We start from the raw sequence: 72,089 nt of genomic DNA, 5'->3' as shown, positions 1-72,089 counted from the left end.
GACCATTCCTTTCTTTTGATTTTGGGGCGAAATCCGACACGTCCACATTCTCGCCCGGTTCTGTGAGATTCGCCCGCAGCGTTCCGCAGCTTGCGATGCATTATCAAGATCATTGTGGTTCCTCCATTGTTTACCCAACAATACCTCACATTCACAACTACAAGCGCCGCTACAGCGGCAGCAAAATCAAGTGCATTAATCTACAGGGATGACAATGGCTATTGATTTGGATTTCTATGGCGATTCTGTCCATTTCCACTCGATCAAACTCTGGGCATTCGAAAAGGGACACTCGCAATCCTGGCAACTAGGAGGTGGAAAGCTCCAGCACCTGTGATAAGGGACATTCTTTTGCCAAAGAGCTCTGGTTCATGTCTTTGAGTAACTCCTTGAGGGCATTTCTTACTGTAGAGTGGGTCCACTGCTCTGGTGGAAGGTCTTCCAGTTTAGGACAACTGCAGAGAGGGAAAGGTCGAGAGACACAGAGGGAAAGAAAAAAGAGAGACACTGAGAACTGGGCTGTGCCTCCCTGCTGCAAGCGTCCCTGCAAGACAGACAGATTTCATTTGGCGCACGCAGCAGATGCATCTGGAGTCTCTCTCTTTCTCGCTCTCTCTCCTGATTGTTCTGATTAGTTAATTACTTTATACAACACATCTGCTGTATTGATGCATGAATTATACATCAGCTGCATGTAGCGACTATTATTTCACGTTACCTCCACCTTCCCGCCTTGATGTGCTCGCTGCAACGATTTGAGGCGTTTCCATCTCGATTTAGAAGCAGGATGCATTAAAAATGACCATCTAAATACTTTATGAAAAAACCTGCATTTAAAGCATTTCATGCATGTTTGAATAAAGGGCGGCGGCGGCGGCGAATCAACGGCGAAAACACAGCTGCATTCAGGGCGTCGTTAATGATTGCTTGTTCAATAGGACGCAATAAACGGCACGCTGCCAAGAAAATATCGCAATGCCCAATGCAAAGAACACGCAGAGATGTTCGACGGCCTTATGCGTCACTAATGGCAATCTGACACGTGTCGTTTGTTCAATGTTAACGTGAACGCTGACCTTATTTTGCACTAATGGTCTACAATTGATCGGAGCATTTTATTCCAAATATGTCTTTTCCTCATAAACTTCCGTCAACGTATAATAACGTCCTGAGAAATGAGCCATAAAGCTTTAAGCATCGCATCAATCGAAAAAATAAATAATAATAAAATCTAAAAGTAAAACGGGTTGCCAGGTTTCACTTTATTAAAACATGACTCAACCAACTGCATTCGTTCGTCGACCAACGGCAAACTGGCGGAGTGAAACCGGTTTGAAAATACAGAAATTAAGAACGGATACTCTACATTTAAACATCAAAATTAAAACTAACTCTAGTAGTACAGAGAAGAAACACCTTAAACGGAGAGACATCTGCAGGGCTTTTGGGAACGGCAGAGAGATATACAAATGAAGAGGCCGACTGCATGGAGAGAGAGAGAAAGGAAGAGGTATATATATGTGGCTTGTGGGAAAACAGCACTGTATGTTGTGGCGGTGCTCTGCTGTGTTGTGGCTTCAGTCTACGGGAAACACTGACCTGTGAAGCTGGATTTTCAGTGTGACCACATGGTACACATCCTGTAACATGTCTGCCACTGTGGCGTCGGGCGCATCCGTCACGTAGGAAAGGGGTACGGGGTTCCACTTGCCCACCTGAATCAGACCTGCGGTCAGGGAACATTCACACAGGTAAACCACAGCTGGCAATATTATGGCACATATACAGTATGCCACGGTACCTCATATTCCAATTTAAGGTATGCTAAAGATTAACATGGTAAGGTTACCTACATTTGCTTATATAAACAACATTTTAATATGAAAGTCGATTGTGACTTATGTTCTGCCAAATTCAAGGTGTAGAAAGTGATCCCACAATGCACTGTCAGTGTTGAATGAATTATATTTTAAATGTTAAACTTCACAAAGTATTAATGAACCATTTCAACCAACATTTCTGTGGGCTGTTTTTATGTTTCTTTGCGTATATCATTAGCTTAGCAACGTGCCGACATTAAACTCTATTGAAATCAATTTGTCTTTTGTGTGCTTTGCATCAAGTGTGCTATTTGTATAAGATGCTGCCTATGTAGGCAGTACTGTAGACGGCACACTTTGAAATAGAGCCGTGATATTCTCACAGCATATTCTATGGTAAAAGCACGGTAAACATTTCTCATCTTCTCTTTCGACTGACACTACATGAGTGATAGGAAATAAGAGATCCAGAAGATCTGAGGAAAATATGATGGACAGCCAGCAATAAATTACAGGCTGAAGGCTCGGCTCTTAAAATAGCCCCCAGCTCCATTAGGAGAGCAATTAGAAACTGCAGGCCCACCTCCACACTCGTTCCCATTGAGAAAAGTGTGATTACAGAGAGCAGAGGAACTGGAGGTGCACCTGTGTGTGCCTGCTTCTACCCACAATCCCCTCTGCCGTCTGCATCGGGTCAGCTCGAGCAGAACCGTGCATGAACTACCTGAACGTAGCCAAGAAATCGCTCCAAAAATATCTCTCTTTAGCCTCCAAAAATATCTGTGAGCATCTGCCCGGCGTTTTATGACTCATGGTTCTGATCAAGAGCAAAATGTATGCATGATGGCTCGGGAGAAACGGGTTTGATGAATGCTGTTCCTAAGGATGGGTAAACGTGTGCGCTTTTATGATCGACTAGTCTGAATAACTAGTATGGAAGCACTTTATAATTGTGCTGATTAAAGGCTCGTTCACACCAAGAACGCGTTTTGTTTAAACATTGTGCGCTGCATTTGAACATTTTAACATGTGCTAGCCCTTTAAATTAGCGTCGATTTTGAATGGCTGTTGATGCTTTATTGTTCATCAGCGGGGGGAATCTGAAATATCCCTGCAATATCGCTCCTCTGTATAGTCATAGTTATAGTCGTGGACTCTATTCTCTTACATCTAAAACAATTTTTGAAAACGTCCTTTTTGGTTATCATTATGGCTCTTGATGTGAACGGCATTAGGTTAAAAACAGCTGGGGCGCGATGTAAACACATTGTGTACGCACAAGACAGGCACTGAAATACGTTTACGCAATTGGTCACCTTGGAATTATACGGTTCTATCCGACATTTTTAACAAAATAGAGTTATTCACAATTCTTATTAAGTCAAATAGAATGCAAAAACTTTTAAGCTTGTTATCTCAAAACTGCCCAGAACGCAGATAACCTTAAAATTCCAAGGCGACGAAATGTCTATGTGAATATCGGGATTTATAAAAAATTAAGTTTTATTAAATACTGTAAATTTAAGCACAATTTAAGGATGAAATTTATATAAATAGAATGTAACCATCTTGGGTCATGTTTTTAAAACGGTCCTTAACTTGACGAGGCGTCATAAAACCTTTAGCACTTAAAGTGATGCTTCACCCAAAAATGAAAATTCTGTCATCATTTACTCACCTTCGAGTTGTTCCAAATGTGTATAAATTTCTGGTAACACTTCAGTATAGGGGGCAATTCTCACTATTAACTAGTTGTTATTAGCATGCCTATTATTGGCATATTGGCTGTTTATTAGCACTTATAAAGCACATATTCTGCATGACCATACTCTACATCCCTAATCCTACCCGATACCTAAACCTAATAACTACTAACTATTAATAAGCAACAAATTAAGAGTTTATTGAGGGAAAAAGTCGTAGTTAATGGTGTGTTAATTGTCCCCTATACTGAAGTGTGAGCAAATTTCTTTGTTATGATGAACACAGAGAAAGATATTTGGAAAAAAAATTTTGGAATCATTTTTTTCCCTCTTGAACACAAAAGAAGACATTTTGAAGAATGTAGGACAGCAAACAGTTCTGGGGCACTTTTGACAACCATTGTTTTTTTCCTGCTATGGTAGTCAATGGTTGTTGAGATCTGTTTGGTTATAACATTTACATTTATGCATTTAACAGACGATTGTATCCAAAGCGACTTACATTGCATTATACTATACATTTGTATCTGAGTATGTGCAATCCCCTGGGAGCGAACCCATAACCTTGGCATTGCTAGCGCCATGCTCTGAGCTCCAGGAAAGCTAATATAAGCTTATAAGCATTATTCCAAATATCTTTCTCTGTGTCAGAACAAAGAAATTTATACACATTTGGAACAACTCGAAGGTGAGCAAATGATGATAGTATTTTCATTTTTGGGTGAAGTATCCCTCTAAAAACAACAAAGAGCACAATATGCAACAACACAGACCCTTGGAAAATATCGAGACATTTTCACTGCACAAAACTATGGACTGTTCATTATGAGACCGTCATTCACAGCAAGTGATTTGGAGACGTTTCGATGGCTGTAACAGCATTGCTTTAAAGAAAATGAATTCAGAAGAATTGGATAAATTCCAAGAGATTACCACTGTGATGGTAAAAAAATACCTTTGGCCTGTGCGGCGGAACTGTGTGAGTAACCCAGCGAGAGCAGGGCCATCTCGATGAGCTGGTTGAAGAGCATGTCCTTCCTGACCAGCACGAACTCGGCATGTTCCTCTTTGCTGTCAAACTCAATTGGGCTCTCGTAGTGCTCCACCACACAAAACACTGGCAGCATGTTACCTAGAGAAAATAACAGTGTGTATGTTACACGTCACCACTTATAGACAAACATCAGATGTGAACCACAGCATTATTGCTGTATGTTTCAATGTACAGACAATAAAATGCACTAGTTTATTTACAGAAGAAGCACTATGCCACTAGGATGCTCTCATCGTTGCTATGCAGTTGCTAGGGTATTTCCCCCCAAGTCTCTACGATATTCTAATTCTTAGAAATGGCTCAAGTCACATCCTTTTATTTAAGTCTATGGAAATTTTAAGTCCAAGCACATAAAGCTAATAGCAGGCTTTTGGCACAAACCAAAGTATTGGCTTCCGATTTGTCCAAAGATTAAGCATTTTAAAACAAACCCTTACCCCTATTATGAGCAATACTTACAGTAGCAAGCATATCTCATTATCAAATAACTGTAATCTGTTAATTTAACGCTATAATGTCCTTACAATAAAGCAGCGCTGTAACGTATATAATAAGATCAGAACAGAGGAGAAGCTGAGAAGACGGTGTCAATGAAACAGCTCCGTTTTTAAACATGTTATCACGCTAAAAGGTTACAGGTCTGCAGGGTTTAGCGGTTTATTTTATTGTTGATGTGCTCAAATCACATTAGAACCCTTCTTCAGGCACATCCCAGAAGCATTCCCACGATGCCACGCTACGTCTCCCCATGTACCTTACAGCCTTGAGGTTTTACGAGTCTTTGCAAACAGCTCGCTGCTATCGGGGAGAAAGCGAGAACCTCCGTCCAAAGCCGTCATGTGTTGGGGTTTACTGTGCAAATATCACATAATACCAGCCAGCTGCAACACTCCAGTGATGAAATTTTGAGAATTTCTCGATCTTTCTGACCCGGCAACTTTGTGTTCGCAAGGTTTATGGGGGTTATATCAACGGCTTCCGTCCGGCCAATCGTAATAGATCATATTTCTGATCCTCACGGTCGCGGCTGCTTAAGAATTCGACCGTTTTCTGGAAAAGAATCGATAAATAGGGTAAATCATGAGCAGATGCCAAGGAATGTGCTGAACCGAAGCTTTTCCATTTTTAATAGATAAAGATCTAACAATAAAGACTGCTGTGTCGGTTCGTTTCGGGATCAATACGCGCTTTGTTTCCACGGAGCTCACGGTAAATATTATTCAGCTGAAACAATGAATACTCTAGCCTACAAAGTTCAGTAAGTACTCAGCAAAGTTCTGTGTTTACCATAAATAATAATAGTTGTTGCCCGGAGAGCTATAGAACACATTGCAGGACCATTCGTAGCTGACACCGGCGGTTATAGAGAAAGCGTTCTTCCTTTAAACATAAACTGCAGATATTTGCTGCAGAAAAAATGTATTACATCAAATCCAAAACTAATAGAAATCATCAGCGTTACAAATTTACCTTTCAATTAAAACGTTTTATTTGATGCATTAAAGTACAATACACCAGCAACTGTTTTTCAACGCTGTGTGTGAACACATTAAATGCTAAATGGACAGAATTATGTGTTAAACAAGAAATGTGATGAATATCTATACACAGCCCAGTACCATTCATGATCGATTAGACACCTGCCTTCAACACTGTGCCGGATAGCCCCACCCACTGTGAAATTCCATTGGTCCAAGATTCCACTTTACACACGTGTTAAACTGTCAAATACGTTACGATTGCTTGTAACCGATTTTTTTGTGCGGACACACAAAGCGCACCGCGACTGGCTCAAAAAAAAAAGCAAACTCACCCCTCTTGTGGCAGGTCTTCAGGTGATGCCCGGACGGTTTAAAGGGCAGTCCGGAGAGTTTACCGCCAGTGCTACCCAGACGGGACCGGCCTAGCGGGCTTCCGTTCTGTTCCAAACGGGCCATCTTAGCGGGAGGGGCCTTGCTGTCATTCATACTGCTGACCATCTCGCAGTTCTCCTTCCCCAGGCAAGTTTCGCTGAGATGCTCCATGGTTCTCAGCACCACTACTCACGGTCACCTGAAGAGAAAATCCAACAAGATCTTTAGGTCAGGGCTGCGGGAAGAAGCCGTTGAGTGTATATGTGAATATATATGAAAATCAGGATACAAAATAAAAGTCTTTAAGCTATCACTGTTGGCAGAGAAAACTAAAAAAAATTATAAATATATATTAAATAACCCAAATAAATATTAATTGTAACTGTCGTCCAACTAAACTGTAGTGCCATGTAACATTAGGCCTGATTTGACATCATGTTGCCATTCTTCAGAGCATGTATTATGTATGTCGAACCCGCTTCAGAATCCCTTGTGCAGAACAAGCTAGTTTTTGTGCAGTGGCATTAATGTGCAGAAGAGTGCACTTTAGTGATCGCCGCACCGTACAACATCCCTTTCCACAGAGAAACAAGACAGGCGGGCCAACAAATACTTTCCTGCAATTAAAACCGTTTAAAAGACCATAAATTCCTCACGGAAGTGGATCATGTTCCGCAAGTGAAAATGTTTGATATCTTCGGTTACATGCTACTGACAGCTGTTTGTTTTCACTGGCCCCTTTCTAAAGCTTTCTCTACAATGACAACAATAGAGAGTTTGTATAATCCAGGATTACAAGAAAAGGGAAGTGCACCTCGTCTCAACGTCGCATTTACAGAGATAAGAGAACGCTGCAGCAGACAGCATGACAGACAGGGTCAGATTTCATCAAACAGGCCAAACAAGACATCAGACATGCAGCAATAAATTCCACAGCGTGGAACAAAAGTTGAACTTTTGTGACTTCATATAAGGACCCATAAAACAGGTGTAGTGAGCCTATATATGCACAGACAAAGATCTGCCTCCAGTGAACTTTCTACACTGATCTGTGGATTTACTTTTAAAGCAGAAACATTTTTGTCTGTATGGCAAGAAATAATCCTATTGTGCAGGCATATATTTTTTCCTAGCGAATAGATATTCTTGTTTTCATTTCTAGACTGAAAAGCAAGGATTCTAAGCCATTCAATCAGGAAAAATGTGCGAAAAAATGCCACAGTAGAAATAATAAAGCCAAGTTAAATAAGCAATAACTCACCAGTTTGAGACGAGCATATAAGGAGTTCTGGATGAACAGCGCCTTCAAGTTTTGGCAGGAGGAGTAAAAACTTCACGTCGATTTACTCTAATACAAGTCTTACGACAACGCACTCCAAAATCCTCAAAATGACCGAAATAAATACTATTCTGACCTTAAACACAAAACTTCAAGTTTCCCACGCCAAGACCCTAATATCACAGATTTCATTCATTAATTTGAGCAGATTTACAACTGCATATATGTACCGCAAAGTCTATTTTGACTACTTTACAATCTAAAGAAATGTAAAGCAAAACGCAGATGCACGAAATGAACCTTTCCTGTAACGATCTCCGACAAGTCTATAGAGTTCAATAGAGTTTACACGCGACCGCGGGGCACATCCACCGGGACGACCGTGCGTTCTGCGCGCAAAATAATCCTTAAAAATAAAAGTAACCGCCAGCATTCCCTACGCGTCCCATTCCGCTTTAACAACACAAGCACACGGTCAAACACAACGCGTACGATCTCCTCTCATCTGTCCGAACAGCAGCACGAAGCCACGGCGACCTGCAGTATCATCTCAAGCCGATGCTCGATATGCGGATCCCCGAAAGCAGCTTTAAAAGTCCGCGATACACTTTCGCGCGTCGAATGTAACATCAAAGCGTTCCGAACATTCCGCACAGCGCTACATTGTATCTCCCGCTCGTTACATTTGTAACATTCGCAACATTCGCGTTCGGTCCGTTTCTTTCTCTTTCCCTTCTGTTCTCTCTCTCTTTCTCGCTCTGTATGTGTGTGCGAGTCTCTCGCTCTCTATCTCTCTTTCTCTCGCTCTGTCCCCATTAAATTATTAGTTGCATTGACTCATCCCTCCCCTCGCCGAGCTGCCTGCCGCGTTCCTCATCTCTACAGGCGAATAAACCTCCTAAACGACGCGATTTAAGGCGGATCTCGAGTCCCCCCGCGTCGGCCGATGTCCTGAAGGAGGACAGACGCGAAAATAAAGTAAAAGTGCCGGCGAAAAGAAACGCACGGGGGACAGAGATGATGATGATGATGGTGGTGGATTTCAGCCTGTAAGCGCGCAGGAATTTTTAATAAGCTTGATTAGAGTGAGGCGGTTCTGCATTTATTATTGAAGAATAATAGCACACGCATCGATGTATACACGCATTGAGAACAACGCGCAGAATTGTTGATGGAATAAAAACGGGTGTGTGTTTGGCATATTGGAGCTGATGCGTTCAGTTGCACAGAAAAAAACAGCAATAAGCGTTCGCACAATACAATGCAATTCTGCGTCTGCATTACATAGTAGATAAAGGATGCACACTGTGGATTTCGATCCCAAAGAAACGCACGTAGATGTTAATGATGAGTTTATTATGAAAAGCGAGATCAAATAAACGCGCTCTTGTATTTCCGATTATATGGATCGTATCCATAAATCTGATCATACCGTAACCGTTTATTAACACGTTTGTGTTTTTAAAAGTTGCGAAAAGCCTCTAAGAGTCGTATAATAATTCTTATTGCAAAAGGACGCGCCATCTGTCAGTGATGCTGCTGCACCACACACACACACGCACGCACGCACACACACACACACACACACTCGCAGGTGATAGCAAACGTCTAATGTACTGCAAGCACACAGATCTAATTTCAGTAAATGCGACACTTGAGAATTATAATAAATGGTATTCATATAGCAACCTTTAAAACAAGGTTTACATAAAGCATATTAACAGTATACTTTGGTAAAAAATGTGCAGTTGCAATTTGATCTAACACATAGACATTACTGTTGTTGTTGGTGTAACCAATGTAGTAAGGATGTTGCAGTGATATTGACCGTTTCATTAAATACATTTAAATAAATTTAGTTTAAAAAAAAGTTATTTTTAATTTTTTTTAATAAATGGGAATTATTGCTTTATGGAGAGCAACACATCTATCTACTGCAATGAGAGATGATTCAGAGGTACTTGCTGCATCACAATAAAGATGACAGTCATGTATAATTATGAGTAAGGGTCAAGGGTCAAAGGTCAATCAACCATGGTGGTCTGGATCACATCCCAACCTGTATGGTTTAAACCCAGCCTGTTTTTTGGAATTTTAACAAACCCAACCAACCAAGCAAAACATTTTTACATTCAGTGATCCATTCAATCACGTGTTTAAAATTACATGCAGTAAATATTGCTTTTTGCTTCTCCCGTTGTATGAGATTAAACCATATCGCTGATTCAGTCAACATGGGTCTGGTTAAATGGTAACCAAGCACATGTCCATGCCAGCATCAACAATTATAATGACTAATAGGCCCAATAATTAATAACAGTGGAGCCAGTAAAGGTTTTTGTTTTTAATAGCAGGGTGTGTAACATGTATAGACACGAAATTGAGGGTAATAAAGCTATATGAAGTCAGCAGAGGTGATGAACGACAAAACAAGTATCACTGTTTTGAAAAACAGGAAATGTAAGTGGGGGGGCGATGACAAAAATGGACGTGTCCTTTAAGGGGATGCTGACTACATAGCATACAGCAAATAGTTCTCAAATTAAAAACTCAAGTTATGTTCACGTTTTGGGGGATTTTTTGTGTTGACCCACTCAATGCTATATCAACTCATACTGTATATCACGCAGGCGTTACGCACGCTTCCGGCGTTGATGTGTATTTGCACAAAGGTTGCTTCTGCTGTTTTGAGATGTTAGCCCTTGCACAACACAGTGGGTGGCGTAACAGCTACAATGTAGTTCTTAGATCAAAACTAATATGGACAGCATTATATTGACATTTAACACTGGGGCTACTCTGTTGGAAATGATCTTAACAAGTTATCTCAACAAAATTCTCAAAAACTACATTTAATTTTACAACCTGATGTCAAGTTCCTCATTCAATAACATTTGACTTAAAAATGAATTTGTGTTATCTTGTCTTCAATAATAAAATTCAATTACTGCACTCTGAATATGTTAATGGAAGATGCTTTGATCCTAGTGACTTAAAGCATCTTTAAGGTTGACAATTTGTGGAAATCAAACCCATGTTGCCATTGTTTGCTCCACACTCTAACAGCAGAGCTACACGAACACGCAGCTCACTAAAGCAAATCCGTTGGTTTCGACATCAAACCCATCACAAACGCATTGTGCAGCTACAACGTTCCCTCTTTTCTCTTCGCCTCGGAATGGAAACGCTGGCCGACCGCAGCGGTAAGCGGAGTGTGGCCGCCATGTTGCCGTGCTGTGGCAGCAATCTCCTTTGCACTTGTACAAGAGCATCACACAATTTTTGCCGGCCCTGCCAGGAGGGTCCTGCCTGCTGCCAACAGGTGCAGTCACTGCCAAGAGCCCTGGCACACACACACACGCGCCGCCCAACAACACCCAGTCTAACTTCCAGAAGGGCATGCGGATTCACAGAGCAGAAATGATTTGATCAACTGTGGTTATCATTCAGCTCGCACCTATTTAAAGAAGGGTAAACACCAGAGTTTAAAAAGCCAAACTCAAGGGAATATATAATGGACACCTCTACGCTACTGCATAAAAAAGTAAAACACGACAATTATTAATGAACGAAATACACAAAGGCATGATAATGCAACAAGATAAATAAATGCGAATACTTCAAGCTGTTATATTAAGAACCTTCTAGAAGAGTGTCATTCAAATTTAACGTAAAACTGATTCATTTATTAAGAAAAAAAGACACATTTTAGGTTACCTATAATAATATTTTATAATGCATCAGAACTTATGCAAGTACCTATTTTATTTTATTTTATTAAAAAAAAAAAAATTAGAGAAGACAGATATCTAAATCACGTTTTAACAACAGGTTGACCTGATCATATTTAAATCGTTTTATTAAAAAAAGAGAGCCATTTCTAATCTTAAATTTTTTTTTATTTATATCAAAGGTGATTGATTTATTCAGGATTTATTCAATCCCCACAATGGTTGTTTTACAATGTCTCGTAATGTATCCATTTCATTACCACCTATTTGCCCTGGAATAGCACACTACCGGCAAGCAGACGTCCAAACTTAGAAAGCCAGAAAGTAAAATCGTCCTCATTTTAGCAGCACCAGAGGCATTTTTATCACTCCGCACATTTCAACAGCCCTATTCTGAACGCCTGCACGCGTAGGTGTTGTTTAGCCTATGTGCTTTCCACTTCCGCAATGTTAAATGTGCATTAACAAGATTATTTGAGGTAGTGTTATAAATCAGAGCCAAGAGCATCTCGGCAGTTTGATAACACAAACAGCATGGGGTAAAATCATCAGTGCCCACCACATACTGATGAGAAAGAGCGAATCAATGCGGAGGCAAATGGGCAGTACACAAACCTATTAAAACGTGAAGACGGCTGCGTTCAAAACAAAGATTTCCTGGAAATATGAAAACGTGGATCTCATTACAGTGTCTAAATATTGCTTGGTAACGCATTTCAGAATACAAGAACTGTATTTTAGTTGATTATTTATAACTCACGTTGTGTGCTGGATAAAAGCTAAAGGGATGCCCAAAAAAGGGCACCGGGGGTCAAAGTCTTCAACGCTTCCTCCAAACCAACATTATTTATCGTGAAACCACAAGGACCATGTCGAAAATACAGCAGACTCACGCAGCCTAGTCATTTCTCTCTAGTGCGCACCGTGTCATCTGTAGTGTACAGTATGAAGTTCCCCTGTGGCTTCTCTGTGCATCTGAACGGCAGTCAGATAATATGTGCGAGACTTTCAAATCAGTGCGTGCGTGTTTAGGCTATTTTCAGCGAGATGAATTCTAAAGTCTGGCCACCGATGACTGAAAGACGCACAAAACAGATCCTGCTCCATTCAGACTCCCGAAGGGACGTCTATTAATTATTAAAAAACAATTATTTCCTCTCAGAGCACGAGAGAGGCTCTTTATCGGCTCATCACTTGTTTATTTCTGGCTTTTATCGAATTATAAAACAAATCCGTCATCTAACGATCAAGTAAGATCGGTTTCAAGGCCGGGGAAATTACTTTTGTGTCACTGGAGGAGGCCGGCGTCACATGATCAAATAATTACCTCTCTAATTTCTGCCTCGTGGATTGCAATGCATCAACAATTAATAGAGTTCAAGCGACAGAGAGAGAGAAAACAGTGTGGATGTTTGTCCGAGGTTTGTTGAGGTTTCAAACAGACGGGCCCACGCGGAACTTTCGGTTGAACCGCAACGGCCATTATTCAAGTTCCGTGCATTTGCCATTTTGGTTGATCTGAATCTTGCAGTGACCAACACTTTACGTTTAAATCAACATCTATTATCCACAAAAACCACGCAGGAAATCTGCGAAGTCCGTGTGGGCCTGCTGACAAGCGAGTATGCGTTTCGTATGTAAGATCAACCGGAGACACCAGGATGTGGAGGACATCTAAAAAAAGGTAAAAATCATGGAAATGCTCGGTGCTAGCAATGATAAGGTCACGAGTTCAATTCCCAGACAAAGAATACTCTCTTTGCAAACCAATATGCAAATGTAAATAAACATGACCTGAAACATCAAACCCCTGTAAAGACATCACGACGATATGCAGAAATATTCCTCTTTCAATTTTTTGTTTTAAGCAAATCAAACCAAATCAAAAGCAACAAGCGAAAGCCCTTTGCTTCTTTTGAGTGTTCAACACCGCAAAGGAAAAGATGCGTGTAGAGTCGACTGCGAGTTAATCTGCGTCTCTTCAAATCTCAAAGTGTGTGTGTGTGTGTATCCGCAGTAAAAGAGTATCTTTTCTAATTGTTTCTTCGGAGTATGTGGGTGGGTATTAAAACCCTGATCTTTTGCAGTATGTGCATTCCTCTGATACATACGGCTTTCTTTGTGCCGCCTTACCAGAACAAAGGACTCGAGAAAACCTACACAGATCGGATAACGACAAGCATAGAAATACAAGACAATAACAGCAGATCAAAACATGTGGGGTGTCTAAATTTAGGTTGGACCGAATGTAAAAAGGTTTAAGGTAGCTCCGAGTGCCTATTTCAAATTCTATTAGTAATGGTGCTGCTGAGAACGATAATATTGCCGTCGCGATTTTACACGAATGTCACTTAGCCGAGCCGTGACCAAATCGACATGACGCACTTCTGACACTTTGTTTTCTGAAAGGATCCGGCCACGATTCTTAAAGCCAGATAAAAGGAGGCGAATAAAGAGAGTTCGCGCTTTAGGAATTAAAGATGCCGATTTTCACACGACGATCAAATTAAGACGTGCTGATATATGCAAATCGCCTTCGAAAAAGTTTCGAAAAATAAGGCTAAATTATTCTGAAGTCTCGAGTTCGGCGCGCATGTCGTCGTCTGCCTGTTCTACACGCTTGACTCACAGCCCAAGTATGCGCATACAGTCCTTCGTTTTTCTTTCTCTCTTTTTTCCCCAAACTGGTTCGAGCTTGTCATCAAAAGTCTCTGAATCATTGTTACCTTTCCTAACTATTAGAAATCATAACAGTTCTTTCCCAACAGGGTGGAATCTCTAAGCAGCCGCATATTAAAAAACGAGACAGACCTCTTATTTGCTGGCGACAGTCTAATAAATGCATACGCTGGCAGCTAAACAGGTATTTACCTCGCTCAAACCACAAGTATAATTCTTCTCCTTGCTGAGCTGTTATTTTACCCTGCTGTTCATTATACCGCCGTGCTAAAGACGATTAATGCTTTTACCCTAGATATCACTTTTGACTGCGCTACAAGTCTGAGGCACCCGGACCGACCGAGACGCTCACGATCTCACATCCCGCTGGGGGGCGAGGAATTCAAGATTTCCAAAGTCGTTGCGGTTGTGCTCTTTTGAAGCGATGGCAACACGAATGGGTGTGTACTTTGATTGCATTCACTTATAACATGACAAATCATGCAAGACGGAGTGGAAATAATTCATCAAGGACAAGTTGCCTTGATTATGCTCTCAGGTGCATTTTCCCCAGCGCTGAAAATAACTGATGCACCGTGCCGGGTAATTGGTCTCGAAGGGTCAGGGGGGCAAACGCTGTGCGTTCTCTCCCTGACAATGATGCCCGCTCTACTCGGAGAGACTCTCTGGCTTCTGAATTTTGGGTGTTCGTCACAAGTGGTCTGACAAATTGGAGGTCAATTAGGCAGGAATGTATGGCGTGAGGGGTTGAAGAACATCACCTTGTGCCTGCGCCGAACCAAGCGAGACTGACTTCCTGTAGTTATTCGCAGGATGTGCAACACGTTCAGTTCAGTTAACACACGGTTTTTCATAGCAGCTTCGCACGGCCCGTGTGATAGAAAACAATGCCAAAGATTTGGGGCACAGATATCTTCACAACTGATGAATCAGAACGCTCAGTGTCAGAGAGAGCGATTCGACAACAACCAGCCGTGGAAATGAGGTTAAATCATGCCAATAAAAATGGTTAACAACTTTCAGTTCGAGATCAAGGGGGCCCACGCGGTTTCACATTAGCAAACTGTACGTTTCAAAGTGACAGCACGGGTAAAAATGAGAAACCTTGACAATAGCAACAGCTTTCATGTTGAACAGCACTTACAAGAAGCAAACCTGACACTGGCAGGAAAACTCACAAGATCTATTCTGAGAAACACTGACCAGAGCAACCGCATTAATTCTACCCTAGATAACTAGATGGGTTGGAAGTAATCTCTCAAGAAGAATGACCTCTATTTCTACCGCACTGACCTGTTAATAAGAGATCGCTTTGCAGTGCAATGCAAATGAAAAGTGTGTCAGTTACACAACAAATATTTCAGGCACGTACCTTTCCGCAATTTAAATGTATTCATTTTATTGCAATGCATTAATTGCAACCATGTCTAGTTGCATTTTACGCGTCTCATATCTCACAGTATCAGCTGCACTGCAATAATCACGTTTTGACACATAACTTGTGGGCCGCACTTTAACCACGAGTAACAGTGAGGGGCGATGCACGTATGAAGGGGGCTTAGATCTTCCTGAAATCATGCACTTGCTAAAACTCTTCTTAGCTTGCCGTTCTTTACCAACGTACCATAACTGTAGCACAATCACAGTCAACCATAACAGTACCGTACCTACATTTCAATGCAACGCCTGATGAAACACATTCTATTGTAATTTATTCCATCACACCCCATATGATTGCCAAATAATTTCATTAGCTCCACATTCAAACACACATGCAAATGCATCCGTTCTATTTGTTAAAAATGTCTAAATTATGGAAAAATAATCAAAATTCATCTCAGCGCTGAGCAATTATTTTTAGTATGGAAAAAACAATGATCTCTCTGAATCCTTAATGCTTTTTGAAAAAATATTGTCTGTCTGTTAAACAGATTCTGATGAACTCTAAACGTATTCCCAATTAGGTTGCAGGAAGAATGCGTTAAAATAAAGACCCCACAATGAATTTTTAGACACTCGGAATAACATGCAATTGTTAGACATGTCAACTAACATGCATTTGATGTTCGACATTTGACAAGCTAGTGTTTATAAAAAAATGATATTGCATTGTTCACTAATTTCGTTTTCTGCACTCATTTTCCTGAAATATGATTGCTTTTAAACTCCCTTTGCTTGTATTTTTTTCTTTGCACATAAATGCATTTCTTAAATGAAATGAACTTATAGTTCTCATGGGTTATACAGAGTCCTGACCCCCAGACTGTTTCACAAAAACTCATCTGCTGTCATAATCTGGACATGCACAGTTATAGCCTACACAACACATGCTCTGAGAGAGAAACGCCGGTACAGTATGACATTTTCTTTAGCACGTGTTAAGACAGTATCCAAATGTACTTTTGCAAACAGTTTAAAATCTACATTTAAACACTGAACAATATATTTATACAAAATATACGCTTGAAATATTTCAGTATAAAAAATACCATGGCATCTAATGGTATGCGTGCAATGATTTTTTCTCGCTTTATCAATTCTTTATTACGCAATCTTTTGATAAGAGAAAGCGGCAAAGACATCTGACTGTGCGTTACAAATACAGCAGCTTTGCGCTCGGAGCAGATGTTCTTGCACTCGAATGTGACACGCTCAAAGACATCAGAGAAATAAAGCAAGCCAACAGAACAATACCTTAGAGAAGTTAGCAGTCTCCACGGAACCTCTCGTTTTCCATCAAAAAGTTCAGAATGCTCGTTCAACTTCGTGCCCACCTTGAGAGATCCGAAGCCGGAGAGCGTCCACGGCACCGAGCGCTGATGGAGATGCAACTGTCACTGTGCGTAAGCGCTGAAGTTGGGAGCACACGGAGTGTACGCAACGTGGGCTGCGGTGCTGGATAGAGGCGCTATAGGAGGAGGAGATGGAGGAGGAGGGTTTGAGCTGTGTGAGAGGGGTGTCAGGTAAACGAACCGCCCCTCCCCGTTTCCATAAGACATTCTGCCAGCTGTGGCGCAGCGCGTCTTCATGCCCCACTTTGATTTTTTTTTTTTTTGGAGAGGCGCCTCTCCGTGCGCGGCTCTCCGGGGACTTATCCACTCTCGCACTCAACCATTCCCATATTTACACATCACATGTTAAAAATGTCAGGAATAAATAAGGACTGCACGAAATTATTTAAAACTCTGCCATCCACAGCCACGAGTGCGTTTACACTTCTAGTCGTTTTATTTCATATAAGCCATCGTATGTTTTCACACACATTTGCAACTCTGACACCAAAGCTCATCTAAGTACAAGATTTCTTATTTTAATGCACATTTACCTGCTCATTTATAAATCAAGGCGAGTTTTTTTTCATGTAAGCTCGAGCATATTGATAGCCTAATGAGTTTAAAATTATAGTTAGCCTAAATATGTTTCAGAGAGAGAAATACTATTTTTTTGTAAAGATGAAATCTCCTTAAAGGTTTGTCATGATGCGCATTTGATGTGGATGCTATAAACGCGCCTTTGTCCATTCAAGATATTCAGATTTATTTTATTTTTATATTATATTTTTTATCGTAAATATATATCAATTATTCAATACTTTGCTTCTTGATTTTTTTTGACGATTTATGTTGTTCTTAATTTAAAAAAATCTATCCTTCGGAGTGTTGATTTATGACATTTAGCTTAGATTTTGTTATTTTAAATTATTCAAATTTAGCCAAACAAACGACATTGTAAAAAATGCTGTAAATTACAGCACAAATCGAACGTGTTTTAAATACCTTATTTATTCACTTTAGCTGTCTTTGAGTCCTCCACCACCAGTGCAAGACATTGATTTAATGCCAGACTTAACTCTTCATCACCTGTTAACTTGTCACAAAAAACAGCGGTCACATTGATTTTATTTCTCTCAATGCGGGGAAAAGGACAGTGAGATGAAACTGTAGCATAAATTAACATGCACGTTTTTACGCACAGGTTATTGTCACATAAGATGAGGTTGAATTCTTTCAAACATGACTCATCCGTGCCAGACGCACTAACACTGTAGTGACTCACATTGTTAGAAAGGTTTGCCGTTTCTTCACATAATCTCTATAGGTTAATCTGCTTTGGACATTTATCCGACAATAAAGACGTAACCCCGAAAACATTCCCAGCATACGAACTTAAACTGCGAAGAGAGGAAAATAAGGGTAGTCTATTAATATTTTCATATTATTACGTTTTTAATTTTTACATTCAACTCACTTCATTTTAAATTTAGAAATATTAGGCCAGTGTTTTAAACTCATGTATATTTGAAGTTTAAATATTCTCACTCAGTCAAGACACATTCATTTAACCAAATGCATTTGAATGGTAATGTCGGCGTGCTTATTCATTCCTGTAAAGTAAACCTGTACTGTTATGTATAGAAATTGCATCATGAGGAAAAGGTAAATGAATGCAATGCAGCAATCTGACCTTTGAGAGAGAAGGTGGCCATGCGTCACCTGTTGCAATAGCGCAAGGTAAATGATGCGTCCGCATGTTTGCGTATTGATCTGCATGTTGCGGTGTAATTTTCACAGGAACGGAAATTGTGCTACGTTGTTTACTTTACACCATGGAAACAAACTTTCTGTACATTTCCAAATACATTAACACCTCGGACTTGTTAACTAGGCCACCATTTATAGGAAATCGTTCACAATGTATTGACGTATCATACTTAAAAGATGCCACTGAAAAATAAGAAAAAATAAAAAATCAACAAGTCCTCGCATTTGAAATCGACAATTTCTGAATATCTTTTTGCCATTTTAGTCAAATATTAATTCAATAATCCCCCAAGGCTGCTGCTTATCGTTAGAGACGTTTCTTGTCACCATTACAGTGCGAGTGTTTCTCAGAAAACTCGCCCAAATAGTGACTTCGGGACTCCACAAAAGCCAAGCTGGTTTCATTTATCAGTGGCATTCATAATTTTCAATGTCTCTGTATGAATCATAGTCACGCAGCAGTTTCAGGGGAGTAATCTCGTGTGGGAGAGATAGAGAGCGAATGGGGTGAAGTCCTTAAGTCTGACAGATAGATATGAGAATATTTTCAAAGATAATATTTAACTGTGGGACAGACGTGGCTTTCAATCACAGGGAGTACTGGGGATGAAGGTCAGGGGACCAGACTTTGATGTGCTACTTTCCCGAGTGACCACAAGAGGGCTCAGTAGTGCTCCAGTGGTGGAGAGAGCAACCTGGCCAGTGATGATCTTTCATTCGGTTCCAGCTTTCAAATAATCCAAAACATTTAAAAACAAACTATACGTACATAAAATCTATGATCTGGATACATATACATACCTGTATAGTTCCTGCCTCGGATGCTTCCACAGCAGCCGTTCATGGATGTCAATACGTGATAGGCTACTTTGCTTCTGACAAGTTTCCGGAAAACCATATGACCTGAAACAAAAATAAGTGCACTTTGCGTTAACTAGGCAAATATTTGGTTACATGGGGTTTACTGCTCGTCTAGACGCCATTTTGAATCGTCCAAGTTCAATCAGGCATCGCTGGTAAAGACTAGAAGGGAAACAGCTACTTCCACTGGGCATGCGCACACATCATTTTTGTCAAGCTTAACAACAGTTAATTGCTGTTTTTATTATTATTAATAATTACGTTATTTTAAGGGTTGGGTTAGGTGTAGGCGTTAGCTAATGTCATTTATTGCAATTTTATGGTGAGATTTTGCATCACTTCCTGCCGTAGTGGTATCTCTTCTAGCCACAACATGCGCCGTTGCGCACGCACAGGATTATGGGACTTGTAGCTAGGCGGCGTTATCAAGGCGTCTTGGACAAGGTGTTACGCAAAAAGTGGACTCTTAGTCAGTTTACCTAGTGTTTTAAAGAAGTGTTTTAGATTTAAAGCTGTTTTTTTCTTCCTCACACTCAAAATTGCAGCCACCCCATTAATAAAGCATTGTAATTCTCAAACTATATTAGTATATGTGTGTATTACTGTGCAATTAAAACTGTTTTCGTTCTTAATGGTGTTTTTAGTCAAGTATTTTAATCAATGACTGCATGTCAATAGTTTATTTTTGTTCCACCGTTTTTATTTGATTACATCACATTTCATTGAATGGATAAATCAATTTCTCATAAGAGTTTAAGTTGTTTAAGTTTCTGCTTTGAATCAATGCTTTTAATGTCGGCCAGGTTTTGATCAAATATTCCAAAGACATTTATTTATAAGAAACAGTGTCACAGATAAATAATGCAAATTAAGAGCGGGAAGGCGGATTAAAGTGAAAAATAAACATGCCCTTATCATTTACTTCTCTTCTTGAACTTTCTTCTTCGGCACACAAAAGGAGCTAAACCGTGGATTCAATAGAATGAGAGTACATTATGACTCACTTTGACACTTAATAAAAGCACCAAAGAGTTCCTGTGAGAAAGAACAGCTCTCGGATCATTTTCTAAGTTTTAAAAATAATTAACCTTAAGCAATATTCTGTTATAAATGACTCTGGATGCAGTTTAAACAACGCAAGGGACATCAGCGGCCTGCACAGGTGTCTTTGAACAACATGAGCAGCGAGTAAGAAATTAAATAAGAAATTTCTTATTTAAGAAATTAAATGAGGTCAATTTTGATTTCATCTCAACACAAATATTTCATGCTGTCTGCCATGACTGCCATAACAGCTGAACGTGCGTGTTGAAGTCACTAACGGTGCAGTATTAGCCGTGCTGGGGTGGATCCGCACACTAACAGTAGGTGTGAAAGTGGCGGCGTGGGTGTCTGACACAGGAAGTGAGCTTAATTGTGTTGACAGAGTCGTATGTTTTCTGCCAGCCGAATCTAATGGAGGGTAAAATGAAAATGTGAGATTGAAAAAAGAACACAGGAGTTTGTCGAGAGAGAGAAGTAAATAAAAATCAGGCCTGTGGCACGTTGCAGAGCCCTCCAGTAGACAACACGGTTCTCAGATGTTGACAACAAAACGTTGCAGATTTTAAGGGCACAACAGCCTAAACTGAATGTTTACAGCTAACAGAAACAGAACAAGAAGCAAGACCGCCGTTGGTTTTGGTACATTTTAATTACAGACCATATTCACAACCCTCGAAATAAACCAAACATTTGCCAAACATCAGACACTTGTCTAGTTTTACAATATGTAATTATTTTCCTGTTCCTGTTGAACAATTTATTGTTCTTAGAGTATGAACTGTGCAGTTATCATCATTATTTTAGGTAGCCTACACACAGAAACGTCTGAAAAGTAAAAAGTGAGTTTTACTCCAGGCTGGCGTCGCCAGGTTTATGATGCTGTTTATGTGGTTAAAAAAAGATTTTATATCAACAGTTCTTATTGATGGTGTTCAAAGCTGAATGCAAACAACGAAGCCCACATGAAAGAATACTACAGTACAGTATGGTATTTACTTTAGTAAACTAGTAAAATTCCAAGATACTGCAATGCTTACTAAACCTTAATATAGTAAATACTACTACAGTGTTTACTACAGTTTATCCATTTACTACAGTATACTAGTAGTTTTTCAAGTGGAATCGCAACAAATCATATAATCGTGCTCAGTTAAAACTGGAAAACGTGTACTTCTATCAACTTTTAAAAGTCAGACAACTATATATTTAAATATTATGCTGTATTTTGTCTTAAAGGTGGGGTGCCATGTTTCATGCATTCTGACTTCTTTATACTGTTAAATGTGCTGGCTTCTCATGCTTGACATGGTCAACTTGTCAAAAAAGCGAGCTGGATGTATGACGCAGTATTTCTGTGCTCGGTACACTCCCCCAGCTTTCGTATAGGTTTCGGAAAGTTTTTTCCCAACATGCAAATCCGTTTCGTAACAACTTTTCTCAGTCCCTTATTGGATAATTGTCCCGGAAAAGCACGCCCATGGGTCAATCGCACATGTCAACCAGCTGGAGCAAGAGAGAGAGAGCACTGCGTTCGCGAAGTTCAGCTGTGTTTGTTTGTTCACTGCATTTCGCTGATGACGGTGGATGAAACGCTGGATTTGAAGATCGTTTGAAACTGATATATGGAGCGGTCCCCGCACTAAAAGATGCCCGACATGAAGTGCACGCTTTAAGTCAAACTGAGTCATGTCTGTGTTTTGTTGGCAATCGGAGTGTACGTGCATAAGTTACACAACACAAACTTATAGTGAATCAACAGTTATGCAGGGATCATGCGACGATGTGTTCAGGGCTCGCCTGTTTTCGGAAAAAAACGTACATCTGTCTTTTATAAATGTGATCAAACTAAAGACTCTTTGAAGATACAAAGTGCAATACTATATTTCCTCAAGATTAATATGAGATTGGCAGAAACTGTGTGTTATGTCTGCTTTAAACTGATTTGTCATTTAGTAGACACAGGTTTAGTAGATGCCAACAAGCAAGGTGACGTGCCCTCGTCCTTGAAAACCATGAACACTTTTCACATTATTTTTTGTAGTAAACTCTGAACATTATAGCAAAAGCTGAAAAATCTAGTGATACAGCATTTTTTTAGATCAGCAAAATTATTTCCAAGTCTGTGTTGACTGTATGCTTTGCTCTTTACACTTTCCAGACATTAAAGCAGTATGGTTTCAGATTCTGATAGCCCAGATAGGCCGCGGCAGGATGTTGATTTGAAGATCTGTCGAGATAAAAAAGAGGGTTTTATAAAGTGAAACAGACGAACGGGCATTTTGAATAAATCTTGCTTTTATTAACACACAGAAAATAAAAAAGCGATTACAAAAGCTTATGTTGCACTTTAAACAATTTATCGACACCCAAAACGACAGAAGATTTGATCAAAAGCAACATGGTCTAAAAAGTGCAGTCTCTCACTACAGCGGCGATAATATCGGTATGTTAAATAAACCGGCTGGGGGTATAAAAGAAAAACCCTACGCTTAAAACGTCATCTCTTTCACTTCACTAGCAAATTACTGACATGAATCTGATGGCAATGTCTGAGTCCCAGCAGGACACGCTAGTCACAGCAAGTCCATTACTCCCGCTTAATTAAACAGCCAATCTGAAGTGAAATAAGCTCAGCTTGTATGAAGAATCCTCCGTGAGAACTGTTCGTTTTGGCTGGCTGGACGTCATTAGCCGTGCATGTTAAAAAAAGATGTGGGACTATCAAAGAGAGACATGTTAAAGGGACAGTTCACCAGTCAGCATTTATTCACCCTCATGCCATTTCGTCTGTATGATGTTATTTTGTCTGTGGAATAAAAAAGCAGAACTTATGATCAAGCCCCAAACAATAGCATAATAAAAACGGAACAATACTAGTGAATGCAATCTTATAGGCTGTATTCCAGGTGCTCTTAAAGGGACAGTGCACCCAAAAATAAAAATTATTTCGCATTATATTCATCCTCATGTCATTACAAACCTGTATGAGTTTGTTTCTTCTGCTGAACACAAAAGAAGATATTTTGAAGAATGTTGGCAACCAAACAACAGTGATCACCATTTACTTTCCATTGTATGAACAGACATCTCACAATATCTTATTCCGTACCACATTTGAACTACAGAAACAAACCAACAAATTTTTACACGATTGTCTTTGTAGCATTTGAACTGACAACATGCTCTCTTCGATTCTCATTGGTCAATGGACACTTGTCAGAATGGATTGCAGCGAAATGTGTTGAAGTGTCACTTTTACAAGCCCTTGAGTCTTTCCTCTTTGCCCACACTGATGTTGTCTGATGCACATCTATAACTTTCACACTACTCGGGACATAACAAGTCCACAATTTGTTTTGGGAGGGGTTTTCCTGCGAGTCTTCTCCTTATGTGAGCTTCAAAATAAATGTGACTTTATTACAGTAATTTAAACGGACAAACCGCACATTGATTCCTAAAATTCCACAGAGTTTGAACTTCGGAGCCGACAAACAATTGCCTGCCATTAAATGTGCTCGACTGACAAGCGTGAACGCATCTCTTGGCAAAACGTCTTTTATGAGGGAAACTTGCTGCCTTTGGAGACGATCGGTGACTACGGTATGTTTTACCTGTTGGTAATTTGCTGAGGTGAAGTTCATCTCTTCTGCATAATTGCATGGGGTGAAAAGCAGAAGGTTACCGTGGCAACATCTTTAAGCATCAAAGCACACCTGTGCATCAATCATTACTGTATCGGGGCAGAGAATCAAAAGAGGTGATTTGTGACGAACTTGCACACCGAGCGTCGGATTCATTACGTCCATCAAAACACTTCGCTGTACCATTTAAGACCCGATTCCATTAACATTCATCAAAGAAAAGACTTTTTTAGATCGTTTTTCATTTTTCCCCTCAAAATTTCCTATGTATAACATCAAGGAGACCAAGCGGCGGCGTGAAATTTATCGCACGCAATACATTAAGCAGAGCTGCATGTTTTTTTCCTATTCTTCTTCATAAAGCTGCGAACTGTAGTTGACAAATAAAACGGACATAAACATCAGCGAGCACATCTGTCAAATGAATCCACGAGCCTTCTAACGACACACGACTGCTCGAGGGATGAAACCAAGATGGAGGTTTACCGTCGGTTAGCCACTGAACATCTTCTCTTATCTCATTCTTCGTCCAGCATATTCGAACCGGCCTCGTGCAAGAACCACAGCTTTTGTTTCTGAATCTGAAAGCAGAGAAAAAGAACATATTAGAGATATGACAAAAGAAAAAGCTGTTTAGTGAACAATGCTTCCCTATGAGCTACTGGACCTTAACAGCACCTGGACAGGACTTGGAACTCATTGCACTCATCGGCTTTAGAAATTCATATCATATATACACTGTAAAAAATGATTTGTTGTTTTTTGTTGTTTCAACTTAAAAAAATAAGTTACCTTGTTGCCTTAAAACTTTAAGTTAGTTCAACTTAAAAATATTAGTTCACTTAATGAATTTGTTGCAAACTCGTTGTGTTGACTAATATTTTTAAGTTGAACTAACTTAAAGTTTTAAGGCAACCAGGTAATTTATTTTTTTAAGTTGAAACAACAAAAAACAACAAATCATTTTGTACAGTGTACGTATATTTACTTGTAAAAAGTCATCATAAAATAAAAGCATTTCAGGGCGATTCAAATTTACGAAAATTTGTATCTTTTATCCAGCCCCATGCTATGCAAACGTCATGCACAAATATAGCGTGTTTTCTACATCTATGGATTAAAAATATAAAATATATTCTCAACCAGGGTCCCCCGAGTGAATCTTGGCCATTTCCATCACTGAAAACTGAAGACAACATTTAAAAAAAAACACGTCAGGCCCAAATAAAATTTCCACGTGTGCTAACCTGGTTAATATCAGACAAAATTGGGCACAAGGCTGGTTTGATTACACAGAGAATTAAATGAGTTTCAATTACGCTCTCTCGACAGAGATTTTCCGCTTTTCCTCTCCGACCAATTAATCCTCTGATATTCCATGTTGCTTTTGACAAGCACTCTACATCAACTCCATTGAAAGCAATGGGGGATCCCTCAACCAAAGAGAACGCTTTTCCCAAACCTCGTTGCCCCCGGTGATAGTGACAGAAGTCAGTAATTGCCGCTGCCTCAGACGACTTCATTAACAACAGGATTGTCTGCGCCTCGGCTGATCCGAGAACGGCAGAGCCACAATTACGGTCGAGCTGTGACATGTGGGGCCGGCATCCTCCGCGTCGACGGGCTCCACCGTTTCTGGGACCTGGCGAACGTCTACATCATCCGTCACGCCGCTGTCATTAGCTGGTAATGATTTGATTATTTTGCAGATGAATCCAGATATAAATCTCTTTCACAAGCATTTCCTGTCTGAATTAATCAAAACCATTTGGGCAGAGCTGACAGAAAAGAGGCAGGGAATGTTTGGTGTCTGAATTAAGAATTACAGCAATCTGTCATTGATCTGAACGCTTTGCCAGTACAAAAGCTATTAAAGGGGTCATAGCGTGTCATTTAAAATGTTAATTTTCCCAGAGGTCCACTTACGATATCAGGATCGTGCATGTGCCGAAACGTATTTAGATGTCAAAAAGTTTAGGATGTACAAGCTTTTTGTTGCAGTGTGGCAGTTTCAATAAATTTTATAATTGAGAAGACGACGAGGGGAGAAGTTTATAAAGTTTGCTTTCATAAATCACGTTGTCAAAGTACAACTTTTATCTCCAAGGAGAATTTGGTTCCTCGTGTGACCCCTTAAAACAGTGGTTCTCAAACTTTTTCATTGTAAGGCCCCCTTTGTTTAGAGTGCATTGCTTTGTGGGCCCCCAAATAAAGACTTAAAAAAACTAAAAATGTAAATAACACAAAAAACATATACAATTATACAATGCTGAAACATCTTTTTGGGGGGGTTGATGGTCTTATTTTTCTGAAAATATATTATAAGTTTTCATACTTTATAAAATGCCACAAACACCGTGGCCCCCCTGGATCCATCTCAGGCCCCCAGTTTGAGAACCGCTGCCTTCAAAACCAAAGTTTCTCGATTTTAGCAGAAAAATGTGTTTGTGAATAAAACAACAGGCCATATACAGTAGTGGCCAACCCCTCAGGTTCATTTAAACCATCAAAACATCGGACCAAATATTTGGTAAAAAGTGGCTCAGGGATGGCCGAATATGAGTTTTTATAAGCCCATTAAAAGTTTTATCGGTTACAAAAACGTTGTTAATTCACTCTTGTTTTTGACGAAAGGGTGTCATTTTCTTTTTAATTCTTTAAAAAAAAAATCTCAAAGCTGAGCGTCAGTTTACACTCCCAGCACAACTAAATATTTGAATAAGGAGCAAAGATGTAAATTTCCCAAAGTTGGACGTCGCGTTTGGCCACCGTTGTACAACTGCAACGTACTGCCACACAAATCAACACAGAAGCACATGGTCACTCAGTCCCTCACTAAAACGCACTCATCTCTCCCCAAACTTAGCAGCGTGCATGCGAATACAAAAAGGCAGAGTTGGTCCGCACGCGCCAAGACAGCAGCCAACACGCCTCTTTCATCCCTTTCAGAATTCAGCGCGATGCAAACGGACTCTTGTGGAAGGCATATCATACCCATCCACCTCTCAGATATCACTCCAGGACTGCCGGCGTTTCCGAGTTGGCCAGGATTTCCGGAGGGACACAGGGGGTTTAAGCCTCCGCGGTCCAGCAAACCCAGAGGCCTGCAGCCTTGTGAGAACCTTGGCTAGGCCTCCCCTATGCCTTTAGGTCTGCCTCCGCTCAAAAACAAGTCGAACGTTGCCCAAATGTGGCGCAAGCGGGCCCAGAGATGCAGGGGGAGCGTGTCTTTGAGTTCATCTGGATTGGTGTCGATAAGGGACGGCGTTCTTCTCAACGGCATATCGGCACCTGACACCGCACGAAAGCTGGAGCCGCTGGGGCGGAAGGCAATGCCGGAGGCGAATCCGTCGCGTGCCAACGCCGGACACTTCCATACCGACACAGCATTTCATTCTTGAACACAACGGCTGGAACTTGCGATGCATCTAGAACCCCAGCGTTTGTTTAGCTCGGGGAACGGCAGCGTCAACAGGGTTGGGGGTGCCAACGGCACGCTGAACTATATCAGTTAAAACATAAGGTCTGTGCTTTGAAGATTAAGTCGGGGCTGTGAATTCAGGATATGGGATGCAGGTGACACATTTGCACAAAGCATTTTAGCAGGTTGAGGTGAGATAAAACGTTAACAATCAAAACCAAATTTACCTCCGATATTGACTGTGCACGGTTTCAGAAAAGCTCATCTCCGCCATACCGACCTTTTTAATTGGTTGGAAATACCCACACGAGCGTGAATGGGGAGGGGCCTGAAACCACAAAAATACAAAAGCAGAGAAATTTAAAGTAAGGTCAAACATTTCCTATCACACCTTCATTCTTTTAAACGTCTGTTGTTTTTAATAAAGGGAAACACCTTTGTGTTGTGTAGTATTATCAGACACATCACAGAAGGTAGATCTCGAGAAAAGAAACGTCCACCCGCTTGGTTAGCCATGCAAATGCCCATTTAGATCATTTCAGAGGATTTTTACCTCACGCCGATTTGAATATATAATGTAATGCAACCATTCGATCTCATCAGACGCCCGTCAACAACTTCTGAGCAAGACGCTGGAGTAAATATATATATTCGCTGTGAACAAATAAGGTTGCTTTCACTTTTAGCCTGCTTTTTTCTGAGCATGCAAATCGCGTTTCTTTCATATCTTTTCAGTCTCAGTAAATCTGTTAAAAATAAAGGCACAAAACAACACGAGGAAACAGAGATCTCTGCAAAGCCGAACGCCGCAGGAGTGCTGTCAGGCTTGTTGTGGAAAGACCAGCAATGATTTGCTTCAAGTAAGCCGTAGGAGTTTTGAAACGAAAAGTGCCACAACAAAGAGAGAACTCAAGGTCCTGTCAAATACGGTGAGTAATGGTGAGTCAAATCTAAAGTGTGGAATTCATTGTATTCATTTATGAGTATTTCCTGAATTACAGTAAAACTGATTGATTTCTGAAACTGTCGTGAGTTTCGTGCCGTGGGAATACTGTACAGAGACAGTGTCCTCTTAAGCCTTTTCTGAATTCATTTTTGTCACAGGTTTGAATACTATGTGTCGGATTTCTCAAGTGCAAAATGTATAATCTTATATTCTTCATTCTGGGGTCCTATATACTGTAGATAGATAAGGTGAGTAATTTAAAGACACATACGTATATACGCACATTCCTAATATATTTTTACATATTGCATAAACTTAAACAAGCATAAATAACTTGTTTCTATAATAAAGCATTTGTAATAAAGAATGTAAGCATCGACCTGAACTATAAAATCGAGAGATATCCACCCACATCCATTTCAACCAGCTGATTGGCAAGCAGCACGAGATCGTCAGAGCAAATAAAAAAAAGTGTTTTGATGAATTTTCTTCATCCGCATGGAATAAACATATCAGAAGCTACTGATTTACTATATGAATATTAAGCACAAAAGAACTCACTGTTTAAAGTAAATTAAATTTGAAATAGAGAAAGTCTGTGGTCACTGTATTAATTATTAAAGACTGACCTTCAAAATGTTTTCCAACAGGTGAAGAGGCACGTGAGGTGACTGCACGGGGGGCATCATGAACACAGTGTCCAGAAGTGCCTGCTAAACAAATCATTAAAAATGGCATAACATCATGTCACCTTTACTCCACTTACGATAAAAAAACATTTTGGAACCAACTGCCTTGCACCCTAACTCTTGGTTTTTATCCAAACTAGGGCTGTCAAACGATTAATCGCGATTAATCGCGTACAGAATAAAAGTTTGTGTTTACATAATATATGTCTGTGCACTGCGCATATTAATTTTGTATTTGCGAACACATACACATACATGTATACATATTTAGGAAATATTTAGATGTGTTATTTTACATTTACCAATAGTTAAAATTATATATAAACATTTATTAATATTTATGTTTTTCTTAAAAATGTATACATGTAGTATGTGTATGTGTTTATAAATACAAAATTGATATGCACAGTACACAGGCATATATTATGTAAACACAAACTTTTATTCTGTACGTGATTAATCGCGATCAATCGTTTGACAAAACCAAGAGTGAGGGTAGCTGGTTCGAAAACGTTTTGAAATCTTTATTCTTGCATTTTGAGTTGTTGTCATTATTTTATGCTATTAATTTTGCTGTGTAATGTTAATTGTGTTCAGCCATTTGATCCGCTTTAATGTGTTGAATAAACTTTACTTGTATTCCCTAACAAGCAATCCTAATGGAATAGCAGGTGCCGTTGGTTTCTTTATATTTTTTAAGACCACTGGTGTCTCAAATGAAAAAAAAGAGAAGCAAGAGCGCTAATGGAAAGTTTGATTGTGTTAGCGGAGCTCCGTAAAAAAACAATTCCTACGTGATTTAATGCGGCGTACAGTCCTGCTAATTCGACTTCAATTAAACGGCGAGCTATAAATGGTCTCTTCAGTGATCAAACGTTCACATGCAACAAAACGTAAGGTCCCAAACCATCAGGACCAGAAGAACGTCAGTCCCCGGGGAGGACGGCGGTATCTGATCCTGGTAAGTGACAGCTGATGGTTTCAGAAGATAATTAACTTTTCAATTAGAGGTGCATCTGACATTACAATTGTATCTACTTGAAAAACTAAGGAGCGACTGAAGGAGATGCAGATGCATTATTACTGAAAACAAACAACGTGCCTTCCAAACAGATGTCATCATTTCTGATGCCTCGGCGTGGCAGATACATCAAAAAGAGAAAGACAACTACTGTATGTGCTGAAATATGAATCGGGACAAAACGTTTGTGCGGCGTGCAATCTCTCAAAAGAGGGAGACTCCTTCCTTAAATATATTTCTTTTATATAAGTTAGAGAATTGAAGATGAATATTCAAATAAATCATCCACATGTAAATAAAATGCAAAATCAAACATGCATAGTTTGTTCGTAGATTCCACTTGGAAATGGTGACAAAATCTTTGTTAGCCGTGTGTTTGCTCAGAAGATATAGGCTACCCACAGAATCTGATAGAATCAATTAGCAAGCGTCTATTAATTTTGTGTTAATATCAGAGCACATTCTGTGTTTTTTAATTGAGCTGCGGTTTAAAGAGAAGAAGAGTCTGTGTCTGCTCATTAGACTCGCCGGCTCTACACCTGCGCTTCATCCAAACTCACGGCTCAAGGCTGCGGAAACATGGGCCGTAATTACAGACAAAGATACTATAGAATCATTTATGTTAATGCAATCACAATGAATGTCGTGGGAAAAACGGAGAAAAAAACTTCCAAAGGCACACCGCTCTTTAAAACTGACGGGTCTCGAAACGTCCTTGCCAGCGCATCGAACCCACCACGCTACAAATAACTTGTGATCTCCATCTCAGTCTAAAATCAAATATCAGCTTTTGAGAAACGAGTCATCTGGTCATAGTCATATTTTGCATATTGTTTGCAGCTGAAAGGCCCCAAATCTGTCTCCCGAAATGTGTCAGGAATTACGAGAAAATTTCCCTCCAAGTCCAAAAACGTGCATTAACCCCCTCCTCGGGAAGTGGCGTGGTTCTTTTCTGGTGCGAGCTAAATATCGCAGCGAAACACGGCTGTTTGAGGCAGCAACCTGGCAGCCGGGCGAGCGCAGCCCAGCGCGGGAAGAAAGCATCCATGTTATCATGTGCACACATGTGGCCTGTGTAAGATTAAGCTGTATTCATCTTTCTCTTCTGCCTCAGTCCATCACAGATATGGCACCGATTCAGCCAGGAATGCAGGAGAGGTGCCACGGATTTCACACGCACCCCAAATCTGCGGGACTGGAGACGCTGAGGTGCGGTGCTCTGGTATTGCCTCCCTCCCCCCGGTCGGAAAACCTCGAGAACATCTTGAAAGCCGCATCGCTCTCAATAATAATCATTTCTGGAATTCCCTGGATTCACCTCTCACTGGAAATGTTGATCTTCGACATTTTATGTTGAGATGAATTTTAAAATCAACAACATCAGTCAAACCCTCGATGCAGACAGTCGATAAGAATGGGTTTCCTATAGCGTTGGATAAGAAAGGGCAGCTTTGGGGTTTGGAAGAGGCTTATAGCGTCACAGGCTCACTGGGACCCTCTGAGTGCTAAGCCGCTAATAATTCCTGCTGTTCGGTTCAAAAGGAGACACACAAATACCAGACAAAGTGAGGAATGCCATATACTGTATATGGCGCTTGCCGGCCCGTGCGAACAATAAACAAGTCGTGCTAAGGCCTTACCGACGGGAGCAGCTATTAGTCAACCTGAAATTCTGATTAGGTGCGAAACCGGGTCATAACCACAATAGATGTCAGACACCAATTGTTCCAGGCTCACTAGACTAAACGAAACTGGAGAAAGAAAAACGTTGTTGGCAACAACAAAATGGCAACTGCAAATCCACCTATGAATGTCTGGATTCCAGTTGTTTCTGGGAACTCCTGCAATCCATTTGCTTTACATTTCTGTAGCTGTCAGCACTCTGTAAAAATAATTCTTGATTAATCTAGAATTCAATCCAGGGTTGAATAAAACGAAACCTATTAAAACAATTGTTCATAGAAATCAAATACAACATTGAGCTAAATAATATTGGAAAACTTAATCTAAACAAAAATGTAAAATGTTGCAGGTTGGTATAACTGAAAGAAGTTCGAGGCACTAAAACTATTCATTGGAAATAAGTAAAAACTAAATAAAGGAGAAAATGAGAAACCTAAACTATAATGAACATGAACATTAACACTGAAAATATAAAAATAAAATGTAACTTAAAATATTAATATAACTAAATAAAACAAAATTAACACGTTTGCACCTTTTGTTATCTTTGAATACTAACACCGTGTCTAGACCGGTCGTGACCGCCGCGCCGCGCCACGACACGCGGCTTGTTCTAATAGGATTGCTGCATCGCGCCGCATCCAGTGTGGACAAAATTGAAAATTATAATGGGTTCTAATGCGTATATTGTCTCTCGTCGCATCGTGCTGCGTCTGGTGTAGACACGGTGTAATGCCTCCACAAGTGTAACCATAGCCATATTTTGGCTGGTTGCTGCGATACGTCAACCTGTCCGCCATGTTAGACTGGGCAACACATACAAAGAAACAGTAGAGCTGCAAATTTTCTAGATCAAAATCACAATAACGTTTACATTTTGATTTCAATGGTTTACAAAAACGTGTCTCACTTTGAATCTTTGTAGTTGTAAACTTGGAAAATTATTTTTTGCCGTAAGGAATGGTGAAAAACACGCATGTTAATTGATTTGGTGTACTTTAATTAATTTGACGACATCCCTATAACGTAACAATCCGTTACATCCTCGAGGTTATTGACGCACTTGAGAGACATCGCCATCAAATCACAAAAGGCAAGCTGGAATAAATTTTAAAAAAATCACATTTTCACCTGATCTGCGTGATCATGTTTCACAGCTTTCCCCTTCTTGTTCATTTGCACCTAAGTTCATAAATGACAAAAATACACCGGCGCAGCATTGGGAAAAACATACTGTTACCAGAAGGCTTTTCACCAGTTATAACGTGCGGCTTGATCAAATTAAGATACGAACACAAACAAGCCAAAGTGTAGATTGCACAGCGACTCAAAAACAAATCTACTTCTGAAGTGTAAAGTTTTAAAAGTGCTCCTAATCAAATAAGAGTATTCGCACCCTTTGTTTGTATGTGGGTACGTCGCAGGTGTACAAAACATGTTGTTAGTTATCAAATTTGTGTGCCCAGGCATGAGCAATGCCATAACCTCTTAGAGTTGTGAAAGTGAAGTGTTGTTTGTGGGCGTTGTGCATTTCGTGGCGCGCATCCGTGAAGGGCTGTTGCCGTGCCACGGCTGCAGTTTTCTGTGTCAGCAGCAACGTTTTACTTTTTAAAAACCACTGGTGCAGTATATTAACTATCATTTATATTTATCCTCCCTTGTACCTCGGCTGACTCTAACAAACCGTTTAACACTTTAGTCCTGCGTGTGGCCCCTTAATAGTTATTATGCTTGAAGGAGCTTTAAAGATTTCAAATCATTTCTTCGGGCAAACACTAATGAATTATGTCAACGTAACTGCTATCCAAAAGGGCCAGCGAACCAGTGGTAATTATGGCCCGACAGAATGTAATTTGTGTATGCGAATCTGTGTGCGCGTTTCACGCTATGATTTATTATAAAGACGCTCTCGTATGAAGCGCTACTGTACGGGTGTAATGCACTAAATCAACATCTCGAAGAATTTAAACTAGGGGTCCATTGATGTGGGTTGGATTGTTCACCTAAATATCCCAATTCTGTCATTGTTTATTCACACTCATATTGTTCAGCACCTGTATGATTTTCTTTCTTCTGCGGAAACACAAAAGAAGATATTTTGAGAAATGTCTCAGTGGTTTTGTGTTCATACAGTGAAATTCAATTTGGTTTAATGTTGTTTGGTTATCAACATTCTTCAAAATATCTTCTTTTGTGCTCTGCAGAAAAACGAAAGTCACCCAGAATGGCATGACGGTGAATAAACGATGACAGAATGATCAGAATTATTCGAAGCTTTAACGTGATCTTAATGTGATATCACAGATTGGTGATGCTGATGATGTCTAGAGAGAAGAGTGACCAATGTAAAACAATTAAATGACAATAAAAAAGGAATTGTAGATAAAATTCAACCTGTCTGGCCAATATACCATTTCAATAATAAAAAAAATATTTTAAAAATATGTACAGGCGACAACACTGTGTTTCTCTATAACACCACACTATGCAACGCATTTTAAATAACTAGCTTTTAAAATAAAAAGATTTTTTAAAAAGACAAATGTATGCATAATTGTCCTGAAAACTGTACGGAAAAGAGCAGATCCAAAATCTTTCGTGCTCTTTTATGCATTTATTAAATGTTTCTTATTTGAGGGTCAGTGGCATTTTAAACATTTTGTCACAATATTTTGCAAAATGAAACATATTAGCAGTAAACTGAGTTAATATGGCCATTAAGGCTTTAACGTGTTTGAGGACACCAGTAGGAAAACCCACTCAAAGCAGAAATTCAGCCTCTGCCCTTCTAAACCATGTGAAGGTGGACTAAATTTAATTACAGCCGCTATAAAATCCATTTGGCAAATATATCAAGGTACAACACAAGCCCAGAAATTGCAAACAGGACTGGCAAGCGCTCACAGCAGCTGACGAAGAGTGACAGTAATCCGTGTAGAGAAGCAGCAAATTACTGCGCTTATTCCCAACACCAGGCCCGATTCTGTTTCTTCATTTATTTATTTAAAAAAAAAAGAAAAAAACATCTGCTGAGCAAATATTTCAAATAATGCCCGTTTTATGTTTGTTTGTGGAATGGACGCTATGAAGCCGTGCCAATAACACAACTGTCAGTCTTTGTGATTTGTCACTTATTTGGGTTTTAATTCAAACCAACAATCAAAAAGGAAGGAGAAAGAAGCGAAAAAGAACGAAAGAAACGAAGAAGAAAAAGAAAGAAAAGAAAGGTTGCTTTTTGTCTAAAGTGTAACGCGGCACGTGGACACTTTGTGATTCTTCAACCGTTAGACAGGAACGAAGTCTAAAGATGCTGCGTTTACTGTATTGCGATGACTCATGAACATTTTATCCTTCGACGCCTCCAATGAGGTGTCACGCTGGTGATGACGTCACGTGCGCTTCCGTTTACATGCGTGTGCAAGCGCTGGAGAATGGGAATGTTTTTGCGAAAGTTTTATATTTTTTGACATATCTGCAACTCTGCGTGGTTTGCGTTTTTACCGGAAACTGAATGGCATGGTGCATTTGAACTTTTTGCATTTCTTTTTATTTATCGATCTAACCGGAGCGTGACTAATTTATACAGAAGTGCAAAAGAAAAACATTTCTAAACAGTCTCTTATACAAATTCGGCTGTCTGCCATCGGTTGAAAAAAAATCGGTGTTGCTCTAACCGGATGTTTTTGGTTAGTAAACTACACATGGCTAACTAAGCTTGTCGTCCTTGCACATTATTCTAAAAAAGAAAAACGTTTCTGAACATCCAAAAAACTGCACACTCACAAATTACTTTAAGGGTCTATTGTGACTGCACGTTTAGTTAATCGCATCTTTTTACACGTCACATTACTTTGCCACGTTTCCATTATGCGAAAACTTCTTAAACACACATAAGACACGTGCCGAGTCGAGACGTATACGGCGAAACAAATCTCCCACACTTGCAGACACGACGCACCGTTTCCCCTTCTGTGATATCACAGCCAGGTGAGGACAGACAGCACGCTTCCTCAGAAACATCACAGCTTGGCCTACTTTCTGCGAGGCGTGTTTGTCTGTGTCGTCGATGTAATCTTCACACGGGGGCCGCGTTCCACTGCCATTCTGCGAACACAGAGAGAGGAAGACCACACAGACGAACCCGGCTGAACATTTACGCTCCCAGCGAGAGATTACATCGGCCTCACCCACGCTCCCCTCGGTGCAAACCTGCACGCCCGGAGCCCCGGCTCCTGCAGCGAGGGGACGCATTAAAAACACTTTGGCTGAGATTCAGGTAGCTGCATTATTTTACATCTTGGAAGCCGGCGTGCTATTATTAAACTGCCACATGCAGGAAGTACACAAGCGAACCTGCGTCGGCCTATATTATCGTATGCAATACCGATGCCACAAACCCAGTTCAAGTTCCTGCCCTGCTCTGCATCTTTTGTTGCACCTCACCTCAATGCCATTGTTCTTAGAAGCATCATCTCTGAACACCTGACATTTAAAGCAGCGAGTTAAAAATGAGAGCGTCAATGTGCATGTTTATATATCACCTACGAATGTATTTCTTTAGCAAAGACGACACGTTTAAAAAGAAAGATGATTGAAATGAACAGTATGCTGCTAAGAATCTCTGGGCAAGAAAAATAAGGGAAACGGTCACACTCTCTGATTCACAAATGACTCACAAAAACCAACACTCCACATACACATTTCTAAACCTCATCTGTTCATTCATGACATTTGGCTCGAGAGGGAAAAATGCAAATATCTGCAGACTAATGGTGTTCATGCAAATGTTAAACTCGGTGTGAAATTAGAGCACAAATATCATTGTCTTCCACTGTATTCTGCACCTGCGCTCAACTCAGGTCAGGTGTTCCTCATTTTTACTTTAAGAGAAAGTTCACTCAAAAATAAAAAATCATAAAATGTCATTTATTCACTCTCAAGTCATTCCAAGCCTGCACGACTTTCTTTTTTCTGCAGAACACGAAAGGAGATATTTTGAAGAATGTCGGTAACCAAACCACTGAGACATTTCTCGAAATATCTTCTTTTGCGTTCTGCATAAGAAAAAAAGCACGTTTTAAATGACACGAGGGTGAATAAGTGATGACTCATTTTTTTTAAACCAAGAAACTTTCAGTTGGAAACAAAAGGGCAAGTCTGATGCCAGAGAAACAACTTTTAATTCCCAATCAGAAAATCATCCCAAAACCCGTGCTTTGAAAGCCCAAACCCTAAAAGACTATTCTAAAGAACCTTTAATTCAACATCAACAAGTTCCAAAGGAAAGTAAAATCACAAGTGAGATCTCTTTGATGTCTCCATTTTTTCTCCAGACATCAAAGAGAAGAAATGGAGAGCAAATGCAAAGTTTTGCTTACGTCTCATCTGCGTCTCAGATGTTTCTCCTGATAAAAACACCCAGAAATCTCTCAGATGTCCCCTTTAGAGATGTCAACGGTGTCTCAAACTGAGCTCAGAAGTCTGCAATCAAAAGTCAATATTATTGAAGATCTCAACTCAAACATTTCTCATCAAATTTGCTCAAATCCTGATTATTTGACCTCTACAATCTACATTTATTTGACACCTCCACACTCTTCATGCATTTCAACAATATAAATGAAACAAGTGAAGTGGGGACTCCATCTAATCTCCTCCTGAGCCACGAAAGCGAAACATCAGAGCGTTAATAGTTTCCTCTATCATTACAATCTCAACTCAAGATCTCTTAAAAGCCCAAAACAGTATTCATTCAGTATTAGTTTGCCTGTTCTGCAAATATCTGTCTGTCTGTTGGTATTAATGGTCTGCTGACTGACAGCGCCCATTAAAACGGATAGGACGGTGTGACGCATGCCAGATTCGCACCTACGTTCCCTCGGGCACGTGCACTACCCACCGCACCGCACCGCGGCTCCAACGGATCCTTTATCTCTAAGCGTAAAAGAGATTACGCGTATACATTTTAGCACTCCATCACCTCTATTTCACGTATCAGTCAGAACATCAGATATCTGCTGGATCTGAGGGCTGCGGGTGAGTTAAGCCCCTCGAGCGTGGAGTAATAGGTAAGTGGGGAGCAGTGGGCAGCCCGTGCAGCGTGCCATGCGCTAATAGGCAAAGCCCAGAGCGGGATTCCTCTAATCAGCCGGGCTGGGAGGGATAAAGAGCGATTTTTGCCACGGGGCATTTAGCGTTCCTGAAGAGGCAGAGACTGGGGCTGGTGGGAGGGGGTATTGTGCGCCACGGCTGCGCGTTATAGGATTGAGCTCAAGTTTCCATTGTGCGTCGATTTTTGTTGAGGGATTACGCTCTTTGAGGGAGTTGTGCGGGCAAGAGGACGGCGCGGAGGCGGCGGAGCCGAGGGAGGGCGGGTGAGGAGCCAACGTCTTTGTTCGGAGGAAGAGAGGGAGAGAGAGAGGGAGAAAAGAAAAGGCGTCGCTCAATGAGCGAGCATCTGTGTTATAATGTCATTGGGCTAGATGTCAAGCAAGTCATGTAACAGGCATTGTAACAATTCAAAATCAATTTACCTCCCAAGAAGGAGCTGATCTCGACTTATGTTAATCACCCCGGAAAGTTTGACATTACATTTTGTTTCTTTCTACGCTTTGACATCTGTGTTTGGGAAGGAGGACCATGGGTAAAGTTTCAAACTTGATCGCACGAGTTCAAGATATGAGGTTCATTTAAATGGTCACCAAGTTGTCACAATGCACAGATATTTCACATTTCTCACGCAGCTATACAAACGCATTAGAAGTTCGCACCAGACAAGGGCAGCAAAATAATGAAATGCAACAGAAATCGGCTCTACGCGTCTGTCATGTAGCAGTTGTACAACCGCGCGTTCGCCGCTCCCGACTTGTTAAAGCGTCGCATTTGCATCGGATAACCAACATATATAGCACATCATTTGCATGCCTGAAAGTACACTTGAGTAACCGTAATTACACGTGACACCAATTACTCTGTTACTTTGTATTAAATTATAATGGAAAATTCCACTAGAGAATTGGAGCCTAATTGCATCTTAATTTGCATAATTTTGCATATTAATCACATCTCAGATGAATAATAAATTTCAGCAGATTTTTTAATTTATGCATAGATACAAAAACAAGTACGGAAAATAATCCGTTGGGGGAAAAAATCTGAAACTATTACTTTCGCGTTTGCACCGATGTCGCTCATTATCAGTGGCGGAGTTAGAGACGTGTTCAACAGGAACCGCCAAATATCTCTCACGTAACCCATCTACATTTTTACTTCGGTGCGAATACGTGTCTTTCCGTGCCAGGGTGTCATGCATCAAACATCATAAGGATAGTAAACCAACAGCCTATCACAACCTCAAAGGTGCCGAACGGACACTTAAAAGCAAACGAACTATATTTGTGTGATGACAGCAGTGCTTTTCAGTTCTGTCCTTACATTCCTTTTGATTGATTGATTTCTGCGCAATCTAGATGATTTCATCTTTACGTCCAACACAAGTCCAATAAAACCCATTTTTATAACATTATATGCTACTCATGAGCTCATAATAATAGAGCAGAAACAACAGCAAAAGATTTAAGCGAATTAAACTTTTTCCCCTAGACTGCGTTTATATGGACTTGTAATTGTATGGAGATACTTTGTTATGAGTTTCTTTCCGCTATAAAATCACAGCCCAAAGTTTGGAATCACTCCGGCGAAGCAATTAATTGAAATGAGAACTGCAAGATTTTTATTATTCCGTTCATTCAGCCCACAGATGTAAAAGCATTTCAGACTGACAGATATAATTACTATAATACATCTTAGAAAGGTTTTATATCTGAGCGCAAATTCAATAACGACGAGCTGCAATAGCAATTATTTATCAATAAAAATAGTCACAGAATTTGGAGGGGCGGATAAATTGTGCAGGTGTCTGTCATCTTCGTTTTTATGCGCAACCCTGAATGAATAATCATCGTTTTGAAAAGAAAACACAGATAGCGGGCAAATACAAAAGCTTATGACCTGTAATCAGCGGAAACAGCGGGATTTTAATGATGTTGTGGTCTGCTGATCACATTTAAGCCTGAAACAATAATGTTGTGCACCTGTGAGGTGTGTTTGGGTGACGCTGCTAGATTAAAGGAGGGGCGCGTTTTAAACCGCCAGCCCACCTGCGTCACTCATTTGCATTATATAATTCAACACCAAAACTTGATTCACCTATTAATATCGCTCTTATTTCGATATGCAGTTCTAGCCATAATCATTACTGTAGGCTATGTAGTTTCAAGTAAAGCGCTGTATTAAACAAAGTGAGTACTTTTAAATGATTAAAAACGATATACTGTTGTTGTCCACAACGTCATGAAATTGTAATACTTTGGTTACCTGTCACCTGATGTGACTTCATGCATCCACTAAAAATCTCCTTGACACCAGAGAAGTGAAGGTAGTTTATAGTCACAGCAAAAAAATCGTTACAGTGTCACAACACTAATATGGTAATATGGATGCAGATTTTTAAGATTTTTTTCCTTCAAAAAGCAATAAATGCATTCAAAATCTAAATTGTCAAAATTAAAATGATGATGATGATAATGGTAAAATAAAACCGTGTCATAATGTTAACTTGCAAATTCATGACATAGCAAAAATGACCAGTAAAAGCACCATCAATATGGTAGGATGATACATAAATTGCCTAAAATGACAACATTACATTTGAATGACAACTGGCCCCAACATAAAATCCCTGCGTTATGAGCACATTTAAAGTTAAGTCCTGTCTGCATGCGTTTGCTGTGCTTGTTCACAGGAGATGCTACAAAAACACGATGTAAAAGTTTTGTCTTGACACGACACAATTCATAAAACAATTCTGCTTGAACACTAGATGTTTTGGACCCGACGACGTTGGAATCAACGATCCAACGCGTTACGTAACTGCATGTTAGACTCTAAAATAGTTACTGAAATAAAATGATTGTGACAACTAGCCCCAGCCTTCCTCACTTACATTCTTCTGTAAACGGTTTACAACAGCAGGCAACGACGTGCTTGCGTGGCACTTACATTGTGATCGTTCCCAAAGCGCCGGCGCTCATGGCGCATGGATACCGCTGGTGCGCGGACGAAAATCACCAGCCTTTGCCTCCATCTACTGGAGAAATGGTTGAAGTCATAGCCAAAAGCATTATGGGTAGACGGTGGGCTTGTTGATACTTTGAAAAGCGTATTAGACAGGACGACTGTAATTTGCGAACATTAACGAGTTTTATCAAAACAAATCAGCTTGCGCAACTGCAGAAAGTGCGCATTGGTGATGCAACGATGAAAATGTTTGGATGCATATTCAAAGCATCTGTGCAAACGCTTACCTGCCGACTGCGCAGCCTTTTCAAAGCGCGCAGGCATCTGCGCAGACAGTCTGGGTTACGTGTTGTCCAACAATACAGATATGATAGTAAAAGTGACAGTAAACATAGCAATCCTCCTGCCATCATCCTGGTAAGTACACCTGCTCAAATGAAGTGGAGCGGGTATAAAATCGTCTTCTTTTTAATTGAATTGTTTTGCTTTGAAGTTTGGTGTGGAGTGAACAGGTAAAGTACAGCACCCCCTTAAGGACAATGTGATATTTACGCTTCGTCCCCTTTTGACCCAAAACTTAATAAATGATTAAATGTAAACTGTGAAGGTAACGTTTTCCAGTTTAATTTAGCATACTGTACATGATGATAAAAAGATACCATGCAGAAATGACCCTGTATGTCTTTCATGTTCTGCAGGCAGGACGTTCTGCTACACCATGATGAGGTTTTGGTTTCTCTCCAGAGCTGATGTCAAAGGGCAGCGTACCCCGAGATCATCCAGATCTTCAAGATTCCTCTGAAGATGATGATGACCATCTAAAGACGATCACAACTGAGCAAGGTGTGCTGTACCTCAATGCAAGAGCTCATAGGTCAATGTTATGAAACTTGTCAGAAATATCACCAGTTCAACACAAAATTAAAAGAAAAACTGTAAATATTTTGCCTAAATCTCTTTAGGTCTATTTTTTGTTGTTGCATTATAGTTTATCATATGACTACCGGCCAAACATTTTAAGCCACTTGACTTTTGGTCTAAAGGCGTATGCTTGAATGTTTGAAATGATTTTGTAGAGTGTGCACAAACACAAATTTTATTTAATTTTCTTTTTTTAATGAACGACTTGAAGAAAAAAGACACAAAAGTCTGTGAGCTCAACAAAGATGTGAACTCCTTCATAAAGCAGCTTGATAAAATGACAAGCGAATTCTAGTCAAAGGCTGACTACACTTTCTTTCTTTTTTTTAGGTTTTTAGGTAAAGCTTCCATAACTACATTTGTTTATTCCATTAATATTCATAAATATACGTTAAAATAAATATTAAGTATGTAAGTATGTATTTAATTACTGTAATGGACATTTTCAGGGTTTTTTTAGGAAATTCCCATTATTATTTGTTTACTTATTATTTTTATCGTATCACAATTACCTTAATGTTTCTTAATGTGATACAAAATTTCACATTTCAATTCCTTTTAGATTTCAGGGTTAAATGTGACAGATACATTTTTGAGTTTCATCCTCACATTTTATTCGTTTTGTTTATGTATATACGCCGCTCATCTGACTTAATCGCTAAGAAGATGACAACTGCTGTCTGTCATCCAAGGAAATTTCCTACAACCCCACAATTTTTCATGGCAGGGTTAGTTTTCATTCCAAATACTCATGGCTTGTGTATGTTTGCCACCCTAGGGTGAATTTCATATACTGTACCGCTCTTTCAAAGAGTGGCAAACAGAACATAATTAGAAGGCAAACTGTCTTCATTTGATGGCACTTGTAAACTCGGAGACATCCTCTCATTTGACAGATCTTCCTCCCCATAGACACAGATTCTGCCGAGCGTCTCTGTAAACTACACAGCCATAAGTCTGACTGATAAATGCTGGAGCGTCTTCAAATGATCTAAAGTGTACTTAATGGATTCTTCTCTTATGACAGACATTTATTTTCTGCACTGCTTTGATGGATATATAGACGCTAATAGGTTCTTTCTCAGCTGTTTGCGTACTTGTGTCTTGAGCTCGTGTTTCAAAGCATCTTTCCATCTGTCACATTAGCATCTTTGACTCGGATGTCGCTCAGCGAGAAAGTGCCGTTTTTAAGTTAACTTTGGGAAACTGGCATACTTCGAATCGCTCGAAAGAGGGTGTGATGGGATGCTGCTTATCGCACCAAAACTTTGAGTTTTTTCTTTTTGATGGACAAAATCCAAATTTGTCAACATGTTTGTTTTCATTTTTCTCCTAACCTGCTCTGACAGTCAGGTGAAGCAACAATTTCCATTGTAACTTATATTATCATCATTTTTATAATATTCGGTAGTGGTATATCTCACTTGCTTTTCATAATAATTAGCATTTTCCGAAAATATCTTTATTGTGTCAAATATGAAAATACAGAGACTATGACACTCGTCTAAGTGGACCGTTATCTCAACTTAACAGCGTACACGTGCGAAAGCTTTTTCAAATCAAACATGCTGTGAATGAGCTTCCGGTGTTTCCGAGAGATAAATGACATTTAATAATGACACGGATCACACAGAACCACAGATGGGGTCCTGAGACCAATTATCATCCGATTCAGATATTAAAATCAGTCCTCTGGTAAAGTGACAGCAGCTGCGTGAAGTCATCCTGTTTCTCAAAAAACTCTTTTATGTCTCGTCATTGTTTATGTATTCATGGCTTTACAGGCAGTCAAATTATCATTGACTGAAATTCACTAAATCATTTAGAAATATGTGGTGGTGGGATTATAATTTTTGAAGGCAGTAATGGATTGTTCTGTTCGACTGGCGTAGGCGTTTTGTCACATGTGTGCAGACAAGTCATAATATGATTAACAGTGGATATCATACCTCCCGTTTCCGTTGAAATAAATATGTTAATACCATATTAGGCGATTAATCACGCCGGCTTCGACTACAACTGAACAGAACAAAAGAAAAGAAAAGAAAAACATCAACGTGCTTGATTTTGCATTCCTCTATAGGCTTTTATTATGGATTAGTGACTCTTTGCTTTTATTAATCTGTTTAATGTACCAAACATTAACTCATATTTCTGAATAAAGCATATCAGTCTATATATTTAAAGGGATAGTTCAGCCAAAAAAATCATTTATTCACCCTCATGTCATTCCAAACCTATAATGCGTTTCTTTCTTCAGCAGAACACAAAAGAAGACATTTTGAAGAATGTTGACAACCAAACAACACCGACCCCTAATGACTTCCATTATATGAATACAAAACCACAGAGACATTTCTCAAAATATCTTCCTTTTATGTTGCACAGAAGTTATATACAGGTTTTATACGGTCGGTTTACTGGTTGACTTTAAAACAATATTAAAATCTAGACAGACTGCGTTTCTAGAACAGATGTCTTTCGACCATCATTCATAATAGATGACAAAGTTTGCCCAAACAATATTTGAGAAAGTGCACGCACACAGACTGTGTGATACGGTCCTATGGGGGTATATGGTAATTGACAGCAATCTCCATCTCTCTGTAACTCTAAATGCAGCACGTCCTCCAAGTAAACTCAATAATGGGATCCTGGGAGGCAAAAATTCATTACTAAGCTGAACTATTATTATGCTTCATGAGGGCACTTTTTATTGCAGACGGGCCCCCTCGCATCATTTGACAGGAGACTCAATTAAACAAATAACAGGGCGGAAATTACCGCTGACCCAATAATGGATGTGAACTAATAACAGACAGAAGTCAGAATTCTTCAAACCTCCGTGAGTATGGTTTCTTTTCGCAGTCTAAATGCTGTAATAACTGCCTTTAAAGGAATCATAAGATCACTTAACTTGATAGAAGTGCAAGTATGCTTTCTTTTGGATGTTTCAACATACGTGATGTAAAAAAAGAGAATGACCCACATTGACAAACTATTTACAAAAAACGCTGCAATATTTCATGGCATTCATAGGCATTGTCATTTTTTATTTTCACTGGGACTTTAAGGCGAACGTTCATTTTTTTAAGAATCACACTATTGAAATATGCTTGTGTATTTCAAACGTATTCCTGACGGACAAGAAAAATACGGACGTGTCGAGTTTAACATGCCTGTAGTTCACAGAGAACGTTTCGAAAGCTCTCCACACATACATCACCGGTGGGATGTCTCATTGACGCCAGCTTCCAGGCCTCCTCGAAGATCTCATCCGAAAACGTCACACCTACTTTTTGGAATATCTGTGCTATCTGTAAATAAATATTATAGCTTTGGTTAGCATAGTGACATTTGTGATTAATTATTGAATTGAATTTGTTAATTCTAATGTCACGTTTCACCGCCTCCGGGTCCAAACGCTCCATCAGAAGCCGTCACAAAATGCTAATACACACTTATAGTTTGCTGTAAAACTATTGGAAAACTAAAGTCCTAACCTTTATTTCCACAACCTTTATTTACATTACGAAATATTGATTATTAAATATCGATGTCAGAGATTCCGTGAGACTGTAGAGTACACCGTGAGTTTATAAAGGTTGAGCGTAAATGTGCGATATGAATTAAAAATGCTCATAAATGTCTGTTTAAATAGTCAATTGAAACGAGTGGAGGCTTGGACCCGGAAACAGAATTCCTTACATCATGACATAAATGGATAGTTTACCCAAAAATGAAAATTCTGACATCATTTACGCTCTTAAAAATAAAGGTGCTTAAAAGGGTTTTCACAGCGATGCCACAGAAGAACATTTTTTGGTTCCACAAAGAACCATTCAGTCAACGGTTCTTTAAAGAACCATCTCTTTCTTACTTTTTTATAATAACAGATGTAAAAGGTTCTTTATGGAACCAGAAGGTTCTTCTAAAATCTTCTAAAATCTCAGTTTATTAGTCTAATATAAAGCTATGGTTGCAAACTGATGTCACAGGTGACTGACTGTCAGCGTCTTTTTTAAATACAGCTCATCCAAACTATCTATGTTATAATTAGGAGTGAGTCATGACGTCATCAAAACTGACCTCGTCTTTTTCACGAGGACCAAAAAGCTGTTCTTCATACACTCCGTAAAGGGAACACACGGGTGGGTGCAGCAGATCATACACTGTTGATTCATCGCCGTAGTTCCTCCTGTCGTTGATGCGTTTGATACGAGGGGCGGCTAGATCCCTCCGGACTGACGGCACTCCACACGTCTGATAGTCTATCAAGGAAAAATGCAGACTTGTAGGTGTTCTAGAAGCTTACCGGGTAGGTTGCTAAGGTGTTTATATGTAATTGCTGGGACAGAGAAACAGATCCTAAACTTTTGAGCCAGATTCTGAACATTCACTTGGTGGAAACATCATTCCAATCCATTAGATAAACATGCATTCAATGAATGTGTAGGGATGAAAAAAGAAACACTTATCGGTGGTCGTAAACATCGTCAAGTGTGTCTGACTCACCGATAGTAGGATGTCCACCCACGACAGCATTGATGACGGAAGAGGAGGTGATGAAACTGTCCTTCACAGATCTCGGCCTGGATAGGGTTTTAGGGGTCTTCCTGGTGCACCCCACCTCAACAGGCTCTAGGTCCTCAGGTCTCATCAAGACATTAACAGCATCAGATACCTGAAGGCCTGTTCTCTGCTGTTCTCTTATGTTGGCTGGGGTCGTCCATGCCATTCGCTCTGCAACGTACAAGTGATTCATTAGCATTTGGCACAAACATGTATCACTGCCGTTCTGACACAATACCAGAATGCAACAGTCAGACAGAACAAAAAAAATCCCTACATCGTTTCAAATTTGGGTTAACTGGATTTTTACTTGTAGAATTGGATTACATCTGCCTGTCATAACCCCTTCCCACCACACGGGGGCAGACTTCTGACTTCCATTCACATTCATTTTACTAACTGTTCTTTGTCCGAAATTACCCCCATGTTCTATATAGTGCACCATTCATTCAAATAAATCAGACTGAATCAATTTTAAATATAGTATAGTAAATATAGCATTTAAAATATAATATATTTAATAAACATAATAGTAAATGAACATGACTTTTTTTTGTTTTTCGATGCATGGTATGGTATTTATGCCAGCGACTGAAACTGAGGATGCATTTTTGCTCACTTCTTCACCCTATAGTGCAGTGGTTCTCAAACTGGGGGCCGTGGTCTCCTGGGGGGCCCCAAGATGGTTCCAGGGGGGCCACAGATTTTGTGGCATTTTAGAAATGTAGATATTTATCATACATTTTGTGCAATCAAACATCAGAAAAACAACGCCACCAACCAAAAGAATTGATGTTTTAGCATTGTTTAACTGAATATTTTCTTGGTTTAATTAAAATTTTAAGTTTAAGATTATAAGTCTTTATTTGGGGGGCCGCAAAGCAATGCACTCTACACAAAGGGGGCCTTACAACAAAAAAGTTTGAGAACCACTGATATAGTGGACTTAAATGTTATCCCATGTATAGAAAATAATGAGTGGTTTCAGATACAGCACCGGTGTCCCACTCTGACCAGTTTATACTTGTTTGACCCTTTGACATCTCTGGTTTTGACCTGTATCTTTTGTCTACTTCTATTAAACTCTACACATGCATTTGTACAAGCAGAGTCCTTCAAGTTACATGAATCTACAACTCCATCCCTAAAACTCTATAACATTTCAAAAACCCAATAACACAGATCGCAAAACATCTCTGTAAGCATGCAGACGTCAGTTTACCTCCTGTGAGAATCTTCTGCTCCGCACTGTTTATTGCCATTTTGTCTTTCCAATTTAGAAAATTGGAAAACTCCAAAAAGTCGATCAGTCCGTCTTTATCAACGTCACAGTGATCCATGAGGTCATCGAGCACCGGTTCACTGATGATCATGTTAAAGTGGCGGCAGGCCTCCTTCAGGTCCTCCTTATCTAGTTTCCCCCGTTTCGTCTGTGGCGCATACAGACCCAAGCACACATAACCTTAAATACTTTGTAGAATGGAAACGCATCTTGCCAACGACAACAAGTGGATTTGCATTTTCTGCAGGAAATTTCAGTGCTTGCAATGCAGCGAATTGTGAATAAAAAAGAAAAACACACGTCACGGTGCAATGAAAAAGTAAGTCTGCAAGGAAGATGCAGCACGCAAATATTTGAATGACATTTTGATTACAGAACGTTCTTTCGCTACTTTTTGCGCTTTTTTTGACCTTGTCATAGAATCTGAAGGCTTCCAGTAGTGAGCTGAAGTTCTGGTAGTTAGACCTCTTCAGGTGCTGGCGAACAGCATTGAGCAGCGTTCTCTGTCTGTCTTTACCTTTCAGATACTCGTCAGGTGGAGTCTGATGGAGGAGGTCACCTGCACCTGAGCAGAGACGGAAAACTCTCAGATTCAGACAGACGCAAAAAAGCATGACCATAAATTCTGTACAATACAAGCTGCTGGCATCAAATTCAGAATGTGAGATGATTCAAATTACCAAAGCCGTCAGGTTTCATCAAGACTCCAAATGTGTGATCCTTGGGAACATTTAATGTCTCTGCAATTCTAGAAATGAATGCATAGCGAGAAAACAATACAGCAGCAGAAACTACAGTATAAAATAACATTTACATTTAGTTGATCCAAAAATGACAAATCTGTCATCATGTACTCACCCTCGGGTTGTTTCAAAACTGTATAAAGGTCTGTGTTCCCATGAGAAAGCTATTTGGAAGAATGTTACCACATTTCAGTTCTGGGACCACTACCATAGTAGGAAAAAAACGAAATTTTATTTTTTGTTGTGTTGAACACATAATGAGATATTTGGAAGAATTTAGGTACCCTTGACTACCATTTCATTCTTCCTACTATGATAGTCAATGATGTCCCGGAACTGAAAATGATTCTTCCAAACATCTTTCTTTGTGTTCATCGGAACAAAGTCATTTATACAGGTATGAAATGACATGAGCGTGAGTAAATGAGTAAATGATGACAGAATTTTCATCCCTTGAACAATATTCTTAATGACTTACGGGTCATGAACTTTGCCTGTCTTCGGCTGAGTCTTCTCTCTGAAGTCATCACAGCGTTTGGAAGCTAATGTTGCACTGTTGTTTCTTTAAACACGAAGATTAGCAAACAGTTCATTTCTGATAATGCTGCCATTGCCATGTTACATTATCATTAGGAAAACTCTAAATGGAATATAGATGCCATCATAACTTGAATATTGAAAATGACAGCCATTTATAAGAATGCATGTTCATTAAACACAGTTTATGTGTGATTACCGCATGTCATTGTGCCTAACAACCACATTGACAATGTATGACTTTAGACATAGCTTCAGCTATAGAAAGCTGTTATGTTATGGTGTATTTTGTATGTGTAAGTTTAAGTTTACGGTTGTGCGTCACAAAGCCAGTGGAGACATCTGGAGATGTTCCTGCCGTCATTGCGATGAGGTGTTGGGACACCAAAGTGGCTTTCTGTGTCAAAGTGATCGCAGTTATATTTTCGGTCCACACGCTCCCCTGCAGCAACAAAAACACACAGTGTTCTGATTTAAAGCCAAATCAAAGTGTTTACAATCAAAGACCGACTTTCGGAAACGAGACTTTTTGACTGACCTACAAAGTAGGAGCCATGTGAGCGAATGTAGAGTTGATGTTTGTCTTCAGCCTCCATCTGCACCTGATGTGCAGTTTTGGGTGGATTGATGATCTCACCAGCATTAGAAACTGTAAAAATCAACATGTATGGTAGTTATGTCTGTCGAACAAATTGTACAGAATTCTCTTAAAGTGATAGTTCACTCAAAAATTTTAATTTGTTTATCATTTACTCGCCCTCTTTTTATTTTAAACCTGTATGGCTTTCTTCCACAGAACACAAAAGAAGATATTTTGAAGAAAGTTGGTAATCGAACACCGGCACCCATTCGCTTCTCTTGTATGGATGGACACAAAACCAATGCAAGTGAATGGGTGCCGGTTTTTCAAAATATCTTCTCTCGTGTTCTGCGGAAGAAAGTCATACAGGTTTGAAATGACAAGACGGTCAGTAAACGATGACAGAATTTTCTTTTTTTTGGGGTGAATGATCCCTTTAAGAGAATTCTTTAGATTTTTTTAGGCAGCTTTAGTACATTTATATTTTGTAACTATTGAATGTTCAATCGTCACGGTGCTAATGAGGTTTCATAAACACATTTACATTTGAGGGTTGTGACACCAAAAGTTGTTTTCTCAGGGTCAATCCAACTTGGCAAACCGGGCCCTTGAACTTGTGACCGCCCAAGAGGAGCGTTCCGATTGGTGGCATAATTGATTTCTTGAAGGTGTCGCAGGCTTTCTTGAAAGCGTGTCTTTGGTGCAGGGTTGATTACTAATCCGGCCTAAAAATCCATGTACACAAAGAATAAAATGATTGCTTTGAGTTCTAAACGGGTCATATGTCTCCCCAAAGAAACTTGGTTTTGACTAAAGGTGTTATAGAAAAATGATACAGTCTTTTTTTGTAGATTTTTTGCATCGTGGCATTATCATCACTGTGATATTAATATTATAATTGAGCACATTTCCCCCAGAAATTCTAATTACTGCGATGCATCTAAAAGCTGTAGCATACTCTTGAGGTTTTATGTTAATTTTTGGCAGTTACCATTATTCTCAATGGTATGGTTCACATTAGATTCTCATTACTGTAATCCAGTCATTTCTGTGCATTACGGTAATTAGAATTGTGGAGGCAAATGCGTTTAATTGTCATGACATTAAAAAATAGTCTTCATTTTCCTTAAGGGAAATATAATTTCTATTAAAGCAAAACAAAGTCTAATGATATAGAGAAAATATAAAGTATAACGTTTTTTTATTTGGGGTTGAAAAATGACCCAGGCATAGAATAGTTTAAACCCCAAACATATTAAAAACACATGATCTAATAAAGACTGGCTATTACTCACAGTTATGGATGATTTAGTGCTCACACCATGAACTACAGCACTTGCGATATCTGGATCATTTGCCTTTCCATGAAACACTCGAACTGCCCCTACAGCCGGCTGAGCCGAACGGACAAACTTTCTGACCACAGGTGGAGTTACACACTGAGGGAAATTGTTTAAGAAACACACACACACAACATGCACGTGTTATCTTAAACTATGTATGTACAGTCGCAAAGAAATACATTGTACTGTATTTTGAAACTTTTTTCAGCTGGGAATCCAAAGCCACGTCAAAACTGTTTCAAATGACCCACCACCCTTGGTGTAATTTCCTGCAAACAAGTCTTTGCTCTGTCACCCACTGGAATGAGCTTTCCTGCCTTTAAATGGAAATCATATTGAGAACATATGCACAGCACGTCATGACATTTGAGTATAATAGATGGAAAGATGAAAGTGAAGCGAGTCTTACCGCACGGATACTTGGAAATGTGTCTCCGCGTCTCCACGCGCATGAATTCCGCTCAGACTCGTGCACGAGACTCATGTCTGGCACACTTTTAATACAGTTTATTTACACTACAGTCTATTACCTTTTTACAAAACCATGCAAACATGTTTTCATTTGCAGTCTGCGTCCCGTTACCTGGCAACGATCTGAAGGAAATGACGTCAGCTGTTGACAGACATTGCCCGTGTCTGGTTATGGCGGTTGTGCAAAATCTCGCCATATAATTACAACAATTTACATTAGCTAACGCCTTCACCTACCCAACCCTAAACCTAACCTTACAATAATAAAAAATATTAATCAACTGTTTTCAGCGTGACAAAAATTATGCGGTATTGAAGTGCGCATGCCCACTGGAGGGAGCTGTATCCCGTCTTTCGTCTCAAATATCAGGTTAGTTTGCAGAGGGATTACGGTGAATTTTATGCAGAGAGTATAGTGCTTATTTAATTCATATTTTAATCTCAGTTACATTGTAGCATTGGAATCGTTCAAATTTGTCATGATATTGACATTATTTGTGCCATACTTGATGTGTGGCGTCAGTAAAACAAATTGGTAATTGAATAAAAGGAAACAATAATCATTAGTTAATAATGCATCAAAAAGCTAAACAGTACAGAATGACACAATACAAGAAGATCGTGTGTAATTAAAATACATTAATACGTGTTGTATGTGACATAGATTAAATGAACTGTCCTACCCTGACTATAGTTGTATAACAAAACAAAAAATAAAGAAATCTGCATACATAACTCGGTTATGCAAATAAAGAAACGTTTTCTGATTAGTCGATTTCTTCCTGACTGGCAGTGACGCCAGATCACGTCATCGTCAGTTTTGATGCGAAGGGGAAGTTGGGAGGAACCGAAAAGAAGGTACGAGTGTCTGGGCTTTAAATATTTGTACAGTTTTCGCCGTTTCATTTGTGTTGGTCGTGTTTTTAATAAACAACGTGTTGTTTAATAATCTCTGCTGCTCTCGCTTTGAAACGGTTTGTTCGTAAGGTGTCAGGCGCAATGTTTTCCGAGCGCGCGGCCTGTTTTTCTGTTAGCATTAGCAACATTAGCTTGAATTTTCGTGAGTCGTTTGAACCGCAGCAGCAGGAAAAACACATCAGCGCCGGATTAAACACATCTGCCACGATTAAACCACGATATCACTTGTGTGTGAGAGAATAAACGTGTGTTCGAAAGAAATCGAGAGAGCAATAGCTCAGCTAGCTCAGTTACCATTAGAGCTAACGTTAACGTAACTAGCTCGAGCTTCACATCTGACTGTCATATTATGATACACAACTGCATTTGCTTGTACTTTTAGTTTCTTGTAAACAACTGTGATTTATTTTATTTTAAATAGAAGTAGAATTTGACTCTTGTGGTCTGTGATCTGTATGGTTTAAAAGCGCTGCGGTTTGTTTTGAATGATCAGATCGTGCTAACTGGCCAACAAGTCGTTTTATTATTGGTTTCTTTTTTCTATATAAATTGAGCCCCTGTTGTCTATTTTAAATGTCTACCTACGTTAAGTGTTGTCTGCTCATCACTGTCACTTTATTCTATACTGTGCATATCTATTATGAAACATGTATAGTCTAGTAAATTTGCTAAAGAGATTTTTCATGTACAGAATAGCGTACTGTATCGAGACCATACTGATATTATTGTATATAGTTGGTATATTACGCACACAATATTTGAAAATTTAGGCCTACTGCCTAAAACTTACTGTTACCCTTTATTTAAAAAGACAGTCGACTGTATAATTACTAGTAGTAAGCTGGTATTCCATTTTAAGCAAGGCCTTGGTTTTGTTTGTTGGCTGTCTTAGGACATGGCACTGACGTCACTGGGTTTTTGGGTCAAGCACAAAAGATAGTTAGGGCTAAACAGAGTCTGCCGTTTCTGAACAGTGTCTGTTGTTCATGGTTTAGTCACGTGATTGCATTGGTATGGCTGTGATCGATGCGATGACGTACTGCACAATAGACATTCTTTCTGAAACTATTGTTACATGAAATCATAATTGGGGGTTCTGGTTGGCTTATTAATGAACCTAACAGTGTTGGTATACATACACATCAATGTGTGGTGTTTTTTCTTTGTATAAACTAAGTTTATCTAGAGATCTTGTCAGAGGAACGTATTTCTCAAGACTCATTGGCAGGCTTAATATTGCTGTAGATATGCCATATTTATGGCCAGGTACGTTACAGTTTCTTCTGGTCAACCAAGTAAGGCACAAGTTTTGTTTCAAACCTACCTGTTATTTTAAAGGAAACCTGAACAAACAAAGATGTTAAATCTGGAGCCATCAGCAAATTTGCACATTTTCTTTCAGGCCTGTAACAAGTCACCTAGGGTTGGGCCGATAGACGATGTCGACATGACGATGTCGAGCCAGCAACAAGTCACCTAAATAAGCAAAATCCTAATAAATATACAAAAAGTATTTAAGTGCTATATTGTTTTTTTATGTTTCATTAGCTATGTGCAGTGGTGGAAATTAGAGTACTGGAAATGTGTACTGTTGCATTGCTGAAATTGTACTCCATTAGAAGTAAAAGTGTTAAAAAAGTAATTGAGTAAAAGGAAAAATTACTCGTATCAGTTACTTTTTAGCCGGCGCTATTCAATGAATTATGAATAATATTTAATAATCAAATTTGGAGATTTATGTAGAAAATAGCACATTTTTACAAAACATAAAAATAAAAAGCTTTATTTGATTTAAAAACGTTCTGTTTTTTAAAACTTAATTGTCATTTTCATCTAATTTATGTTTTAATATGTAAAGTGTTTGGTTTAGCAACTTAAAGGTACTGTAGGCCTACGTGTACGTGTGTGTGTGAAAGATAAGGATGGCACCACCTCCGCCTCATTTTGAGCCTGGAAAAACCCTGATATAAATGGATAAAACTACCCATTTTGACATCTATCTGCCTGTCTGTCATGAGCTCAGTTTTCCAGTTAAAACCATTTTTGCATTTCCAGCACTGTTCAATCATGTGTAGTAATGCAGAAATGAATAAATAAGAGCCCAAAATACAGGTAAAAAAGCTAAACATTTGCAGCCAAAATTGCATATGGATTAGCATTGAAAGGACATATGTATAGTGGAGCTGGCTGTTAATTTACTCAAGCCATTTAAGATGTATGTGACATTATTTCTTAGGTAGAACGGTATAGATTTTTTTACCTGGAGTTGTGGTCCATGGTCTTTTATAAAATGCAAGTCCGCAGGTTCATGTCTTTTAAAGTTCAAAATACGCAGAGGCTAAATAAAAGTAATCCCTGTTGCTTCCGGCAAACTATTAACATCTTATTAAGCGAATCGATTGATTTGTGCAAGAAACTGAACGTTATTTACAACATTATAACTGGTAATTTACAGTTTGCGAAACTGCTCGAAACCTCGGGCACGTTCCAATCGCATTCATGTTCCTTGCTCACTTATTAGGGCGGAGCACTTGAGGGATAGACTCTGGAGAAAGATGGACAGTTTTACCTCATAACATAGCCGTTTGGATGACACTGGGCAAACGGAGTAATGCAGAAACGCATTTTTTCTTATATCTCAGACGACCCTTCGTATTGTGTCCCTTTCCCACAGTGACTTTCAAGTGTGCAAAACCATTGTTTAAGACGCGCCCTGCCTCCCCCGCTACTGAAACATAAGCAGACTGATTGCTACACGTCATCGGTTATAATGTTGTAAATAATGTTGAGTTTCTTATAAAGCATGCGATTCGCTTCGTAATATGTTAATATATCGTCAGGAGGTGCAATGACTGCGTTTGTGTTGCCCGTGTCTGCTTTTTAAACACACGTCGGCACTTGCATTTTATGAATGACCAAAGCTCACGATTTCAGATAGACTTTCTTTACTGTTGTACTGTAGCAAAAATGTCATCGACATCTTGGATGGCACGAGGGGGTTAATGAACAACAACCGGGTGTTTCGCTGTCATTTTCACTGTATTTAACGTTGCTGTCTTGGGTATCAATGTGCTTGTTTCACCAAACCGGTTTGTCTGAGCTCGTGATCTCTAAATCTCTCCGCAGCAGGTGCCTTTTCGGTTCAAAAGCTATCGGTTTGTTTACGGTCGGATATCTTTATTGGCTACAAAAATGCCTGACAGAGGTTTGAATATTAATTCAAATTGTACTCGGTAGCGAGTGTGATTTTAAAAGTTGCGAAGTATAAGTATTAGCTTAATTTGTAACGAAGTACAAGTATAATTACAGACGTAAAAATATGCTCATAAAAGTACAAGTATAGAAAAACCCCACTTAATAATTACAGTAACGTGAGTAGTTGTAATTTGTTACTTCCACCCTGGCTACGTGTTGCTCTTTGTGGGTGCTTTTATAAAAATCACCAAGTCATAAAACTCTTTAAAGTATTCTTAGTTTGTATATTGGCGAGGAGATAAATAATCAAATCTAGGAACTTATTATCATCCTGTTTGTTTGTGCAGATCTGGGAGCGGCCGTTTGAGAGAAACACTTTTGATTTCAGCACAGGAGATTGGTGTTTAGGGTCATGGCAGGAAGAGGCGGAGCAACGAGACCTAACGGTCCAAACGCCGGCAACAAGATCTGTCAGTTCAAACTAGTCCTTCTGGGCGAATCTGCCGTGGGCAAATCCAGTCTAGTCCTTCGCTTCGTAAAAGGACAGTTTCACGAGTTTCAGGAAAGCACAATAGGAGGTACTTTCATTGTCTGATGTGACGATCGTGTCTGGTGCATTACAAGCAATTGCCTTATTCTGATCCGACCCTTTCTCTGTCCTCTCACCAACAGCGGCCTTCTTGACTCAGACGGTATGTTTGGATGACACAACAGTGAAGTTTGAAATTTGGGATACAGCCGGCCAGGAGCGCTACCACAGTTTGGCCCCGATGTACTACAGAGGAGCACAGGCGGCCATAGTGGTGTATGACATCACGAATGAAGTGCGTCTTCACATGTTACATTTACTGTACTTTCAAAGAAAGAATCGATTCATTGTATAGCTTTGGTTAATCCTAAGGATCACGGAGAAATGTTGTAAATGCACTTCACAGAGAAAGCTAAATGCATGACCCTTTAAGCAAGGCACAAAAAGAGAGGATTTTGAATCTAATGTTTAAAGGAACTCGTGCTTTTTTCCCTTCAGGAATCGTTTGCACGTGCGAAAAACTGGGTGAAAGAGCTTCAAAGACAAGCCAGTCCAAATATTGTAATAGCTTTGGCTGGAAACAAGGCAGATCTTGCCAACAAGAGAGCATTGGACTTTCAGGTTCGTGGTGTTTTCACAGAGGAGCCGGATCCTGCTGATCTTACAAATAAGCCGTGGAACTGTTTATAAACACACAAACAGACTTCCAGACATTAACAACTGTCTGTTTACAAGAGTCTGTCTAGTTTCCTCAAACCCTGACTTTTGTTTGTACGCAGGATGCACAGTCATACGCAGACGACAACAGTTTGCTTTTCATGGAGACGTCAGCCAAGACGTCAATGAACGTGAATGAAATTTTTATGGCTATCGGTAAGTTACCATTTACTGCTTTTCCATCAGATACTTTGAAGTAAAGAGACATATTTACAAAATATTTCTCTTCCCACCATAGCAAAGAAACTACCCAAGAGTGAGCCACAACCTGCCGTTGCCAACACGGGACGCAACAGAGGTGTGGATCTAACGGAAACAGCACAGCCGGCGAAAGCTCCCTGCTGTAGCAACTGAAGGGCAGCGCTCATCACCTCCTAACAGCATCACATCTGGACATGGGGCTCCTCCTTCCAAACCTCGCTCCTCGGATTAGCTAAAGACTCTGTATAGCTGTGTTTCTAATACCTTTTTTTACTTTTTGTTTTTAAGGAAATATGTAAATCAGCAGTCTACCGGATGCATGTATCACTACAAAAAGCTAAATACACGTTTTTAACTTAATTCAGCAGGAGAACAAACCCGCTTGAGAGAAAGAGTGAGTGTGTGTGTGTTTGATATGTGGAAGCGACTGGCTGTGCAAGAACGTGACCTGATGTTATGACCAGACTCAGATGGAATCTGCAGACATTTTCAGTGCCGAATAGAGAGAGAAAATCTGTAGATTTAGACCGAAATAAAATGCAGTAAACTGCGAGTAAACAAACAGGGTTTTGTTGGGTGTTTGCAGATTCCACGCCGGCCTGCTCATGACCTGGGTCAGATTGAATCGGCTTGGCTTTTAATACGACTGCTGTTTTTAACAGAAATCATCCATACTCCATCAGCAGCTGGTCTATGTTATGGGCTTTCATTTGGGATGTGGGACCTTCTCGTTCTAGTTCAGCATTTCTCTATACATCTGATGTTCTCTGGACAGCCGCTCCTACCACTGTGTGATCTTAATAACTCCCATATTGCCATTGGCCTTGTTCGTGGAACGGGCCATTGAGTTCTGATGAGATTATGAAAATAATGGGCCTGTTGACTTCAGGTGCATGCATCTATTACTGGATGTGACGATTCGACTGGTGAACCGATAAAAGATAAAATCTAGGAAGACGGTGAAACATTTTCAACCTGCTGTATGCATTACTTTCATTATTATTGTTATTATTCATTTCCACTGTATTCCCATCTTTGCGTTTTTCTTACACTTATTTTTGCATTGGACAAGCGATGGTCAGGCCCAGATGAAATGAGCATTTTCTGCAAAGTTCTGTGGAATCGATTTACACGTTGCGTTTAGTGGAGTAGAGCGCTAGATTTGTGGTTAGCAATGATAAATCGGCCAAAATGATAGTTCAGATATTCACATGCATTCACCCCATTTACTTTCCTAATGTACGTTTTTGGGTTGAATACACCATGTTATTAAAAAAATACTTTTAGCAATGAGTTTTAAGAAAAGTTGCTTAATTGACATGAGATATTACATACCGTACAATCTTTATTATTCAATTCCAGATAAAAATACAGCTGAATATCTTGGATAACTTTGAAATAAATATATCGTGTTGACTTCATTAAACGGATGTGCAAGGGATGATGGGTGTGTGAAACAAATGTGATGAGTGTAAAAGTGTGAAGCTGCAAATTTCATGTGGGCCTGATAATAAATTCAGACGTCAAACAAACAACTATTTCAGCATCTTGGACATGTCCAGGAGTTTTCTTACTGGAAGCCACAGGCAACTCACGTCACTGCATTATTTGTGTCAGTGCCGTGTGGAATTTTCAGACGTCGTCAGCACTTGTTTGAGGCATGTTTGCAGGCAAATGTAAATTATACGTGCTGTACGCCTAAAGCAAACCTCTCAAAATAAAAGAGGGCGTTTGTTTGTTAAAGCAGTCTCTTGAAAATTGATTTAAGAACTTTAAAATATTAAAACTGCATGACTTAAAAAACAGCCATTTGCCTTTGTATTAAAGCTCTTGACAAGACGGTAAATTTGCACACTGTAAAAATCTTACTACCAGTTTGAAGTTTCTTTTCACAGAAAATCACGTTGGAATGGTTTTTTAATGTATGTAGTGTTATTAACAAATGAACTTGACTTTTAGTCAGTGGTCTGTTATGTACCTTCTCTCGAAACGCTCTCAATGTTTTTATTTCTAAGAAACTATTGAATTGCACAATTTTGAGTTGCGTTTTTTTTGTTATGAAATTGTGGCTGCCTGTTGTTTCCCAAATGATTTCATGATGGACTTATAAACAACACTCCTGATGGACCACAGGTAGCTAAGGTCAACTAACCGCCAGGTGTTCAAACCCAATTGATTCATTGATGTAATGCATTAACACTGATTGAGGGACTGATTGATTTTTAATGTCCAGGTACAAGAATATTTCCAATAAAGGGGGTGAATTGTATATATCCATGATGTGGCCGCTTGATTTAGGTGGAGTACATTTCAGTTTTCTTTTATATACATCCAAACTTATGATGTTTAGTATCCATATACATGAAGTTGATCTGACTTTAAGCTGCGTAGTGTTCTAAAATCAAAAGATGTCTGTTGTAATAACTTCTGAATTTGGGTATCATGCGCTATTGTAGGCCTACCTCATGATTTCTTCATGCGTGGTTGAATAATCAGGTCGATGAATCCTGGATCCTTTATTTGGTTAAAATCCCTTACCAATTTTACAAATGTCTTCAAAAAGTCTTAAGGGTGCTAAAACTAAGATATTCTGAAGACATTTAGCACAGTATGCCAGTACAGTTTTTCCTCAAATAAGTGTAGAATGGAGACTTAAAAAGGAATAATCTGATAGCATTATGATTGAAAATTTGCCAAGAAAAATCAAGCTAAACTCTTCCTGTGAAATCCATCAAGAATTGCTATAAAAAGGATTTTTTTTGAAGTATTGCACAACGATTAACACCATCGACTTTTCCGTCTATTTTACTTTGCAAGACACTCAAAGGAATAGTTCACCTTGAAAATAAAAACGTATGTCATATTTACACCCCCCGTTGTGATTGTGAACCTGTGATTTTCTTTCTTCTGCAAACCACACAAAAAGAGATACTTAAAAAAATGTTGCCAACCAAAAACTGTTGGCTTAGCCTTATTACAGTAAAATCGCCAGTGTTAAAAAAGGTCAAATTAACACGCACAGTGTATACATAATCCACACTCTCAAAGTGTGATTATAAAAATATATATATATAAAATATATCAAAGTGTTTATAAAGTGACACAAAACCAATGCAAGTCAATAGGGACCAACAGCGTTCTGTTACCAACATTTTTTTAAATATCTTCTTTTGTGTTCTGCAGAAGAACGAAAGTCACACAGGTGTGAAATGACAAGAATTTTCATTTTAAAGGTGAACTGTTCCTTTAAATGCTTCACTTCGGACACATTTATTACTCTGTATTTTAGTCATTTCGTACAATTATATCAACTAATTTCCTCAACCCTTTTCTTGAGCAAAAGTCTCATGGAAGCTACAGTTTCTTTGACCTAGCAAACGTGTATGCAAATGTGTTTAAACAGGCCAAGAAAGTTTTCCCTTCATTATAAATCACTTTGCATGCCTGCTTGGAAGTGGAACATGTCCAAGTATTTGGACACTCAAGTTACACTAAATGTCACTGTGATCAAATATAAAAGCAAGCGACATCTACAGACAAATATGAGCTCATTTCATTTGTCTGATACGTGTTTGCATTGACTTACTGACTGTATGTCATATCAGTTCTCTTCATAAGAGAGATAATCACATTAAATCCATACACTTTAAGTATAACACCTTATTTAACAAGTGTTTAATAGTATCTTTCGACGGAATTGTATATAAATGTTTGACTTCCTTGAAAAGTGTTCTTTACAAAATCCCCACTTTGATTTTTTTTATGAACAGGGTTCTAGTTTCCTCTTACCTGCACGTGCACTTTCTGTCCAGCAGATGGCAGTATAATGCTTTCCAATCCGTGCTCTATGAAGTACGTGTGTCTAATTCTAGAGAAAAATAATAATAATCTAACTCAGTAAAAGAGTTTGAAATGAGAATGGTATGAACATGTCTAATGTCTCAGAGCATGAGATCTCACTGAGATTTTCTTGCTTCGGTGTCCAGCAGCTCTTCAGATTGAATCAGGGCAATAGTTTGCAGGTGATGCAAATTACCCAGAGGCCATTGTGGTTTGTTTGAATCCAAATCAATATGCATGCAAATTGGACATGACCCAAACGTTTGGGCCCACATGGCACATTCGTACCCAGACACTCACACAATTGAAAAATAAAGGTTTATTTACCATAATTTGCTTCGTGCAACATCTTCAGATACGTTTTGGTGCAACACCTCTGCTAGTTTCCTTTCCTCATAAAACCTACAAAATTTGCCATCACCATACAAAACTTCAGTTATTTGTATGGTATTGTCAACTGTTTACTACGCTATCAACTTCGATGAAGGAATTGAGAACACGGCTTCGTCTATTTCAAGAAGGTTTGACAGCTGACACCATGTGACTTAATCATATTTAGATGTATTAAATGAAAAAACCACCAACAGAACGTTGACACTGACACAATACACAAGCGCAATTATTAAACAGAGATAAATAATACCATAATGTGAACTGACCAGAGCATGTGACCTCGTTGACCTCGCAGCAAGTGAAGGATAAATGTTGACGTTGATAATATTTGATTTAAGAATTGTTCAAAAGAAACAGAATTAAGGATACTGCTCATATACAGTTAGTTTGATGAAGAATGGTTAAAAAAAAACAAAAAAAACCACATTTACTTTAGTGATGCATATTTCAACTAAACACGTTTCTGTCTTTAATAAATGGTGTGATGTTTTGTGTTGTGTGTCAGGCATCTGTGCTTTATAGTGCTGAAGTTAATTCAGGGTTCTTGTGAACGCTCGGACATTGAAACAACAAGGTGACACGGTTGACGTCTGTGTTGTTTCCCGCATCTTCTGTTGCGCTTGTCATCCTCTGCCCTGAGAGGACACTGCGCCGGCAGGCCTATTAAAATCATAACTGTGCTCGCCGCATATATTACTGTCACCCCACACCCTTTTTGAATGAAAGAAGCAAAAGGGATTGTTTTCTGCTCCAGTATGTTCAGAGTGACCGGCTTTCAAACCATAACACAGTAAGTGACAGCGTCTCTGTTCACTCGCTTCTGAATAAAAGAGACAAGACTGGATTTATTTCAAAATAAGAAGTTTATGTTTATGTCAGTAAAATGAGCGAAAGTGTTCAGTGCATGTTTATGTTTGTGCTGAATCTAATTAGACATGGTGTTTTCTTTATTTTCTTTAAACAGACCCAGTCTTTACAGAATTAAATAAACAAAATACAAGTAATATAAATCGAATAACAATAATAACATATTCTGTAGTTTTGTTATGTTTACGTCTGAAAAACACTATAAGATGTCTTACAGGTTCTATGTTCATACAAAACAAATCAATTTTTTCGGGTAAAATTCCTTTAATGCTCCTTCATGGTCTTGTTATGCATTATTCATCAGTGCACATTATTCCAAAGAAGAGCACGTCTCAAGAGTCTGTTCTCTAAATATATCATCAAAATACAAGTATTGTTGAAATGGCAACACGTTTCTTCTCGGCTGACGTCACTAATCCATCATATGTTTCCTGTTAAAACAGGTTGTGAATGCCGTGCGACCTGATCAGGATAAAAAAGCCTTTAACAGCATATGAGGTTTGTGATGTAGTTCACACACATTTGCCGTGTAATCAAACTGGTCTTGATCTGCGTGGATACAGTCAAACTCTCTGAAGCAAACCAGCAAAAAAGCCCCTAGCAACAGTTCATGTGTAATGCCTCAGACAATATGAATAACTTACATCACTCTTGTTCAAACAGACTTTACCTCCTGTGGAAATGAACCGAAAAGATTTGGACTTTCCTTTCCCAGGCCCTTGAGATGTGTCCTTAATGAACAATTTTATGCTTTTTCCCTTCCGCCATATTCTTTGATCAACCCTCAGGGCAAACACTATCAAGTTTAATAGAAACGCATTAAGCATGGTGTATGAATTTGGAGAAAAAGGTGTAGTAGGGAAAAGAAACTGGAAACCTTTGGTGGGTTTTGTATTCGCTTAAAAGTCATTTTTCGTTCCATTTTTTACTCAAAATTCATCCTTTACTAACCCTCGTATGATTCCAAACCTGTATGACTTTCTTTCTGCTGCAGAACAGAAAATAAATATTGTGAAGAACGTTGATAACAGTTCACTTAATGAATTTCTCGTTGAGTTGACTAAACTCGTTGAATTGACTTTTTAAGTTGAATTAACTCATCGTTTTAAGGTTAACTTATTTTTGTTTTGTTTTAATTCAAGCCATACATTTTACGAGTACGTGACCACCCTGGAAACTCTTCAGCATTCATTACACTACAGCTCCAGGAAACTTATTAAAATTGACTGGATTCGTTTTTTCTTTTGGGAGAAAAGGCAGTATAAATCACTATCCACTTTAATCGTATAGATGAACGCTCACACGATCAGCCATCAGTTTGTGTTTTACAGAAGAAGAAAAGCATGGATTTGGAATGACATAAGGGTAAGAGGAAATGATGACAGGAATCTTCAAGTAGAAGTGAATGGTTCCCTTAAGTGCTCTGGTTTGGGCTTGTTAAGTTGATGTATTTTAGACGACCTCTCTCGTTCTCTTTAAAGAAACACTGTGGTTTAGCAAGTCTTAAAGCCGCCTGTTTGAGCTCAGCAGGTTAACAGAACAAGGTATCATTTCTGTCATGGCTTTAGTCCTGGAGCCGCAGGCAGCTGTTAAACTTCACCATAATGTTCTGTTACTCGCTACTACACAACAGCTTTTATTGTGTTTCAACTCATGATCTGCCTAAAAGTGTACTTCACGCTCAGTGACATATACTGTACATGTTTCCAGCTATTTAACGCTTCTGTTGCCTTGTTAACGGAGCAAATTGTGCACCACATATATAGAAGGCGGCGATCTCTTACTGTCACCAGTGACTGACAGATGCACGTATAAAAATGACTTATATTTCACATGGCAGTTCGAAGGAAACTGATCGAAACTATAGATTTAAATTTATTTGTCATCCATGACAATGTGAAATGACAACCCGTTCATTTTCTGTTGGTTTTATTCCCTTACAAAAAACGGAAGTTTATTCAAGTGCGCTATTAGTATACTTTCACACTAGATATAAGAAAGTATACTTTAAGTCTGCATTATGCACTTCTCATATACTATAAAATGACACACACGTACTGTATACTTGACTTATACTGGCAGAAAAATCTCAAGCTTTTAATGGAGATTTACAGTAATTAGAAGCATAATGAAGTATTCAAAGTACACAAGGTTTAGTAGTCGTGTCTACTCTTTTACAGTAGAGTTAAAAGATAGCTTAAGTGTAAAATTGATAAGTTAATACATAATAGTATACCAATAGGTATGCAAATATAGCATATAAATAATGAACTATAAGTATGGTGTTAATTCCACACAAAGGTCAAGTAATTTTTAGGAGGATCTATTGACAGAAATGCAATATAACATACATAACTATGCGTTCAGAGGTGTACAAAGACCTTACATAATGAAGCGTTATGTTTTTATTATCTTAGAATGAGCTATTTCTATCTACATACACCGCGGGTCCCCTTACATGGAATCCGCCATGTTGTTTCTACAGTGGCCCTAAAGGGACAAACTGCTCTACAGAGCGCGTTTCATAAACACATGATCTCCTTCAGCAAAGAAGCGAAAACGTGACGACATCTTAGCGCTGTGTCAGCCACCGTAGCGCTTCGAAAGGGAGGGGTGGAGTGAGCCGTTGGTTGCAATTTGCAACCTCACCACTAGATGCCGCTAAATTTCAATTTTTTTTAGATTTGATTGCCAAAATATATTCGAAACACCGAACGGCAAAAAAAATGAAATCTAGCGACCGCATTTCAATCACAATGGAATCGTTGTAAATAGCTCCACCCCATCCATTTTCATTCAATAAATACTGCTGCACGCTACATTACCTCCAAACCAAACCCACATTAATGAGTTGCATATTAATGACTGTTGCCCTCACCCGGCCTCTCTCCAGATTACATAGGCCTACGTCTCCTTCGGTCAGTGAAATAGATTATCCCCATTCTTCTTCCTTAAAAGTAAAGTTAAGCATCTAATTGTCTTTGAGGATATCAAATCTATCACTTTGAAGGATAACAGCCAGAATCAGATGTCCGATGTTTCACATTTTGACTATAATCCATAAAGTTACCCATGATGCATCACGCTGGGTCAGTTCTTCCTCTGTGCGTCTGCGGGCCTCGCTGTATTTAGCAGGTTACTGTTGAAGTCTGCAGGAATAAGATCTCGTTCCTCTCGGACCGGAATGCTAATAACTGCATTTGTCACGATCAGAAATCAAGGACGACCGGAGCGGCGGTATTCACTGGCTCGTCCTCTGAGGGTTTCAACAATAGTCATGTTCTATTAGTCTTCTTTAGATCTTCTCCCAGGCACAGAGAGGATTTTTCAAGCGCCGAGACGCTGCGCTGGCAGGATGTAAAAAAATACATTTTTGAAAATAAATTTACCACCCCAAGTCCCAAAGACACAGCGTTCTCAAAACATCCCGTCATTCTTATGCGTGAGCAATGAAATTGAAACTGAAGCATGTTTCACTACAATTTCTACATGAGATAATCCAACAATGTTACAAAATAAATATTTAATACAGAAATAAAATCTGACCGATTATTTACTCATCCTTGCATGTGTCGTTCCAAAACCATATGACCATATAATTTGTTGTCATTTCGTAACTATTTTACGATGAGGCTAATGCATATGAATTCAACAATCACATTTGTATGTTTAAGTACAATCTGCCTTTTTTCACATTGTACAGATTTGTAGACGGTTTCAGCGGTAACAACATAATCAGCCCAAACTTAACCTCCGGTTGACATCCGCAAACAATCAATGACTGTTAAGTAGTTTTAATTTAATATAATGAATAACAATAAATGAATATAAATTAAATTAAATTGTTCTATTATAACCAAACACAGACCGGAAGTTAACTTCGGGCCAGGCATGTGCGCCGATGAAACAGTATATATAAATTAAACACCACATAAAATAGTTACAACGTCTTGTGAAACACAAAAATATGCGCTCTAATGCTTGCTTTCCACAAATAGCATCACCTTTCTGATGCATTATCATGCCATAATTAATAACATATCAAATGTTTGAAATGTTCTAAATAGACAGCAACTCAAAAGTAAAGTTTTTTGGGGTGAACTGTCCCTTTAAAACAGGAGCACATGTCAACTCTCATGTACCGTGTAGAACCTGTCCCAGTATTTTTTGGTCGGTTTATTCAGTGAAATAAAAATCAAAAGATAAATGAAATCTGATTTGGCTCCTGGCCCAACCATCTATCAGAAAACGGACTTTTCTCTCAAACCTAACAGTGTAGACTCCTACATACAGATGTTCGGCATTAGCGTTTGGAGACGGACAGACACCGGCAAGCGTTACTGTTCATTACGGAACTTACACAAGAGCATCCAGAAAGTTCACGAGAAGGTCCACGGAGAGGGCTGTTGACTTATTAGCATCTGACAAATATGAGTCATACTGCATGTCAGAGAATAAAATTGATGACAGGAGTGTTTTGTACAGCACGCAACACCTGGAAACGCACACTTGATCAAGAACAATGTTTAGCTTGGCTTTTTATAGACACTTTAGTCGTGGTTGAGCAGAAGTACGATTAGATCGCAGGGATTATTGATGCACATATGACTCACTTTTACCATCTCGTGAACCAACACAAGCAAAGTCGAGATCATTTTCCGCGCAAACCATACAAGGAATGGCTCTCGCTGAAACAATAACTTTGTCAAACTTTACTCCCCCTCAAACCGTAATCATTTTCTATCTACTGTGAAATATAAAAGAAAAGAAAGCGTTTTCTGAAAAGATACTGTGCTTTCTTATAGGAACCTTAAGCTGTTTTCCGCTACTGTATGTAAAAAAGGCATGCGTCATATATGAATCTCTCTACGCGAGTGAATTAATTTGACATATAAACAGGTTTACCAAGCAGGATTCTTTATTTGAAATTGTTTGTTTGTTTTCACATTGCAAGAAGAGACAGACAAGCGTCGTGACCCCGCAGCAGCTAATGTTATATTCATTAGATTTTTCCCAGGGACATCTTCCGGTGAAAGGCATTTTATAACACACAGACTCAAACAAACACACTCCTACAAATTTACATAATCTGTTTTGCATACATTCCAATATATTTTTTAACCTTGCTTTGACATGAATCAGTAGGATTTTATTTTGGAAATCAAGCACTCGTCTTCCCCTGCATCCTGCCACACACACTCGTGCACACGAGCACGCACGCACGCGCACACACACACACACACACACACACACACACACACACACACACACACACACACACACACACACNACACACACACACACACACACACACACACACACACACACACACACACACACACACACACACACACACACACACACACACACACACACACACACTACAGCAGGGCTTAATGTGAGCTGGAACAAATTTCTTTAGCTTTCCTTTGGATCAGCATCTATTACAGTTCTCCATCTCATACATCCGTTAAAGACACAAATTCTAACTGTACATATTTCATTAAAAATCAAACAGAATTATATTCATGTTGTCAATAGCACACAGGATGAACATGTCACACAACACATTCCATCAATGTAGTGTATTAAAGCAATAAGCCCAGCGAAGCAGTGGGTTACGGTGCATTTTATAACAGCTAAGGGCGTCACGACGCGAATCGGAGTGCCTAAAACCCCCTTAGCTGTTATAAAATGCACTGTAACCCACTGCTTCTTGGGGCTTATTGCTTTTATAAAACGGTTATTCCATATGCGTAGCAAGGTTTCATAAAATCAAGTAAATAAAGTGATATTTAGGCTATGTGGTGCGGTCAGCCGTTATATATTGAGGTATTTTATAACGGCTTAGAACTCGGCTCAGCCAATCAGAATCAAGGACCAGAACTGACCGTTTTATAAGAAACATCTCATCGTGGAACACACAAACACAAGACCTAAAATCTGCTCTGTGAAGAACGCGTGAACTCTTCTTTAATGACCTGATTTTAATGGAAAGGGCAATGCATGTTCCAGTTAAAGATGGTGGAGTGTTTCATTTCTGACACCAAATGGATCTGACAAAATAACGACTGTTAAAACAAAGATTTGAAACGGGTTTGCCAAATACAGATTTTCATTGGTTAGATAAACTACTAACCTAATAGTTATTTGAGATGCTTAAACACAGCGGTCTTCAGGAAGATCGTTCTGTGAATGCTTTACATATCGCTCAATATTAAATCAACTTCTGCCTCTCTATCGCCAACAGTTTGAAATATTAAATTGCCGTTTATATGCGTATCTTTACGCAAGTTGAACTTCTGCATAATTATTCCCTGCACATAAATCGTCATTATTATTAAATCTAATTGTTGTGATTTGGGGTAAGATAAGCAGAACGTTTCGGACACAAATGTTTTTATGCACTCGCTCAATCGCTGATTTAGTTTATTTTAAAGCTAAAAGTTACAAATTGTACATTAGCTTTAGGATGAAATAGATTGAACATATGAGACCCTGGACCACAATAAGGGTCAATTTGTTGAAATTGAGATTTATATGTCATCTGAAAGCTAAATAAATAAGCTTTCCATTGATGTACAGTATGGTTTGTTAGGATAGGAGTGGGTCATTCTCAAAGAGCGGGCAGCGGCGAGTGACGTTTTTAGACGTGTTTCCGGCCACTTTTGTTCGTGATTTGGCGAAAAAATGTTTATGAAACGCGCTCTATAGAGCAGTTTGTCCCTTTAGGGCCACTGTAGAAACAACATGGCGGATTCCATGTAAGGGGACCCGCGGTGTATGGAGATAGAACTAGCTCATTCTAAGATAATAAAAACATAACGCTTCATTATGTAAGGTCTCACAAAAATAAAGTTTTTATATATTTACGGGAGGAAATTTACAAAACATCTTCATGGAACACGATCTTTACTTAAAGGAGTAGCTCACTTCATTGACCTTCCATAGTAGGCATAAAAATGACTATGGAGGGGGCTTATTTTGACGTGAGCTACTCCTTTAATATCCTACGGATTTTTGACATAAAAGAAAAATGGATCATTTTGACCCATACAATGTTTTGTTGGCTATTGCTACAAATATACCCCGTGCTACTTATGACTGGTTTTGTGGTCCAGGGTCACATTTGTGTGTATGCTTTCACATAGATTTTCAGAAAGTAATAAGTCTCTTCTATGTCCTTGTGAAATGGTTCCTAGTGATGCGAATGCAGTGTTCTCTAGGGAGGAGTGTAAATGCCCAAACACGTGACACACCGACACCGCAGGACCTGTCACCAATCCTGTCCCACATCATTTACATACTGTATGAAGCAGTGATCGTCTCATTACACAAACAGCTGAAACCAGGAGGGTTCTAGTCATCTAAAGCAGTGAACATCTACAACAACAACAGCTTAAAGTGCAACAGCAGTCAAATATAAACCCTCTCCATAACATCTTTGTTTACAATTTCATCTTAAAATGTTCAATTATAATTTGTCGACATCTCACCGTCATCATATTATTTTAAACCTGTATTATTTTATTGCCTCAGTAAACACAAAGTACAATGTCCAAGCTGTTCTTTTTTTTACAATGAATGAGCTATGAAATGAAAACACATCAGTTTTGTGTTACGAACAGCAAATTCATATCCAATACAAACATTTCTCATTGGCGCAAGGCTTGAAATATAGCACACTGGATTATGTATGAATCGCTTAGTTTCGTTGTATTAAAAACAGCTCGGACACTCTGTCCAACATCAATTCTTGCGTTTCACCGAAGACGGAAAATAATACAGCTCGGAATGACAGCAAGTAAATTAGAACGACATATCTTAAAAAAATAATCCAACTTTTTCTTTGACGTCGTGACGATAATGAAAAACAACTCACCGGAACATTTATAGCTTCAGTGTGTCACATAAAAATGACAATGCATAGTTACCTGGCTCGTGTTTTGCTTTCAAATTATTGCGATATGTCGCATTTGATGCGGGCCGTGCGCCCGCCGGGAGGTGTTGTTATGGAGGGACAGAAGCGATGATCCAAGCATGTGAGGTCAGAGTTCATAGGTCAATAAGGGGCGAACAGTATAGGAGTGTGAGCAGTCCTGATTGGCCCCGGGGCCGGGCGGAGCAGCGTGGCTGGGAGGGTCTGAGTCTGAAAGAGGGCGGGGTTATGGCAGGCACGCAGGGGAAAGGCGGAGCTTACAGCGGCGGCCGCCGCGGCGACAGCTGCCAGGTGCGACTGCATTATCCCGCCTGTCAGAGGTGGACACAAGTCTTTTCCTAATGCCATCTTCACCTGCTGGGTAGAGGACGGGTGGGGTTTATTCTTTTATATTCAATATTACATGAATATCATTCGTTTTAAAATTGGATATTTTGTGCTTTAAAGTGAAGCAGGAACTGACCGTCTGTTTGGTTTGTCCTCTTTGGGTTTTGCTGTAAGGACCGTACTTGGGTTTGGAAGGCTTTCCTGCCGCTCTGTCTTTGTGGCGTCTGCTGCTAATGTGCTAAACAAAAAACACACGTTTTTTAGACAAGAATTAAGATCCAAGGAACCACCGAGCTCGGAGCCCTGTCCCCGGGACAGCACGCCAAATACGCATAATATCCGTCCCCCATCTGTAGTTATTATATGCGAGGCGAACTCGTGAAATGTGTGGTTGGGACACCTGTTTGAGTTGCGTCTCTGAATTGACGTGCACGTCGCAGGTTTCACAGTGAAAGATCTTGTTCTGCAGGCCCACGTCCGTCTTGGTGGGCGTCGACAGCTTGCTTTTTAGCCCGGGTCTGGGAAAAGATTTGATGGAACCGTTTCCACTGCGAGCCTCCAGCATGGTCTTGTGCTTGGTGCCTGAGGAACAGAACATGGCAGCTTCAAAACATCGATCATCTTAATGAGACACTTTTGCCAGAGAAAACAATCCCGTACGCACCGGGCTGTACATCTAGTCTTTAGGACTGCTGCGTTTCATTTATCAAAGCGATAGTTTTTGTGGCGCGCCATAAGTTGTTTCAATGTATTAATCCTCAGTATAAATGAACATATTTTGTGCTGCGCTGTGTTAAGTTATGTGCTGCCTTTATTTTAATACGCCCCGAGTTATAAAAGTGCATGAAAGTGAGTTTTTGCCTCTCTGTATGCATTAACAAACGATGCTTTAATAAGGAAATCTAAAGGCATAGTTCATGCGAAAATTTAAATTCTGTCATCAGTTATTCACCCTCGTGTGGTTGTAAACCTGTATGTTACTCATTCTTCTGCTGAACCCAAAAGAAGATATTTTGAGACATGTCTCAGTGGTTTTGTGTTCATACGATGGAAGTCAATGGGGATGTTGTTTGGTTCCCAACGTTCTTCAACGTATCTTCATTTGTGTTCTTCGGAAGAAATTAAGTCACACAGGTTTGAAATGACATGAGAATGAGTAAATGATCAAAATGATTCATTTTTGGGTGACCTTTAAGCATCAACTCAGTAGTTCTCAAACTGGGGGCCGTGGCCCCTGGGGGGTCCCCGAGATGGATCCAGGGGGCCACAGATTTTGTGGCATTTTATGAAATATAGAAATTGATCATAGATTTTATGCAATCAAACATCAGACCACCAGACAAAAGAATTGATGTTTCAGCATTGTATAACCGAAAATGTTAAATTTAAGATTTTAAGTCTTTATTTGGGGGGCCGCAAAGCGATGCACTCTACACAAAGGGGGCCTTACAATGAAAAAGTTTGAGAACCACTGATTTAAACAACCTCTGAGCTCACGGCGGGTCTATCTTGAAGGTTTCTTGCCAAACTGAAGTAACGTGGTGTATGGCACATAGAGATGTTCCTCACCACTGTTGTGCGCCTCCAGCTGGGATGCGGAGTTGACGGCCACCTTACAGAGAGAGCAGTAGAGCAGACGCAGGGCTTTCTTCTCCTCTGACTCCATCTCC

General features: G+C 39.4%; 4 protein-coding genes and 1 long non-coding RNA gene across 14 annotated transcripts in view; 2 read left to right on the top strand and 3 right to left on the bottom strand.

Annotated features, from left to right (window-relative positions):
* The window catches only part of LOC130557614 (DNA-binding protein SATB1), a 49,513-nt gene extending 32,303 nt beyond the window's left edge, over positions 1–17,210 (bottom strand). Inside the window, exons 1-5 of one of the 4 annotated variants that reach the window (XM_057339538.1) lie at positions 16,814–17,210; positions 6,391–6,629; positions 4,479–4,655; positions 1,600–1,726; positions 332–455 (exon numbers count right to left, since the gene is read on the bottom strand). In XM_057339538.1, the coding sequence (XP_057195521.1) occupies positions 332–455; positions 1,600–1,726; positions 4,479–4,655; positions 6,391–6,601 (639 nt within the window). In that variant the 5' untranslated portion in view covers positions 6,602–6,629; positions 16,814–17,210. Of the gene's footprint in view, positions 1–331; positions 456–1,599; positions 1,727–4,478; positions 4,656–6,390; positions 6,630–7,691; positions 8,684–16,813 lie in introns of those variants that run through there. The other 3 variants (XM_057339536.1, XM_057339540.1, XM_057339537.1) reach the window with 3 other exon arrangements.
* Positions 17,211–28,446: 11,236 nt separating this feature from the next.
* LOC130557620 (uncharacterized) lies at positions 28,447–29,418 on the top strand. Its single transcript, XR_008963332.1, has 3 exons — positions 28,447–28,556; positions 28,732–28,821; positions 29,224–29,418. It is a non-coding gene; the product is annotated as an uncharacterized LOC130557620 (long non-coding RNA).
* A 14,698-nt stretch (positions 29,419–44,116) lies between these two features.
* On the bottom strand, positions 44,117–52,162 carry efhb (EF-hand domain family, member B). 3 transcript variants are annotated; one of them, XM_057339542.1, is made up of 13 exons: positions 51,432–52,162; positions 51,274–51,339; positions 50,975–51,118; positions 50,224–50,404; positions 49,638–49,748; positions 49,412–49,541; positions 49,041–49,124; positions 48,500–48,567; positions 48,230–48,384; positions 47,760–47,967; positions 46,481–46,708; positions 46,055–46,236; positions 44,117–45,282 (listed from the first exon to the last, which is right to left on the bottom strand). In XM_057339542.1, exons 1-13 carry the CDS (start codon positions 51,504–51,506, stop codon positions 45,136–45,138), a joined length of 1,779 nt encoding a protein of 592 aa, XP_057195525.1. In that variant the 5' UTR covers positions 51,507–52,162; the 3' UTR covers positions 44,117–45,135. The 3 variants fall into 3 exon arrangements, with proteins under 3 accessions (XP_057195525.1, XP_057195524.1, XP_057195526.1); XM_057339541.1 differs by having other exon boundaries at positions 51,274–52,162; XM_057339543.1 differs by lacking the exon at positions 51,274–51,339.
* Positions 52,163–52,263: 101 nt separating this feature from the next.
* rab5ab (RAB5A, member RAS oncogene family, b) lies at positions 52,264–59,322 on the top strand. The gene is made up of 6 exons (XM_057339551.1): positions 52,264–52,351; positions 55,954–56,184; positions 56,279–56,430; positions 56,634–56,756; positions 56,915–57,008; positions 57,091–59,322. Exons 2-6 carry the CDS (start codon positions 56,019–56,021, stop codon positions 57,204–57,206), a joined length of 651 nt encoding a protein of 216 aa, XP_057195534.1. The 5' UTR covers positions 52,264–52,351; positions 55,954–56,018; the 3' UTR covers positions 57,207–59,322.
* Positions 59,323–69,179: 9,857 nt separating this feature from the next.
* znf385d (zinc finger protein 385D) overlaps positions 69,180–72,089 on the bottom strand; it is a 44,427-nt gene continuing 41,517 nt past the window's right edge. For 3 of the 5 annotated variants that reach the window (XM_057339545.1, XM_057339547.1, XM_057339548.1), the window contains 4 exons: positions 71,989–72,089; positions 70,820–71,001; positions 70,556–70,657; positions 69,180–70,449 (listed from right to left, as the gene is read on the bottom strand). The exon at positions 71,989–72,089 is cut by the window's right edge and continues 160 nt beyond it. In XM_057339545.1, the coding sequence (XP_057195528.1) occupies positions 70,216–70,449; positions 70,556–70,657; positions 70,820–71,001; positions 71,989–72,089 (619 nt within the window). In that variant the 3' untranslated portion in view covers positions 69,180–70,215. The remainder of the gene's footprint in view (positions 70,450–70,555; positions 70,658–70,819; positions 71,002–71,988) is intronic. The other 2 variants (XM_057339546.1, XM_057339550.1) reach the window with 1 other exon arrangement.

Source organism: Triplophysa rosa, linkage group LG8, assembly GCF_024868665.1.
Source record: "Triplophysa rosa linkage group LG8, Trosa_1v2, whole genome shotgun sequence".
Taxonomy (NCBI): Eukaryota; Metazoa; Chordata; class Actinopteri; order Cypriniformes; family Nemacheilidae; genus Triplophysa; species Triplophysa rosa.
Note: the sequence above shows the minus strand (reverse complement) of the source record. Positions and strands in the feature narration are given on the sequence as shown.

Excerpts from the sequence above, each read along its gene's own strand:
- efhb (XM_057339541.1), bottom strand. The coding sequence starts at position 51,474 with ATGCGCGTGGAGACGCGGAGACACATTTCCAAGTATCCGTGCGGTAAG. Across the intron at positions 48,385-48,499 it reads GATGAAACCTGACGGCTTTG|GTGCAGGTGACCTCCTCCAT; the intron begins GTAATTTGAATC and ends GTCTCTGCTCAG. Across the intron at positions 47,968-48,229 it reads CCTTCAGATTCTATGACAAG|ACGAAACGGGGGAAACTAGA; the intron begins GTCAAAAAAAGC and ends TATGCGCCACAG.
- rab5ab (XM_057339551.1), top strand. The coding sequence starts at position 56,019 with ATGGCAGGAAGAGGCGGAGCAACGAGACCTAACGGTCCAAACGCCGGC. Across the intron at positions 56,185-56,278 it reads TCAGGAAAGCACAATAGGAG|CGGCCTTCTTGACTCAGACG; the intron begins GTACTTTCATTG and ends TCTCACCAACAG. Across the intron at positions 56,757-56,914 it reads AGAGAGCATTGGACTTTCAG|GATGCACAGTCATACGCAGA; the intron begins GTTCGTGGTGTT and ends GTTTGTACGCAG.